Source organism: Triticum urartu, chromosome 5A, assembly GCF_056163025.1.
Source record: "Triticum urartu cultivar PI428250 chromosome 5A, HENAU_Tu73, whole genome shotgun sequence".
NCBI classification, from domain to species: domain Eukaryota; kingdom Viridiplantae; phylum Streptophyta; class Magnoliopsida; order Poales; family Poaceae; genus Triticum; species Triticum urartu.
Window position 1 is genome coordinate 648,904,735 of NC_141877.1, and position 70,943 is coordinate 648,975,677.

General features: G+C 46.2%; 4 protein-coding genes across 6 annotated transcripts; 2 read left to right on the forward strand and 2 right to left on the reverse strand.

Moving 5' to 3' along the window:
- The first annotated feature begins 2,759 nt into the window (after window positions 1-2,759).
- On the forward strand, window positions 2,760-4,030 carry LOC125532460 (uncharacterized). Its single transcript, XM_048696514.2, has one exon. The coding sequence runs from the start codon at window positions 2,760-2,762 to the stop codon at window positions 3,708-3,710; it is 951 nt and encodes a 316-aa protein (XP_048552471.2). The 3' UTR covers window positions 3,711-4,030.
- A 5,026-nt stretch (window positions 4,031-9,056) lies between these two features.
- On the forward strand, window positions 9,057-12,572 carry LOC147973762 (protein unc-13 homolog). The gene is made up of 3 exons (XM_087522232.1): window positions 9,057-9,702; window positions 9,799-11,118; window positions 11,211-12,572. Exons 1-3 carry the CDS (start codon window positions 9,130-9,132, stop codon window positions 12,408-12,410), a joined length of 3,093 nt encoding a protein of 1,030 aa, XP_087378358.1. The 5' UTR covers window positions 9,057-9,129; the 3' UTR covers window positions 12,411-12,572.
- A 1,743-nt stretch (window positions 12,573-14,315) lies between these two features.
- LOC125530778 (uncharacterized) lies at window positions 14,316-16,007 on the reverse strand. 2 transcript variants are annotated; one of them, XM_048695181.2, is made up of 3 exons: window positions 15,703-16,007; window positions 14,590-15,565; window positions 14,316-14,505 (listed from the first exon to the last, which is right to left on the reverse strand). In XM_048695181.2, the coding sequence occupies exons 1-3, from the start codon at window positions 15,852-15,854 to the stop codon at window positions 14,494-14,496; spliced, it is 1,140 nt and encodes a 379-aa protein (XP_048551138.2). In that variant the 5' UTR covers window positions 15,855-16,007; the 3' UTR covers window positions 14,316-14,493. The 2 variants fall into 2 exon arrangements, with proteins under 2 accessions (XP_048551138.2, XP_087378359.1); XM_087522233.1 differs by having other exon boundaries at window positions 14,316-15,565.
- Window positions 16,008-16,555: 548 nt separating this feature from the next.
- LOC125530779 (uncharacterized) lies at window positions 16,556-21,087 on the reverse strand. 2 transcript variants are annotated; one of them, XM_048695183.2, is made up of 4 exons: window positions 20,719-21,087; window positions 20,205-20,620; window positions 17,149-17,243; window positions 16,556-17,039 (listed from the first exon to the last, which is right to left on the reverse strand). In XM_048695183.2, the coding sequence occupies exons 2-3, from the start codon at window positions 20,471-20,473 to the stop codon at window positions 17,186-17,188; spliced, it is 327 nt and encodes a 108-aa protein (XP_048551140.1). In that variant the 5' UTR covers window positions 20,474-20,620; window positions 20,719-21,087; the 3' UTR covers window positions 16,556-17,039; window positions 17,149-17,185. The 2 variants fall into 2 exon arrangements, with proteins under 2 accessions (XP_048551140.1, XP_048551139.1); XM_048695182.2 differs by having other exon boundaries at window positions 16,556-17,243; window positions 20,719-21,085.
- Between the last annotated feature and the right edge of the window lie 49,856 nt (window positions 21,088-70,943).

Sequence of the window (70,943 nt, forward strand, 5' to 3'; positions counted from 1 at the left end):
GCATGGTGGATTTGAGTTCTTGAAGGCAGCCTCGAAGGGCTCAAGGGATACGCAGTTGGCCGAATGACCAAGAGTCGTCGCGGCAAGATCTACATCGACGATGAAGGCTGGGGCCCCGACGCCGGCTCAATTGAGTACGGGTACCGGGTCCCCTTTGGCGGAATTCACGTCTTCATCGGCCGGATTGGTGAGCCGGGCCCTGAGCCGGACAACTTCACCGACCTCGTCGAGACGGCTCAGCGTGCGAGACCCATCCAAGCTCAGCCTGTCGTGAAGCGTGCCTTCGTGGGCTGCATCCACGAAGGGGAACTTTCTGAAGGATCTGAAGGTGGTGGTGAGACGGCCGTCCTCTCCGATGGTGAATCGTCCGCCGGCTCAACAGATTCGCTGTATCAAGTTCAAGAGGGCGCACTGGGAGGCTGTTCCGATGGCAGTACTATTCCGGACCCCTCTGAGTCGCCAAACTGGGCAGGTGTCTTCATGGCTGGTACTCAACCCGGTCAAAAGTCTACGGCATCAGCAGCGATAACGTCCGGGTTAGGAGCAGCCGGGGCAGGAGGCCTTGTGCGCTCACCGGCTCAGGTGCTGATGGATCTCATGGATAAACTCACGGCCCTGTTAACCGCTACGGTCATCCCTGCGAACCAATCTGAGCATGAGGCAGAGGTGGCACAGGTTCATGAGGAGATCGCCCAGGCCAAGGAAACCTTAGCAGCTGAAGATACTAGATTGGCCACAGAGCGGGCGGCTTTGGACGCACGGGCGCAGCAACTTCAGGCAGAGGCTTTTCAGCTCACGTTGAGCCCGAACGCATCTAATGAGGTAATGAGGAGGAGGCATCAGAAAACTCAGTCCTGTTTACCTCAGATTTATGATCCTCAAAATCTCTTTGCTACACCCGGAGCCGGCCCAAGTAACCCGCCATGTGCAAATCAGCTTATGACATCCGGAGCGGGGTGCCCGGTTCAGCCTCAGGTGACAACGCCTCTTCACGGGAGTATGGCACCACCCCGTTACGTGCCAATACCACTGGGTCACTTCTCCAACCCCATGGAGAACTTAATCGCAGCATCAACGCGTTTGGCGGCTCTCCCAGTGGACGGTGATGATCCGACGGCGGTGGAGACCCGGAGGATCAGGGAACTTGTCCAAACAGCTCTGGCTCAGCAAGAGACCTATTCCTACAGCCGGGACAGGATTCACTCAACTCCTCTGCCTTGGTTAGCTCCACCTCGTCGAAACCGGAGCCCAAGTTACAGTAGACACATGGAGTCAGAGGCCTTGTCAAGTAGCGCTCAGCGCCGGAACCAGCCCGGCGGGTATAACCCGGTTCAGGATCGGATACGTCAGGAGGACGAGCGGGCGGCTCAGTTAGCGGCTCAGCTAGCAGACCAAAAGGACTTACCGGCTTATCCAACGACTTCTGTTGAGGCGGGAGTTGCTACTAGAACCGGAGGTGTTCCTTGTCTGGTACCGGCTCTACATAATGTACGTCTGCCCAAGGATTTCAAGGGGCCTCGAAAGGTGCCGAATTATACGGCCGACTTATAGCCCGGGGCGTGGATTGAAAGTTATGATATGGCCATGGAGCTGCTAGAGGTTAGTGATGCAGTGATGGCTAAATACTTCACCATGATGTTGGACGGAACGGCCCGTTCTTGGTTAAAGGGCTTACCACCAAATTCTATTAGTTCATGGGCAGATCTAAAGGCTCGTTTCATCCAGAACTTTAAGGACACTTGCAAGCAGTCTATGTCGATCGTGGACTTGACAAATTGTAAGCAGAAGGAAGGCGAATCCATGACTCATTGGGTGCGCCGGGTCAAAGAGATAATACATTCGTCTGACAAGATGGATGCCGGCTCAGCAGTTCTCATGCTGGAGAAAAATTGCCGCTTTGAACCTCTGAGACAGAAGCTGGGGCGCCTTAAGCGTGATTGCAATGATATGGGGACGCTGATGGCGGCTTTAGTCAAGTATGCCGATTCTGATAGTACCAAGGATCCCGCGTCTGATGAGGAAAAGACAGGGAAGGGAAAGAAGAACGGTAATGAAAAGGGTCAGCAGCATAACCCGGCAAATCAAGGAGGCAATAAGCGTAAGGCGGACGATAACCCGGAATTTGTGGCTAATGCACAGGGTAACAGTCAGAAGCGCAAGGGGAAACCACCCCCTCGATCCGGCGGGTCAGGTCCATCTCTTGAACAGCTACTCAATGAGCCTTGTCCGAGGCATGGCACCCGGGAACGGCCAGCGACTCATTTATGGAAGGATTGTGCAATCATGAAAGCTTTTAAGAATTCCAATATGTCTGATGGCAATCAAGGCCCAGCGGCGGCTCAGGAGGTGGCGGCTTTCATGTCCCGGGCGACGGTTCAGGGTCCGGTTTTCAGGGAAACCAGGGTGGTTATAACCAACAGCAGTCCGGTCAAGGAGGTCAGCAGCAGCAGTCGGGTTATCAGAGCCATCCAAAACAGCTGAACAGCGGGCAGTATCACGTGTTCACCACAAGTTTGTGTAAACGTGATCTAAAACTTCATAAGAGGGCGATGAACTCTGTTGAACCGGCAGTCCCTCATTACTTACGGTGGTCGGAACAGCCCATTGTCTGGAGCAGAGAGGATCACCCTCCCCGGGTTGATAATCCAGGTCAACTGGCCCTGGTAGTGGCACCGCAGGTTGGTGGTTACAAATTTACTAAGATGCTCATGGATGGGGGTAGTAGCATCAACATCCTCTATTACGAGACCTTTCGGCGCATGGGCTTAACTGACAAGAACTTAAGGACTTCCGACAAGGAGCACGTTGATTCGTCAGTGGGACTGAGGGGAGGTGTAGGGGGTTTGCCGCATGTGCCTCTGGATCAAGAAGACAACTTTCAGTTTGATTCGTCGGTGGGACTAAGGGGAGGTGTAGGGGGTTTGCCGTATGTGCCTCTGTATCAAGAAGAAGAAGAAGAAGAAGAAGAAGAAGAAGAAGAAGAAGACAACTTTCAGTTTGATTCGTTGATAGCTAGTGGCGACAAGGAAAAGGAATCTGAAGGAGAGAAAGTGGTGGTGGTGGACAAGGTCAGCTCAGACATTGTGGATCTTCGTACCAACAACTTCGTAGCAGACGGTGTTATCACCAAGTACTTGAAACATTTATCTTCTACTAAGCTCAATAATGATGATGAAGTGTATCTTGCTGATGCAACGGTGTCTTCGGCGTATGCTCAAGATGCTTCAGCCATCAATGTCGAGTTACTACGACGCAGTCGCCTTGTGCTCTTGCCGGTTAACAACAACACCAATTTTGGGCGGGCAGACATGGGCACACATTGGTCTTTATTCCTTATTGATGCCATCAACGGGCCACCACCACAGTTCTACCACATGGATTCTCTGGATGGACTAAACCGTTCTGCTGCAGATCGTCTTGCTACAGCACTCGGTGCAGTCTTCCCTGATGCACCCGGTGTTGTGCAGGTGTCCACACCAAGACAAAAAAAATCGTATGATTGTGCAATATATGTCATGGCGTTGGCAAAAAGTATCATTACATGGTGGAAAAGCAGAACCGAGTCCACAAAGCATTGGATGCAAATGATACAGACAGACGTGACCGAAGAGAATGTCCATACCTTGAGACACGACTTTGCTGATCGACTAGAGCAGGATGAAAAAAATCAAAAGGTTGAGTGCAATAAGGAGGAGAAAGCCAAGGAGTGATGCCAGCCTACTTGTGCGCTGACTTGTAGGTTAGTCTTTTCTTCTATCCTCTCCTTCAGAAGCTTAATAAGACCATCATCTGTACATATTGCATGAGTCCGCTATGTGTCAACATTTTGTTTACAGCCCTTGTTTACTAATCTATCTCCCTCCCCATATGCATCTGGATTTGAGGCACTTCTGAAGCTAAGAAGAGTGATGGTAAAGGCCCATTTAGTATGGTTGTTTAATACAGCTGTCCATGTGTTTATAAGAATAACAAATCAAATTGTGTGGAATCTCCCTTTTTTATATATTCTAAGAGCCACGACAAGATCTATGTTTCCAAATTCGTCTAACAGTTGCCGGTGCACAGTACTCATGGGAGAAATTGCACATACTATAAGGACATTGGTGCCGAGGGTGCTGTTGTTGGATGGCAATATTGAGTCTTTCTGTACCATATTTTGTACTTGTGCTACATTATCTATGTTGTGCGCCCTTGAAATTGCACGTGCAGTCAAGATTTGACCTAAAGTTTACCATTCATTTACTGGATCAGGAACTCGTTTTTTTGGTGGATTGCGGCTAGGGGAGCTTATCTGGCAGCAAGGACTGAATGAGACTGGACTGGTCGTTTGGGCCATTGCATTTTTTGGCGACAAAGTCACTCCCATCATCTTAGAAAAGGTCTAGGGCAGTGCTTGGTGTTAGCCAGTTAGTTAGATTTTGCTTTCACTTGTTTGGCCGATGCTTGAGCGGTTGAGCCAGCCTGGGAGCACTTGGCCTATTTTAGTCGTTGTTTTCCTCTCGGTGTAAGAAGATTCATTCACATGCAGGGATCTCCTGCACGGTTCCAAAAACAAATTCAGGCTAGGTAAAATCCATACTGAACTGTAGCGCTTTGTGTGTTACACTGTTTGTCAAGCACTTGATTTTGCGTCAATCAATCAATCAGGTCTTGGTGAGTAGAATCAACGAAACACCTAAGAAGTCTTAACTATTAGTGGTAGTTTGATTGAGAAGGAAAACTGCATGCCCATGAAAGTGTTATGTAATTCCTGCTTGAGCGCTTTGATGCATGGATCTTATCTTGTTTATAATATATTCCCTGGCGAATGGTTTACTATTCGGTGGCAATTACATATGCAAGATAGAACATATTTATAACTCTGTTTTGTGCTGTGGCGTTAGTATGAAATTTATCCTTGTCCCAGTTAGAATAGTTTATCTGGTCTGGTCGATCCAGATGAAGGGATCAAGTGCTTCTGCAGCCTGCTGGGAAGCCTTACTTGGTCATGACCCCTACCTACAGATTCCATCTGGCATCTTCCTCTTGTTTGCAGTGTTATCTTTGTGAGGCTCTGGAGAGGTGGAGATGCTGAATTCCAGTTTGTATCATCATCAAAAAAGGGCACAAGCAAGATATGAAGCATGGGGAAGACAGCACTGATCAAGTGTAAAACACAAGAAAATACAGCAGAGGAAAAGAATGCTTCAGATGTTTCTTTCTTTCTATCATCATCAGAATGTGTGCTGCCTGCTGCTAGCCTGGACTTGATCAATGTTCTCTTCCCCATGTTCTACCATTAAGTCGCCTTCCTGCTTGTTTTGCTTACTTGGACTGGCTCGGAACCTTGGTGGTTTTGCTCCTGTGTGCTGTGGCAGAAGCACTTATGTACAGGGGGAGAAGCTAGCTAGCTGTGGTTTCTTAGTTGGACTATGATATTTGGCACATGTGTGCCATATAACCTCTACTTCCTTCACTCTAAATAGATGCATACATTAGCTTGATTCTTTCTCCTTTCACGTGCATTTCTTCTTCTAATTAGATACATACACTAGAGGATAAAAAAGATGATGTCATTCTAGATTCTCTTTATTCAAAAATTTAAAATGTTTTGTAGCTCAAACCGTCGGTCCAGTGTAAAAATGTTTTTACATAAAAGATTCGTCGCGACGAGATCTTCGAAACTAGATCCCATGTTGACATGTTCCGATGATTTTTTTAGCCAAAATTTACCATGCCTTTTATATGCAAGTTCCGTGCTATTTTCACATAAGTTATCGGAGGCATAAAATGGTTCACCGACACTGCAGTTCATATATTACCATGATGTATTCATATAAGTTATCGTGCATGTGGTTCTTATATTACCATGTTGTTTTTAGGCCTGCGGTTCGTATATTACCATGCTCTTTGGTCAATGTTATAGCGATGCTTGTACATGAGTTATCAGCCGCGGTTTATATATTACCATGATGTTTAACGGGGGGGGGGGGGGGGGGGTGTTTTTAACATTTTTTCCCGCTTGATCAAAGTTACTGTGGTGTTTGTATGTAGGTATGTGAGGCGTATGTAACCATTCTATTTACACAAAATTTACGGGGTATGTTTTCAACAATTTCTCCACCGAGTAAAATATTACCATGGTATTTGTAGGTAAGTTATCAGGTATGCGATGGGTATATTACCATGGCTATCTTTTCAAAAAAAAATCTCCAGACCGAATTTACCACGGTGTTTGTACCTAAATTATCAAGATTGTGGTGTGTAATTTACTATGCTATTTACATACAAAATCTACCAGTGTATTTTTCGACCACTTTTTACTACTCTTCCCCAAATCAAGATTATTACCGTGATATTTACACACAAATTTCCGGGGTATATTTTCAACAACTTCATCCACCCAAATCAAACTTATCATGGTGTTTGTGAGTAACTTATCAGGTCTGCAATGCGTACATTACCATGCTATCAAACAAAATTTACCAACGATATGTTTCCAACTACTTTTTCCGTGGGTCAAAGCTAGAGTACTGTTTTTGCGTAAGTTTTTGTATCTACAGTAAATACATTACCGTGCTATTTACCTAGAAGTTATTGGGGGTAATGTTCTTCAACGAAAAAAATTCAGGGTCAACAAGTTATCATGGTGTTTGAACAAGAGTTATCAGGTCTCCGGTGGGTAAATTATCATGTTATTACACATAAGTTACCGAGGGTTTACTTTTCAATAACTTCCTCCATCCGGGTCAAAGTTATCATGGTGTTTTTGCTTAAGTTTTCAAGTTTGTGGTGCGTATGTTACCACGATGTTTACACAAAATTTACCGAGGGTACGTTTCCAACAATTTTTTCCCCTAGATCAAAATTAACGCGATGTTTTTGTGTAAGTTATCATGTCTGCAGTGTGTATACTACCATGCTATTTGCATAGAAGTTACCAGGATTTGTCTTTAATAATGTTTTTCTGGGGTCAAATTTACCATGTGGTGTTTTTACGTAAATTATCAGGTATGTCGTGCATAAATTACCATAATATTTACACAGAAGTTATAAATGATATATTCTTGTAATATTTTATTTCGGGTTAAAGTTATCATGGTGTTTTATGCGCAAGTCGGTAGGTCTTAAAATGTAGTACAAGTGATCTACTAGAAAAGCCTCTGAAATGATGTAAAAGTATAAGAACAGAGAGACATATAACCTCATTTGTACTACTGAAATGATGTAATGTCAAGCGTCTGAAATAGCATGAGTTTTCATAACTTTTACATCATTAAGGTTTAGTATAGAATATGGGGATTTTTAGTAGTAAGTGTCAAAGTCTTTAGTAGTATAAACCTCAAGTTCAAAGGCTTTTAGTACTGTTTGAGGTTCTAAAACTTGTTCTTTAGTAGTGTATGAGGTTGAGAGATTCTTTAGCGTATGAGATTCAGTAGTAAAAGTTTTCAAACCTAATTTCAACAGTACAAATGAGGTTCTTTAGTAGTATACTAGTATAGTGTATGACTTTTCAGTAATTCATTTGTATTCTACTAATTAAAAGAATATCATACGACCAAGCGTCAAGTTCAGAGGTTCTTAGTATAGCATGAGCCAAGCGTCAAGTTTCAGTTTCAGAACAACTAGTTTAGACTGGACTGTCAACTTTCAGTTTTAGAACAACAAGTTCAGACTTAAAACGTATAGGAAGAAGAAGTGCTCTCGTCAGAAACCACATAGGCAGGTGAGTCGTATGCTTGATCAACGCACTAGGAGGAGTAACGATCAAGCATTAATAAGAGGTAAAAAGGATCTCTGCTATTTGGTGATGGTTTGATGAGGATGTGGAGTGGTCATGCCAGTTTTCAGTTAAGAAAATGTTGCTTTTCTTCACAAGTTTCAGATATAAGGCCACGAGACAGATAACCTCACCACCGTCCACTGCTTTCAGTACGAAGCGTGCTGCTCGAGCCGCCTGATAATTTTGGCTCGGCTGTGTCTCTCTCTGCCTCCCGGTGGAAAGCCCGTTTCCACGACGGCATGTGCGTGCGTGCATGAACGATTTCATCAGGAAAATAAGGCCATGAACAACGACGACCTGGGACGCGCGGAAGGCGGCGTCGTGCAACTACAGCGGGCGCGCCGGCCGCGCGTGGCGGAGGTCCAGATGCTGCATTGTTTCCCACTCCATCGCGCCGCCGTGGAGCATCAATCAGGAAGGTCACGCCGGAGGATCCCGTCCCGTCGCTGGCAGGACGAAGGAGGAGCGGGGCGACGGCTGTGTTGTCTTCAGGAGGAAGGAAAAGCAAGCCGACGGGCCTACTCTTCGGGAGGAAGAGTGGATAGTGGCCTCGTTTGTGGATGGAAGGAGGCCCGGGCGTCGGGGCAGTTGGGATGCAGTCGCACGAAAGATTGTGGTGGGCGTTCTGGGCGTTCGAGCAAAAACTTGTGCGTCGCGTGATCCAAATCGAACGGCACCTGATGCTTTAGGTCGTTTTTGCAATCTGCCACACGGTTGCCACATACATATTTCGTTCTTAGTTTGATGGAAATCATTTTTCTTTCTTTTTCTGTTGCTCCTCCATCCATGCATGCGTGCTCCAGTGATAGCTTCTTTTATACCAGTATGCTCCATCCACATATATATATCTTGTAAAAGAAGATAATGCAGAAGCAGCTGGCAATTGGAACTCTGGTCAATTACTGGATATAATTTCATTCAGCGAGTGTGCACTGTGCAGTGTCTATTAAAAGAAACTAATTATATATGCTCCAACCATTGAACATAAAAAAAATGAAACCATCGAGGCATAAGATAAAAGAAAAGCCAGAAATAAATTTAAAAACTGAGCACTCCCAGTCTGATCTGATCAAGACACTCTTTTCTAGGGATCTGGGCAAGACACTTGAGCGACAATCATATATGGTTGACTCATGTCATTAGTTAGCGCCTTCCTGCCATGTTGCACTTCCTAACACTGCCTTGCTGCCATGTTGCAACGAGCCGAGGATAACGGGGCATGGAAGCGTGGAGCGGCGGTTGCGGGGGGCGCCTCCGTCCTTCCCGCGCGCGTGGCCGTGGCCGTGGCCTCTCCCTCGCCTCCACCATTTCTGGGTCGCCCCCGCCTCTCCCTCGGCCCGAGACACCACGCGCTCGGCCGGACATCCATGCCCATGGGGCCGCGCCTCCTGCAGCACTACCGCTCCCGCTCCGCCTCCTACGCGCGCTCCCCGGACGCCGACGCCCTCCACGGCAGCCCCGGCCCCGGCACCGCGGCCGCCGCCGACGCCCTCGACTGCCCCTTCGGCCACCTCCATGGCCTCTCCCGCGCCGACGTCCGCGAGGCCGCCTACGAGGTCTTCTTCATGTCCTGCCGCGCCGGCGCCGGCGGCAGCGCCAAGGGCGCCGCGTGGGACGGCGGGGAAGGCGGGGACGCCTCGCCCAGGATCGGCGCGGGGCCCAGGGGCGGCACCGGGATGAACGTCGTCAACAGCCGGGTCAAGCGCGCGCTCGGGCTCAAGGCGCGCAGGGCCACGCAGCCGTCCACCGCCCTGCGCAGCGGCAGCTTGAACGCCTCGTCCGCGCCGGGGTCCCCCGGCCGCGCCGTGCGGGCGCCGGCCGGCTCGCCCAGGGCCAGGCGGCCCATGACCTCCGCCGAGATCATGCGGCAGCAGATGCGCGTCACGGAGCACGGCGACGCGCGCCTCCGAAAGACGCTCATGCGCACCCTCGTCGGACAGGTCCGTTCATGCACCGCCATTGACGCGCCGGTTTCGTGCAATGCATGTGTTCGATACTTCGATCAGATTTCATGTACGTTCTGAATGGAAATGCAGGTGGGAAGAAGAGCGGAGACGATCATCCTGCCGCTGGAGCTGCTGCGGCAGCTCAAGCTGCCCGACTTCGCCGACGGCGCCGAGCACCACCAGTGGCAACGCCGCCAGCTCAAGCTCCTCGAGGCGGGCCTCATCCTGCACAGCTCCATCCCGCTCGACCACCGCCACAGCGCCTCCGTGCTCCGGTTCCGCGAGGTCATGGAGGCAGCCGAGGCCCGCGCCATCGACACCGGCAAGGCCTCCGACGCCATGCGCGCCCTCTGCGACGCCGTGCTCGCGCTCGCCTGGCGCTCCGCCCCCGCCGGCGAGGCCTGCCACTGGGCCGACGGGTACCCTCTCAATGTGCTCCTCTACGTCTCCCTCCTCCAGGGCATCTTCGACCTTAGGGACGAGACCGTCGTGCTCGACGAGGTGGACGAGCTCCTGGAGCTCATGAGGAGGACGTGGGCGACGCTCGGCATCAACCGGATGCTGCACAACGTGTGCTTCGCTTGGGTCCTCTTCCAGCAGTACGTGACCACCGGGCAGGTCGAGCCGGACCTCGCCGGCGCGGCGCTCGCGGTGCTCGCGGAGGTGGCCGCTGACGCCGGCGCCAGGCAGGACAACCCACGTGACCCCGTGTACGCGCGGGTCTTCTCCACCGCTCTTGGCGCGATACGTGACTGGTCCGAGAAGCGCCTGCTTGACTACCACGAATGGTACGGGAATGGCGGCACCGGCACCTGCACCGCGGCGTTGGAGTGCGCTCTGTCTTTGGCGCTCGGCGCCGGCAAGATCATCGCCGAAAGTGTGCACGCGGATCACGAATGCGGCGGCGATCGCGTCGATTACTACATCCGTTGCTCGATGAGAAGCGCCTTCACAAAGGTCCTCGAGAGCGGGCTCGGGCAGGAGAACGTCATGGTCTCCGGCCACCAGCGCGACGTCGACGACACCAGCGGGATCCTGACGCAGCTCGCCAGGGACACGGAGGAGCTGGCGCAGTGGGAGCGCGAGTGCTTCAGCCGGGAGCTTAGGCGGTGGCACCCGTTCCCGGCGGCGGTGGCCGCGGCGACCCTGCACGGCTGCTACGGCGTGGTGCTGAAGCAGTACCTGGGCAAGGCCGTCTGCCTGACCGACGAGCTGGTGCGCGTGCTGCACGCGGCGGGCAGGCTCGAGAAGGCCCTAGTGCAGATGGTGGTGGACGACGACGGCGAGCCGGTGGTGCGGGAGGTGGTGCCCTACGACGTCGAGTCCGTCGTGGTCGGCTTCCTCCGGACGTGGGTCGAGGAGCGGCTCAGGGTCGCCAGGGAGTGCCTCCTCCGAGCCAAAGACACCGAGGTGAGCTTGCCTCCATTGATCACGCATGTTCATGCTCCATTCCTGCAAAGTGTCTCAAACTAACTCTGTCGTGGCATGGCATGGTCACGTAGAGCTGGACCGCGAGGTCCAAGAATGAGCCGTACGCGCAGTCGGCGGTGGACCTGATGAAGCTGGCCAAGGCCACCCTGGACGAGTTCTTTGCGATCCCGGTGAGCGCGAGGGACGGCATGCTGCAGGACCTCGCCGACGGCCTCGGCGCCGTCTTCCAGGACTACGTCTCCTTCCTCGCCTCCTGCGGCAACAAGCAGAGCTACCTCCCGCCGCTGCCGGCGCTGACGAGGTGCAACCAGGACTCGACGATCAAGCGGCTGTGGAAGAGGGCGGCGGTGGCGCCGTGCCGGGCGCCCCTGACGAGCGGGCGCGGCAACGCGTCGTACCACGGCGGAGGCCAGAGCGTGAGCGCGGCCGGCGGGCACAACCCACGGCCGTCCACCAGCCGCGGCACGCAGCGCCTCTACGTCCGGCTCAACACGATCCACTACATCCTCAGCCACATCCAGGCGCTGGACAAGTCGCTCTCCTTCTTCTCCGCGGGCGGGGGAGCATGCACCTCGCCGTCCACCACGAGCCGGCTCCTCGCCGCGCCGTGCTGCCACTTCGACCACGCGCGTACCGCGGCCCAGACGGCGATCGCCCACGTGGCCGAGGTGGCCGCGTACCGGCTCATCTTCTTCGACTCGCACCACTCGTTCTACGACGGCCTCTACGCGGGCGGCGTGGCCGACGCTCGCATCCGGCCGGCGCTCCGCACGCTGAAGCAGAACCTGTCGCTGCTCGTCTCCCTCCTCGTGGACCGCGCGCAGCCGGTGGCGGTGCGGGAGGTGATGAAGGCCTCGTTCCAGGCGTTCCTGATGGTGCTGCTGGCCGGCGGCAACCACCGGAGCTTCACGAGGGAGGACCACGGGATGGTGGAGGAGGACCTGCGGAGCCTGAAGCGGGCCTTCTGCACGCGCGGGGAGGGCCTGGTGGCGGAGGACGTGGTGGAGAGCGAGGCGGAGGTGGCCGAGGGCGTGGTCGCGCTCATGGGGCAGACGGCGGAGCGGATCGTGGAGGAGCTGAGCATCGCCACGACGACGACGACGGCGGCGGCGTGCGGCGGGTCGCCCCGGGCCGCTCTGCCGGTGCCGCTGACGACGAGGCGGTGGTGCCGGACGGACCCGGACACGATCCTCCGCGTGCTCTGCCACCGCGACGACGAGGCCGCCAGCCAGTTCCTGAAGCGCGCGTTCCAGCTCCCAAAGAGGAGGTGACAATAGGCTTTGCATGCACCACTATTTGCAGCCAGGTGCAGACTCTAATTTGTGTGGACAAGTGGATTATGTGTGTGTTGGAAGCAAATAATTGATCGCTTGAAGCGTTTGCAAATATAGTTCCCATTTTTCACTGCAGGGGAAGAGAAGTTTGCCTGATACTATCTGAAATTTTCTGCTCTTTCCTCTTGTATTGCAGATGCTAATGCATCATCTCAGATGTTAATAGGAATCCTAGGTCCATATTCATGTGAGCTACAGAGTTATATGCTTGCATGTATGCACTAGTGATGCTAATATTAAGCCTCCAATACAGACAGTGTTGTGAGGTTCCGCAGATAACTGAAGTTCAGAACATGAAAAGTAGGCAGGTACAGTTCAGAAAGGTGAAAACGAACTCAAATGCAGCAGTACATTCTACCTCTATTATTGACAGAAGGGTGACATAATACGTAGAACATCATATCGACAATGCCACAGAAAAAGAATACCATGCTATATAGAATGCTGAGATGTTTACAAACACATAAAAGAATAGAAAGCTCTCTCTCCCATGGAGCAATCTCTCACTCACTCACTCACACTGTATCTTCTTAATTCACAGCTCTTACTTTCTATCCCTCTGCACAGAAAAGCAACCATCCACCATTGTCACCCACTGTCGACGAAATACCGCCGGAGTGGAAGGAGGTGAAGATCCATCACAACCAAATCCAAAGGAGCACCATCGCAACCAGAGTCGCTTGTCGGTCGAAGAACACGTCCACCGCGAATGTGAAAAGACTAGCCTCGCTGATCCGACTAACCAGAGAGGAACATGAGCCATCGACCTTCCGGCGCTTCCCAGGAGAGCACCACTGAGATGGTGGGAGTCGAGGCAAATTTATTCGACGGAGTGACGCTGTCGCCGTCATCGAAGCCGTGAAAACTATTCTTATGTTTTTGTCCCTCAAGTTCCTCAAAAAAATAGACTTGTTTTTCAAGATTTTTTGGGTATATATTTTGTCCTTCAAGTCTCAAAACCGGATAAGTATGGTCCAAAACCTGATTTTTTAGCACATTGACTGGGGGTTGACTAGGTTTGACCAAGTTCGGCCGGGCTTGACCACGTTTGACCGATGAACAGTAAATTCCAAAAAATCTAAAATTTTGTGACAACCAACATGCTTGGGTGCGATTGGTGCATGTAAATGTTTGTGGTCAAATAACATCCGAGGAGCTCTAAAAAAACAAATTTTGGCTTTTTTAGCCAAAATTAGTTGTTGTTTTTGCCACGAGATCTTTGGATGTTTTTTCTTTTTTTTTTGCGAGGAGATCTTCGGATGTTGAAACACCACACAAATTTCCATGCACCCAAGCATCTTGGTTGCCACAAAATTTCAGAGTTTTTTTATATTTATTGCTATTTTTTTGAATTTACTGTTCGTTCATCAAACCTGGTCAAACCCGGTCAAATCTGGTTAAAATCTGATTTTGGACCAAACTTATTCGGTTTTGAGACTTGAAGGACCAAATTATACCAAAAAACTTGATAAATCAAGTCTATACTTTTGGGGAATTTGAGTGACAAAAACATACTTATTCCTAAACTATCTACAGGCCGAAGTAGAAGCTCCCACGGGCTGCCGGAGCAGCAGATGGAAGCAGGAAGATCCCACGGGCTCGCCGCCGGCGGTTGAAGATGGGAAGTGGATCCTCGCGCTGTTCGTCGCTCACCAAAGAGAAAACTGGATCGTGGGGAAAACTGGACAGTTTGTTCAGGTGAAGGGAATCCGTTTGCAGATAACTGAATGAAAAGCAGGCAGGTACAGTTCAGAAAGGTCAAAACGAACTCAAATGTACATCACATACTGATTATTGACAGAAGGGTGAAACAATAATACATCATATTGACAATGCCACACAAAAAGAATACCATGCTATATAGAATGCTGACATGACATGTTTACAAACACATAAAAGAATCTCTCACTCATGGAACAATCTCTCACTCACTCACTCACACTGTATCTTCTCTCTTAATTCACAGCTCTTCTTTCTAGCCTATTTCATCATAATTCAGGAGGGCAGTTCACCATTTTCATCATGCCAAGTTCTGCAACGGGTAAAAACATCGTGAGCACCACACATTTGGAGCCCGCAAATGCATCAACCAAAGCTCAATTCGCTAAGAGCTCACCTGCCCAAATCTGCTCCTGGTCTTCATGAACCCGCCTCTCGTCACCGAATCGTCAGGGCCGCCCTTGGCGCCGCTGCAGTTCCAGTAGGCCCCCACGGTGCCCAGGATGGGCATGTCGTCGGGGCTCGGGCTCGGGGACCGCGACCGCCTCGGCGACGAGTTGGCCGACGAGATCTTGATGTCCTCCACGGTGAGGGCGCCGAGGATGGGCCGGTCCTCCCGGCTGATCGGCGAGTAGGACCGCACCGAGTAGTTGCTCTCCGGCGTGCCCGAGGAGCCCAGCCACGTCGAGAGGCTCGCGTCCACCGACGCCTCCTGCTTGCTCGGCGTCCTCGGGGTGTAGTCCCAGCTCCCCGCCGGCTTCTCTTGCTTCATGGCCGGGACGGTCGCCGGGTCGTCGGAGAGCGTGACCAAGTTCTCCTTCTCCGAATCCTTGGGCGCGGCGGTGTGAGGCTTGGTGGCGTCCTTCCACTGGCTGAAGCTCTCCACCGAGTTGAACACCTCGGCTGCGGCTCCAGTCTGGCCGGCGCTGTCCTTGGTGGTCTTGGGCGCCGGGAGCAGGAAGAGCGACTCGCACGCCTCCTCCTCGCCGCGCGCGATGCCCAGCAGCCCGCCGTGCTCCTCGTCGTCGTCCACCGCGCACTCGTCGATCCCATCCAAGCCGTCCTCCTCCTCGTCGTCGTCGTCATCGTACTCATCGTCGTCGTCGTCGTAGCAGTCCTCGTAGTCGCTGTCGTCGTCGGCGCCGGCGCAGTTGCCGTACCTGTGGTTGAGCGGGAACGCCTCGGATTTCGCGCACTGGGGCCCCAGCAGCGTCCACGCCTCCTCGCCGCCCGCCGCGGCGCGGCCCTCCTCCTCCTCTGTCGCGGCCTCCTCGCCCTCGGGGATCGGCGGCGCGTCGTAGGCCGTCACGTTGGGGTCGAACGTCACCTTCTTCTTGGCGACGACGGCCAGGCACAGATCATCGGCGGAATCCCTAATCAACCAGAAAAAAACAAACAGAGATCAAATCCCTAATTTATAACCAGAAAAATGAAACCGAAATCGATCGGCCAACAGCAGCCGGTCAGTGAGTGAGACCAGCTGTAACACCGGATGGGACAAGGATCGAACCTGAGCTCGAGGAGGGTGGCGAGGAGCGGGGCGGCGTCGGCGTCGCGGTGGGCCTTGGAGGGGGAGCGGGAGGGGGAGCGCTGCTTGCGGCGGCGGTGGCGGCGCTCCTTCTTGGACTTGTCGCCCCCGAAGCAGCCGAGGAAGCAGCCCATGGCCGGCCGGGGGGCGCGTCGGTGGCTCGTCGGCGCAGGCGAGCGGGAAGCGGCGGCGGCGAGGTGGATGTTTGGGGTGGGGGAGACGGAAGAGAATGTGGGCTAGGAGTAGTAGTGAAGGGGGCGCGGCATTTGGGGGGGAGGGGAGAAGCTGCCGTTGGGGGAAAAGGGCAAAGCCCGAGTGGTAACGGTCGTGTTGACCCAGCTGGCATGTGACCGTTGGATGCGCGGACGGAACGGATGGGATCCCATGACGGAGCAAGGAATCCGAGGCCGCCACAATGGGCCGGGCCGGGCCGTCGGAATCCTATGTGCGTTTGTGTGGCGGGAATTGCGTCGCACTGCATGCAGGCCTGTGGCATACATTTACCCTTTTTTTTCTCTTAAATTTGTTTTACTCCCCTAAAAAAAACTTAATTTTGTTTTACCCTTTTTAGCCTAATAAAATAAACCTTTTTGTGTGCGTAGCATTTAGCTTTCTTGTACTAGTTACACATGTCAGGATACTGATTTACACAATATCAGCACACAGACAGAGTGCTAAAAAAGGTGTCAAAAATGTATGATAAGAAAGCTAAATGTAAGACATTTTGAGACTTGTAAATAACGTATTATATTTACAAGTCTAAAACATCTTATATTTATGAGCAGAGGAAGTGGTAAATTACTGAGCTCTGAGCAAGCTTATATTCTGCCGGAGAAGAAAAAAAAAGAGGTCCCTTTTGATAAGAGTGAACTGCCTGATAGGGCACATGAATGTGACAAACCTTGCACTTTGCAATTACAGCATCCATTGATGGCATCAATCAATTCATGCAACAATAATGTTAACCGTGTCATGACAGCAACAGACACACACACACAGGAACATCAGCTAGTTAGTTAACATGCCAAGAGGCAGATACTATTGACAAAAATCGGTCGCAATTCCAGCCCCGCAAAAATGCCCGTGTCTGATTTCTAAGAGCATTTTGCTTATCACACATAACGTTACTCGTCAGGAAGAGAGCAAGGCTGCTGCTGCTGCTGCTGCTGCTGCCAACGCTGCGGGTCCCTTTTTACCCTTTCTATCTGCTGTGTGGCGATATCTCAAAATTCTGACGCAACTTCCTGCTGCTTGCGCATTCAACAGATTATATGGGCTCGTCGTCGCCAGTCCTTGCTAGGTCACAGCCCTGACTTGCACTACATGAGATAGTTTGAGCCTGTTGGAGTGAACCTTTTTCTATACAAGACTGTTAGGCCAATGCATAACATTAAGATACAGCTCTTGCTAAACACTCATACTCTCCACCTGCGCAAGATGCACCGGAGATTCAGCACTGCAATATTTACATGACTGAGCATATGCAAGTATCCAAATAATCATCATCCGAGTCACTTGAATCACTGCAAATTGTCAAAAAAAAAAACAGATGGCAGAGCAATTAGAGGAAGAAAATCAAGACAAGCAAATGTCAGCATGGACTCTTTTTTTCTTGTGATGGGTACATGGACTTTCTTGAACAACCAACATAATGACAGTCCAATGAGACCTTTTTAGATACCACCTCTTTAGATGCATGGGGTTATTAACGTATTGTATCTCGGCCAAGATACTACGATTCCAAATGAGATCATTTTCTATTAGCACATACATCGTACCCAATGTGGATTCTACTGTCAGTTGATGCCAGCAGAAAGAAAGACTGATGAAACAAATTATTTATTACGCGCCTGCAACTTCTAAAGCCTATAAAGGTACTGGTCATTTAAAAAAAGCAAAATGTGGAACTGTAAACTGATCTCCGAGGACTAAAGGGTGCAATAAATATGCAACGGCAGTCAGGTGAAGTAAATATACTGAGAGAGGGAGAGGGAGAGAGAATCATATGCCAACAAGTTTCACTGGGATAATTAATGTGTAATATACTAATACTGCTGTGATTATACTGGTCTATTTCAAAATCTTTTAATACCATCTAGCATCCCAAAAGAGAACAACATTTTCAATTAACACATATCATCGCACCTTATGTCGGTTCTATTATAAAGCTGGTGCCAGTACAAAGAAAGACAACTTGAGGTAATTAAAGTTCTTACAGAAGTATACTTCAGCGGTAAAGATTAAGGTCCACTGTAACTTACAGACTGATAAAACAAAGTATTCATTATGCCTCTGCAACTCCAAAGACTATAAAAGGTACTGCTCGTGTAAAAATAAGCAATTTGGAACTGTAAGCAATTACTACACAGTGCGACAAATGAGAACCCTGTCCCTTGTTGGGGGTCGTATGGAAAAAAAGGTGAAGCAAATATCTTGAGAACAAAAGAAGTCATGTGCCAACAAGTTTCACTTGGTTAAACTGAACTCACACCGAACAAAGATGTAGGGTAGGGTACCATCACGGACTAATCAAACTGTAACTGTGAAGAACATAAACAAGGGTTTCCTAATATCAATATCAAAGTAACAGAGCTTACCTAAGCTTGTTCAACTAAGATCAGATTACAGTTGTGTAATTTCATGGTTGTTAAAATAAATGAATGTTCCGATGCAGATTAATTTGGACTAATGGAATGGTGTTGTGTAGGCGGAAACAGGGCATTTTCATGTGAACTGTCCTCAATTCATAGGGTGGTCCAAGTCCTCAGTCCTGAACCGCCAGATATCACATATTACCTCAATCCAACAATTAGACTGCTATATTACTAAACTTGCTTGCAGCGTAACCGAATTTTGCATCCAGAAATGGTACGGATAAGTTAAACATTTCCTGTTCCAATGCAGGAGGCCTTAGAACAAGTTACATAACTACAGCTGTTATGAAAGGAAATAAATAAACCATACTGTATTGCCACTTTAATTACTGTTTCCTTGTTAGGTATATGTGTCATCAATCCTAGGTTTTTAACGAAGTCTACGTGATGGGTAGGGTAAAGGTCCGAAGAGCAAGGATAGGGCACTAGAAAACAGTGACAGGGATAATCCCTGGCGTGGAAGAGAGGCTTCTGAATGGGATAGGTTTCCACTTTAGCTCCTAACAGTATAATGTATAATTGCCCAATTTACTGAAGATAAATCATAATAATCAACATTAATAATTACATTTGGATCTAAATTTATTAGTTGAACATTTGAGGAATCAGATGTTCGATAATCTACTGCTAATTAGCATTAATATGTGCAGACCCACCCCAACATGCATAATTAATAAATACATTTTGATAAACGACGAGGTTCAACTCGTCTAAATTTTCAATAAAATTGCCAAAAGTCTACTGATACTGATCAAAATTTCAACAATTTGTTTAATCAAATCGCCAAAGTCTACTCTCAGAAAATAAAATCGCCAAAAGTCTACTGATCATGGCTTGACTAGAAATCAGAAACTAAAGTTCAAAAAATAAGGAACTAGCATACAGATTGAATTATATTGCCAAAAGTTACAGTAACAACTGAGAAACATATACAGACCACCTTCACATATGACAGCACATATCATTTGTATGCCTGTAAGAAGAGCGTGCCAAAAGTAATACTAGACCAATACACAGTTTTTCTTATAGGCTAATGGAGACATAATACTGCCACTGAGGCCAAGAAATGCAGCAGCCTCATCATAAATTCTCATCTTTTTCCACTTTGAAGGGCTGTATCATTTCCAGTCCTTGATACATCAATAATGACCAATCTCTACTCCAACAAATGGTTCATAATTGCGCACCAGCACGATTATGGATTAGTTGCCTAAGACTTTGTGCGATCATTTTGCAACACCAGTTCGTACTTAACTTTTACGGCACCACAAGTAGAATATGTTTCTGTCTAATCAGTTCACGGCGGACTCGGGGTGAATTTATAGGTCAGGTAAACGACAAACTAAAACTGAAATTATAGCCACATGTTACTTCAGAAGAGTTCAAGGGAAGCATAGACCCCAGTTACTTGAATTGGATGTTGAAAAGCCCCCAGGCACAATAATTCAGTTCACCTAGCAAGCTGAAATTGGCAGATTGTGACACCCCAAATGGATCACATGATCACATGTTCTAAAGTGGTATCCTGGCAGGATACATATCATTTGATCACCGAACCTCGTGACTACAGCAATCATTTCCCCCTTTCCTGCTTGACAAGAAACGCCCACCTAAGAGTTCCAACTATCCAAGCAACCCCTATGCAGCTAATTTGGGTAGCCAAACAAGGAAACATTGCACGGAACTCATCGGCATCGGCATCGGCATCATGTAGTGCAGGATCAAAAGAAGCATGTTGCATCTATGTAACACATTTACGGCAGCACAAAAAATAATATTGAAAGGATGCACGGAGGTTGTTAACAAGAGGAGGTTGCTTGGTTTGCTCACCTAGGCTGGAATTCCAAGACCTCGGCGAGCTTCTTGCCGTGGGTGTCCTTCCACTGCACCCGCCGCTTGGGGCCCTTGTAGGCCTTGCGGGCCGTGCCGCCCTCGGGGCGCCGGGGCAGCAGCGCCTTGCGCTCGCCGACGTTGTCCTTGGAGCCCCCCACCGGCGCCGAGGACGTCCGGTACACCGCCGCCTGCGCCGCCGCGGACGAGGGGGGAGGCGCCGGGTTCTTGCCGTTGCACGAGTTACTCCTGAAGGCTCGGCGATCCATCGCCGGGTGGCATCAACTCCCTCCGCGGCGCTCTCAGGTCGGGCACCTCCGGCCGGGCTCCGGCTCGGGGGCAGGAATCCAACCGAATTGGATCTTTCGGGCCGAGGCAGACGCCTGGAGGGAGGACGATTCCAAAATGCCCCCAAGCTGATAAACAAAGACGGGAGGAACGGGAATCGGTGAATCTCGGGGGCGGAAAGGACCAGAGGAACCGAATCTACGGACGGCGAGAAGAGCGAACGGACCTGGGGAGTTGGGCGCGGAATCGGAGGGAGGCCGGCCGGGGAGATTCCTTCCGGATCGAGACGAGGCCGCGCGAGGGGGACGAGGAGGAGAGGATTCGGGGGGGTTGGATTGGAGGGGCCGGAGAGGAGGAATGGTGAGGTGGGGGGAGGATTGGAATCCGGCGAGCGAGCGAGCGAGCGTGCGTGCGTGCGGTGTAGGGGCGGCACGGGGCCGGAGAGCGACGCGGGCGGAGCCGATGGTGGTGACGGCAGACCCGATCCCGCGCGTCTAACCTTTGCCCCGTCCTTGGCTCTCCTTGGCTGGCAGGCTCCCCTCCCCTCCCCAGCCAAATAACCACCGGACCCGACCGGACCTCCCTCCCTCCCTCCCTCCCCTGTCTCTTGCGCCCTTTGTTACGATCTCGTTTGGTTCCTGTTTATAATTTATTATTACTGATGATGGGGATATCCTTGTACGCGTACCCAACTTTATCTGTAAAAGATTGCTCCCACGAGGGAGCAACATGTATGAATCAAGACCACCAGAGTGGCAATCATATGTTCTCATTGTCAACTTAGTCCTAGTTTGGCAACACCGTTTTTTCAAAACCATAGTATTCTAAACCTCAGTATTTCAATAGATGGGCAACAAATACTTCAGTTTCTGAAAAACATAGATTTTTCTCAGTTTCGATAATACCGCCGAGGTGTTTGTCAAGTGGTAGTTTTTCTCAGTTTTTTTTTTTGGTTTACACAGATTGTTACGTTGTTGCATGTATACATAGTTACACTCATGGATCAGCTTATGCTAGTCGCCACCGTATGCATGCAGCTTTGCACAGGCATGTTCTCTCCTAATAGATGCTAGGAAGGATCTGTATAGAGTTATCTCTTGTAATCAATCAAAGACAGAGCTAGTTACGACATGCACTGCAAGTCGACATGTGTTTCCAGCCGGCACTAAGTCATAATTTGTACGTGTATGTGCGCCGCTTTAGCCGGATAGATCGATCGGCTAGCTATCGATTTTATGTGTCACATGCGTCGATGGCCAGAAGATGGACAGAGAGACAACTCAGCCAACATTTCTCAGTTTTTGAAAAAGAGGTCCGGACCTCTTTTTTATATACTACAAAAATACCACAGTTTTAGAGATATCACAGTTTGTTAAACTGTAGTATTTTCTTTATTCAAACGACTCAAAGTATTGAATACCAAGGTTTTTTTTCAGAAATCACAGTATTCCTTAAAAACTACAAAAATACTTTGGCTCCCAAACGCACCCTTAATGTTTTGTTATAAAAAAGATATTGATTTTTTAAGAACGGTATAAACGCAATGCTCGCATGAAAAAAGTACTAGATGGAAACACACGAATGCAGACTAACGAAGATCCGATCCAAGATGCCAATCGAATCCCGTGAGATCCACCGAAGACAACCTCCACATGTCGTCCAATGACGAAAGATGCACCGTCGAAACGGATGCTAGGCAGGGAGTCTTCTAGGACACAAATCCTAAACAAACACAAAACCTAAAAAGGAGCGGGAGCGCCCTTCTGCCGACCAGGGTCGGCGCCCAATGCACCTCGGGAGACCAGGCAGGCCAGAGGCAGCGCTGTCGGGAGACAAGGAACCCTAATTGCCTGAGTCACAAGTGGCACGGGTACAAAAGGGTATGATAGGGGTGTTTAGAGGCACAGGAGTATTAAAAATATACTTGTAACCTTTTGTAAGAACATGGACGCGTTACCTCTGACTTGCTCGCCTCTTTTTTTCAACTCTATCAAGATTTTTATTATTTTTTTATAATATGTTTGATACGCAATCTAGTGTTTTTAGTGGATATTAAGAACTAGCAACATGCTAGATCAAGCTCGCGACAGCCATGTAATGGTTGCCAATGATAGATGAAAATCGGATGGACCTATGCTATGTCGGATGGAAATCGGACGTCGTCCGCTTTATCGTAGCTCCACCCTATTGCAATAAACACTATTGATTTTGTCATACGAACTAGCAATCGCTTTTGTTTTCTCAAATAAATGATGCTATCATGTTTGGAAGACCTTTTTTGTGTGGATGTTTTTTTTCTATTTTTCGGGGCTATGGGTGCAGAGCCATGTTCTCGCGTGCAAGCAAGTCTGCCCACCTATACGGCAATTCCTATTTGCCTCTTACTCGTATTCATTAATGCAGTCTTCTCTCCACCTTCGTGTAATTATCCATCACTTACTGAATCTTACTATGCATAGTGTGTAACCTTCTTTAATTATGAATCAAGCTGTTATTGTGCACCACCAATTAGCCCACATGTGATAGCATATCCCTTTCTTCCTTTAGCGGGACTCATTCTCTTCTTCTCACGCCATCATCCTCATCCTCCACTTATTGGTTCTCAAGCAGACTTGATGGGTAAATCGATAATAGGTAAATCAAAGATGTATATAAATTGATGGTTTTGGTACTAAGGGTTGAGGTGGTACTATTTAATGATAACAGAAAGACCCGACGTGTCTTTTTGTCAGGCCCAGCAGAGACCCAATGCCACATGAGTTATGTACTTATAATCGACTTGCCTAGAGTGTAGCAGGCCCCTTGGCCCACATAGGGGACTGACTCCCTGCAGCCCAACCAAAGAAAAAATACGAAGCAGACCCCTTGATTGCACGGTTTGGAGGCCGAACCCAAAAAAAATTATGCGCGGGCGGATAAAAATTCAATACTACCTCAAATAGGTATGAGAGAAAATAATTCTATACGGTAAACGAACCAAAATTCAGAGAAACACACCTTCCTTTATTAATAGGTGTAGATATAAATTGCAAGCGTAGCAGGCCATGGTGGGATGAATCGGTCCAATTAGCTACAACAGAGTTGTCGTTTTGGGAAGGTTTCGGGTCTGGATTTTTTTGCAGGGAAAACTTCCGATCTTTTTATCATCTGTCAAGGCAGTACAAAGAACATTAGAAGTAAAAAAATTGCATCCAGGTCTATAGACCCCCTAGCGACGACTACAAGCACTGAAGCAAGCCAAAAGCGTGCCGCCGTCATTGCCCCTCCCTCACTGGAGCCGGAAAAACCTTATTGTAGTACATAGTCGGGAAGTCATCGTGCTACGACCATAAGACCAGTAGACCAGAACAGCAACCACCGCTGATGAAGAGAAGCATAGATCAGAAGGATCCAACCTGAAGATCCACAAACATAGACGAACGATGACCGGATCCAAGTGGATCAATCGAAAACGAATGCTGGCCGAATCCCGGGAGATCCATGGGAGACAAACCTCCACACGTCCTCCAATTGTACTAGATGCACTATTAGAATGGGGGCTAGACGGGGAAAACCTTATTCTAACATTAAAGAGTCGCCGACATCTCATCTTTCTGAGCAGGACTCAAACTCTAAACTGGCTCAAAAGAACACCTAAAAGTAAAGCAGGAGCCCTCTCACCGGCATGGCCCGGGATCCACCGCACCTCCATGGCCTCAAGGCGGGAGGCGGGGACGGCGGCGGGAGGCGGGGACACCCTAGATGAATCGCTCAAATGGCCATAAGGCAATTTCTTTGTGGCTTCCGTGGGCAGTTTCAGCTAGATTGTTCCTTGGGTCCATTTTTTTGTTTTAGGAATGTTTCTTTTCTGTTTTATTAGGATGGTTTCGGTTCTGTTTTTTAGGATGGTTTCAATATGTTTTTTCTCTGCATTTTTAGTTCTTTTTCATTAAAAAAGTTTCAAAGTTTTAAAAATGTTTAAGTTCTTCAAAACATTCACAAATTTTAGAAGATGTTCCCATTTTTTAAAAATGATCAATAATTGATGTTCAACTTTCTTGAAAAATGTTCACACACTATTTAAAATATTCATGTTTTCCCCACAAATTTCAAACAATGTTCAGAACTATAAAAAATCAACTTTTATTTTTCTTTAAATAAAAATGTTTGGAATTTTAGAAAATATCATGTGTTTTTCTAAACTATTTTCAAATTGTTAAAATATGCTAATTTTTAATTAATTAATTTAATGTTCTTGGTAAACCCATAAACTAAACCGACTAAAAACTAATAAAATAGAAAAACCTAGAGGAATGCTTGCTATAGAAGCTAAGCTCTGTCGGGTCACTGATACGTCCATTTTACATCATGCTTTTATATCGATATTTATTGCATTACGTGCTGTTATTACACATTATGTCACAATACTTATACCTATTCTCTCTTATTTTATAAGGTTTACATAGGGCCAGGTCTTTTCAGCGATTCTCTCAGAATCGCCCCCCTCCCCAGCTTCTCCCAAAATCGCCACTCTATATTTTTTTACAATCCTATCTAGTTAAGGTCTAATTAGTTAGGATTGCAAAAAACATATGGGGTGGTGATTCTGGGAGAAGCTGGGGAGGGGGCGATTCTGGTAGAATCGCCCAAAAGAACTGGCCCATAAAGAGGGAGAATGCCGGCAGCTGGGATTCTGGGCTGGAAAAGGAGCAAATATTAGAGACGTATTCTGCACAGCTCCAAAAGTCATGAAACTTCACGGAAGCTATTTTCAGAATATATAAAAATATTGAGCGCAAGAAATTTCAGAGGGGGCCCACACCCTGGCCACGAGGGTGGGGCGCGCCCTACTCCCCTGGGCGCGCCCCCTGCCTCCTGGGCCCCCTGGTGGCCCTCCGATGCCCATCTTCTGCTATATGGAGTCTTTCATTGAGAAAAAATCATAAGCAAACTTTCGGGACGAGACTCCGCCGCCACAAGGCGGAACCTTGGCGAAACCAATCTAGGGCTCTGACGGAGCTATTCTGCCGGGAAAACTTCCCTCCGGGAGGGGGAAATCATCACCAACGCTCCTCTCATCGGGAGGGGCCCAATCTCCATCAACATCTTCACCAGCATCATCTCCTCCCAAACCCTAGTTCATCTCTTGTATCCAATTCTTGTCTCTAAGTCTGGGATTGGTACCTGTAGGTTGCTAGTAGTGTTGATTACTCCTTGTAGTTGATGCTAGCCGGTTTATTTGGTAGAAGATCATATGTTCAGATCCTATATGCATATTAATACCCCTCTGATTATGAACATGAATATGCTTTGTGAGTAGTTACGTTTGTTCCTGAGGACATGGGAGAAGTCTTGCTATTAGTAGTCATGTGAATTTGGTATTCGTTCAATATTTTCATGAGATGTATGTTGTCTCTCCTCTAGTGGTGTTATGTGAACGTCGACCTCATGAAACTTCACCATTATTTGGGCCTAGAGGAAGGCAGTGGGGAGTAATAAGTAGATGATGGGTTGCTAGAGTGACAGAAGCTTAAACCCTAGTTTATGCGTTGCTTCGTAAGGTGCTGATTTGGATCCATATGTTTCATGCTATGGTTGGGTTTACCTTAATGCTTTTGTTGTAGTTGTGGATGCTTGCAATAGAGGTTAATCATAGGTGGGATGCTTGTCCAAGTAAGGGCAGTACCCAAGCACCGGTCCACCCACATACTAAATTATCAAAGTACCGAACGCGAATCATATGAACGTGATGAAAACTAGCTTGACGATAATTCTCATGTGTCCTCGAGAGCGCTTTTCTCTATATAAGAATTTTTCCAGGCTTGTCCTTTGCTACAAAAAGGATTGGGCCACCTTGCTGCACTTTATTTACTTTTGTTACTTGTTGATCGTTACAAATTATCTTATCACAAAACTATCTGTCACCTATAATTTCAGTGCTTGCAGAGAATACCTTGCTGAAAACCGCTTATCATTTCCTTCTGCTCTTCGTTGGGTTCGACACTCTTACTTATCGAAAGGACTACGATAGATCCCCTATACTTGTGGGTCATCAAGACTCTTTTCTGGCGCCGTTGCCGGGGAGTGAAGCGCCTTTGGTAGGTGGAATTTGGTAAGGAAAAATTTATAGTGTGCTGAAATTTACTGTCACTTGTTACTATGGAAAGTAATCCTCTAAGGGCTTGTTCGGGGTATCTTCACCCCGACCAATAGAGCAAAGAGTTGCTCCTCAACCTATTGAACCTACTGAAAATGAAAATGTCTACTTTGAGATTCCTTCGGGTATGATAGAAAAACTGCTAGCTAATCCTTTTGCAGGAGATGGAACAATGTGCTACCTCTTGAGCACTGCCTTGGTTTTCCCGAAGAGGAAGGGATGATGCAGCAAAGTAGCGTAAGTATTTCCCTCAGTTTTTGAGAACCAAGGTATCAATCCAGTAGGAGGCTACGCGCGAGTCCCTCGTACCTGCACAAAGCAAATAACTCCTCGCAACCAACGCGATAAGGGGTTGTCAATCCCTTCACGGTCACTTACGAGAGTGAGATTTGATAGATATGATAAGATAATATTTTTGGTATTTTTATGATAAAGATGCAAAGTAAAATAAAAGCAAAGTAAAAGCAAAGGAAATAACTAAGTATTGGAAGATTAATATGATGAAGATAGACCCGGGGGCCATAGGTTTCACTAGTGGCTTCTCTCAAGAGCATAGGTATTCTACGGTGGGTGAACGAATTACTGTTGAGCAATTGACAGAATTGAGCATAGTTATGAGAATATCTAGGTATGATCATTTATATAGGCATCACGTCCGAGACAAGTAGACCGACTCCTGCCTACATCTACTACTATTACTCCACTCATCGCCCGCTATCCAGCATGCATCTAGAGTATTAAGTTCATGAAAACAGAGTAACACCTTAAGCAAGATGACATGATGTAGAGGGATAAACTCATGCAATATGATGAAAACCCCATCTTTTTATCCTCGATGGCAACAATACAATACGTGCCTTGCTACCCCTACTGTCACTGGGAAAGGACACCGCAAGATTGAACCCAAAGCTAAGCACTTATCCCATTGCAAGAAAGATCAATCTAGTAGGCCAAACCAAACTGATAATTCTAAGAGACTTGCAAAGATAACCAATCATACATAAAGAATTCAAAGAAGATTCAAATATTGTTCATAGATAGACTTGATCATAAACCCACAATTCATCGGTCTCAACAAACACACTGCAAAAAGAAAATTACATCGAATAGATCTCCACAAGAGAGGGGGAGAACATTGTATTGAGATCCAAATAGAGAGAAGAAGCCATCTAGCTAATAACTATGGACCCGTAGGTCTGAGGTAAACTACTCACACTTCATCGAAGGGGCTATGGTGATGATGTAGAAGCCCTCCGTGATGGATACCCCCTCCGGTGGAGCTCCGGAACAGGCCCCAAGATGGGATCTCGTGGATACAGAAAGTTACGGCAGTGGAATTAGGGTTTTGGCTCCGTATCTGATCGTTTGGGGGGTACGTAGGTATATATAGGAGGAAGGAGTACGTCGGTGGAGCAACAGGGGGCCCGCGAGGGTGGAGGGCGCGCCTGGGGGGGGTAGGCGCGCCCCCCTACCTCGTGGCCTCCTCCTTTGTTTCTTGACGTAGGGTCCAAGTCTCCTGGATCATGTTCGGTGAGAAAATCACGTTCCCGAAGGTTTCATTCCGTTTGGACTCCGTTTGATATTCCTTTTCTTCAAAACCATAAAATAGGCAAAAAAAACAGCAATTCTGGGTTGGGCCTCCGGTTAATAGGTTAGTCCCAAAAATAATATAAAAGTGGATAATAAAGCCCAATAATGTCCAAAACAGTAGATAATATAGCATGGAGCAATCAAAAATTATAGATACGTTGGAGACGTATCAAGCATCCCCAAGCTTAATTCCTGCTCATCCTCGAGTAGGTAAATGATAAAAACAGAATTTTTGATGCGGAGTGCTACTTGGCATAACTTTAATGTAATTCTTCTTAATTGTGGTATGAATATTCAGATCCGAAAGATTCAAGATAAAAGTTCATATTGACATAAAAATAATAATACTTCAAGCATACTAACTAAGCAATTATGTCCTCTCAAAATAACATGGCCAAAGAAAGTTCATCCCTACAAAATCATATAGTTTAGTCATGCTCCATTTTCGTCACACAAGAATGCTCTCATCATGCACAACCCCGATGAAAAGCCAAGCAATTTTTTCATACTTTAGTAATCTCAAACCTATAAACTTTCACGCAATATATGAGCGCGAGCCATGGATATAGCACTATGGGTGGAATAGAATATGATGATGGGGGTTATGTGGAGAAGACAAAAAAGGAGAAAGTCTCACATCAACGAGGCTAATCAATGGGCTATGGAGATGCCCATCGATTGATGTTAATGCAAGGAGTAGGGATTGCCATTCAACGGATGCACTAGAGCTATAAATGTATGAAAGCTCAACAAAAGAAACTAAGTGGGTGTGCATCCAACTTGCTTGCTCACGAAGACCTAGGGCACTTGAGGAGGCCCATTGTTGGAATATACAAGCCAAGTTCTATAATGAAAAATTCCCACTAGTATATGAAAGTGACAAAACAAAAGACTCTCTATCATGAAGATTATGGTGCTACTTTGAAGCACAAGTGTGGCAAAGGATAGTAACATTGTCCCTTCTCTCTTTTTCTCTCATTTTTTTATTTGGGCCTTTCTCTTTTTTTATGGCCTTTCTTTTTTTTCTCATTTGGGACAATGCTCTAGAAAATGATGATCATCACACTTCTATTTATTTACAACTCAATGATTACTACTAGATGCTAGAACAAAAGATGACTCTATATGAATGCCTCCGGCGGTGTACCGGGATATGCAATAAACCAAGAGTGACATGTATGAAAGAATTATGAACGGTGGCTTTGCCACAAATACTATGTCAACTACATGATCATGCTAAGCAATATGACAATGATGAATGTGTCATGATAAACGGAATGGTGGAAAGTTGCATGGCAATATATTTCGGAATGGATATGGAAATGCCATAATAGGTAGGTATGGTGGATGTTTTGAGGAAGATATAAGGAGGTTTATGTGTGAAAGAGCGTATCATATCACGGGGTTTGGATGCACCGGTGAAGTTTGCACCAACTCTCAATGTGAGAAAGGGCAATGCACTATACCGAAGAGGCTAGCAATGATGGAAGGGTGAGAGTGCGTATAATCCATGGACTCAACATTAGTCATAAAGAACTCACATACTTATTGAAAAAATCTACAATTCATCAAAAACCAAGCACTATGCGCATGCTCCTAGGGGGATAGATTGGTATGAAAAGACCATCACTCATCCCCGACCGCCACTCATAAGGAAGACAATCAAATAACACCTCATGTTTCAAATTTGTTACATAATGTTTACCATACGTGCATGCTACGGGACTTGCAAACTTCAACACAAGCATTTCTCAAATTCACAACTACTCAACTAGCACGACTTTGATATTATTACCTCCATATCTCAAAACAATCATCAAGCATCAAATTTCTCTTAGTATTCAAAACACTCATAAGAATTTTTTTACTAATCTTGAACACCTAGCATATTAGGATTATTTAAGCAAATTACCATGCTAGTTAAGACTATCAAAATAATCTAATTGAAGCATGAGTGATCAATAGTTTCTATAAAACAATTCCACCACCGTGCTCTAAAAGATATAAGTGAAGTACTAGAGCAAAACTATATAACTCAAAAGATATAAGTGAAGCATATAGAGTATTCTAACAAATTCCAAATCATGTATGGCTCTCTCAGATGGTGTGTACGGCAATGATGATTGTGGTAAACTAAAAAAACAAAGACTCAAATCATACAAGACGCTCCAAGCAAAACACATATCATGTGGTGAATAAAAATATAGCTCCAAGTAAAGTTACCGATAGAAGTAGACGAAAAGAGGGGATGCCTTCCGGGGCATCCCCAAGCTTTGGCTTTTAGGTGTCCTTAGATTATCTTGGGGGTGCCATGGGCATCCCCAAGCTTAGGCTCTTGCCACTCCTTGTTCCATAATCCATCAAATCTTTACCCAAAACTTGAAAATTTCACAACACAAAACTTAAAGTAGAAAATCTCGTGAGCTCCGCTAGCGAAAGAAAACAAAAGACCACTTCAAGGTACTGTAATGAACTCATTATTTTATTTATATTGGTGTTAAACTACTGTATTCCAACTTCTCTATGGTTTATAAACTATTTTACTAGCCATAGATTCATCAAAATAAGCAAACAACACACGAAAAACAGTCTGTAGTAATCTGTAGCTAGCGCAAGATCTGGAACCCCAAAAATTCTAAAATAAATTGCTGGACGTGATGAATTTGTCTATTAATCATCTGCAAAAAGAATTAACTAAATAGCACTTTCCAAATAAAAATGGCAGCAGTTCTCGTGAGCGCTAAAGTTTCTGTTTTTTACAGCAAGATATCAAGACTTTCCCCAAGTCTTCCCAACGATTCTAGTTGGCACAAACACTAATTAAACACAAAAACACAACCTAAACAGAGGCTAGATAAATTATTTATTACTAAACAGGAGAAAAAAAGCAAGTAATAAAAATATAATTGGGTTGCCTCCTGAAAGAACATGCGGTGCCCCCATGTTTGGTTTTGGCAATTGATGACAATCTCTATATGGACTAATGGTTGCCTTGAGTTATATTTAAAGATTTTGTCCATAGGCTTTTCTTGGAGTACATGTGTTGGTTTCAAGGAGAGTTTGTGTCGACCAAGGTGCCATTCAAGGAATTATCCAAAGATTGGTCATGTGAGTGTCGAGCTTATTGCAAGCATGTCTTGAAGAAGAAGAAGATTGTGTGATCATTCATGTCTACCTTCGAGACATCATCCAAATGAAGAGAATTGGAAAGATTCAAGGTTGATCAAGATTAAGTCAAGAATGAATCAAGTTGATCGACTCACAAAGCGCAGAAGATGTACCGAGAGGGATCAAGTGATCCCATGGTATGGTAAGCATTGTCAATTTCGCTTTGTGTACTAACACATGATCTTCGTGAGAGTTCTTTGTGAGGTTAGGTTGCGGTGTGCAAGTTCAAGTGGAGCATCATGAAGAGATCAAATTCTTGAAGCTTGCCGTCCATTGTGGTGACAATGGACATGTGAAGATGTGCAGAAGAGTGGCTCACCCATAGTGGAGTATGGGGGAGCAATCAAATAGTCTTCATCGAGACAACACAATCAAGAAAGGTGGTCCAACTTGAGGAAGTCAAGATCGTCATCATCTAGATCAAGTGGACCATGTGCAAGGCAAAGGTTTGCCCTTGATAGGTTTTATATTTTACCGGTCTCATGATGGTAGTTGGGAGACCGGGTTATAGGATCGATTGTCGTACTATCAAGGGGGGCTCTCGATGAGTAGCTTGATCATATCGTTCGTTGAGAGCTCAAACCATTGCATCCTTGCATAATCTTTCTTGATTCTTGTTTGGTTCTCTTTGTGAGTCTTAGAGCTTATGGTCATCTTGATGACAAGATCGAGTTCATCGAAAACAGAGTTCACATGCATCTTCTATGATGTTTTCGATGTTGGAGGTCTTGCCGGTTCTTCTCGGTTGGAGGTTTCACTCCTCTTTTTCTTAGGCATACCTCCCCTGCCTCTTCTTACTATAACTAGTCGTTGTTTTGATGCTACTCGTCGTCTTGTATCCAACAAGCTTGAGTTTGGTCAATTCGGAGCTCGTATGAAGAAGTTATGGCAGTTCTTGTTTCTTGAGAGTGGCTTTTGTCTGGTCCCAGCGGTAGTACCGCGAGCCCAAGCGGTAGTACCGCTTGGAGCTCTCAGCCGTAGTACCGCTGCAGTGCTGCTCTTCTACCACCTCGATTTTGGGTCCTGCTCTTCTCGTGTCGGGTTCAGCGGCAGTAGGAGCGGTAGTACCGCTCTTGTGCGGTAGTACCGCTGGGCAAGCGGCAGTACCGCTGCAGCCAACGGTAGTACCGCTGGCTACAGTGGTAGTGACGCTCATACTGCTCTACCTCTCTGGCAGTTTTTCAGCTCGTGTTTTTCTCTCTCATTGGGGTGTTTTGACCATGCTAAGCGGTAGTACCGCTCCTCCAGCGGTAGTACCGCTCGTGGAGCGGTAGTACCGCTCGTGTGCGGGCTGAGCACATAACGGTTGGATTTTGCCCCTCCTATAAAAGGGGGTCTTCTTCCCCAATGAACCTTATCCTTTGAGATCGTGTTCTTCCCCCATTGTTGACCTTCTTCGAGCTTGCTAACTCTCAATCCCTCCATGGATTATTGCTAGTTTTTGAGGGAAAAGAGAGAGGAGATCTAGATCCACATTTCCACCAATCACTTTCTCCTCTATGTGAGGGGAACCCCTTGGATCTAGATCTTGGAGTTCTTGGTGTTCTCCTTCTTGTTCTTCCTCTCATTTTTCTCCCTAGCATTAGTTGCTTCAGTGGGATTTGAGAGAGAAGGACTTGGGCACTCCGTGTGCCCTTGCCATTGCATTTGGTGCATCGGTTTGAGTTCTCCATGGTGATACGTGGAAGTTACAAGTTGAGAAGCTTATTACTCTTGGGTGCTTGGTACCCTTGACCTTGTTCCTCTTGGGCGCTTGGGCACCCTAGACGGTTGGTGATGTTAGGAGATCAATCATTGTGGTGTAAAGCTCCGAGCAAGCATCGGGGTCTCCAATTGGGTTGTGGAGATCGCCCCGAGCAATTTGTCGGGTACCGGTGACTGCCCCCAAGGGTTGCCAAAGTGTACGGGTTCGGTGACCGCCCCAAGGGTTGCCATTTGTATGGGTTCGGTGACCGCCCTCAAGGGTCCCTTAGTGGAATCACGGCATCTTGCATTGTGCGAGGGCATGAGGAGATTACGGTGGCCCTAGTGGCTTCTTGGGGAGCATTGTGCCTCCACACCGCTCCAAACGGAGATTAGCATCCGCAAGGGTGTGAACTTCGGGATACATCGTCGTCTCCGCGTGCCTCGGTTATCTCTTACCCGAGCCCTTTACTTATGCACTTTACTTTGTGATAGCCATATTGTTTCTTGTCATATATCTTGCTATCACATAGTTGTTTATCTTGCTTAGTATAAGTTGTTGGTGCACATAGGTGAGCCTAGTTGTCGTAGGTTTTGTGTTTGACAAATTAACCGCTAGGTTTATTCTGCATTTGTTCAAGCCTAAACCGTAATTATTTTAAAGCGCCTATTCACCCCCCCTCTAGGCGACATCCACGATCTTTCACCTCCCAACAAGCGCTATCGTTTAACGCCCCTAGCTAGGCAATAAGATTTCAACGATGCTCACATGAAAGACAAGAATTGAAGCACAAAGAGAGAATCATAAGACATGTGACAAACACATCTAAGTCTAACATACTTCCTATGCATAGGCATCTTATAGGCAAACAAATTATCAAGGCAAGCAAACACTAGCATATGCAAGGAAGCGGAAAGAAACAATAGCAATTTCAACATAACGAGAGGTAATTTAGTAACATGAAAATTTATACCACCATATTTTCCTCTCTCATAATAATTACATGTAGGATCATAATCAAATTCAACAATATAGCTATCACATAAAATATTTTCAACACGATCCACATGCATGCAAAGTTGACACTCTTCCAAAATAGTGGGATTAACATTATCTAAAGTCATGACCTCTTCAAACCCACTTTTATCAAAAACTTCATAAAATTGAACATTATCCAAATATGTGGGATCTAAAGTTGACACTCTTCCAAACCTTCTTTCAGTATTATTGCAAACACTATTATCGATCTCATAGTCATCATGGGGAGTAAATAAATTTTCAAGATCAAAAGAAGAATCATCCCAATCATGATCATTGCAACAAGTAGTAGACATAGCAAAACTAGCATCCCCAAGCACTACAAAAAAAGACACATCTGTGACATTTTGGGTCGAACGAAATTTTTTTCTGTCATACATATGACACTTCTATGACGATAATTGTGACAAAACCCGGTATCATCATAGATGTGGTGGGCTCCTACTTCTATGACAAAAATCATGACAGAAAATGGGCTTTTCGTCCTGGGCGGGCCAGAAATGCAGCTGCATGACATTCTTTGGGCCGTCCATGACGAAAAAAACTGTGGTAGAAGCGAGGGGGAGGAAAATTTCGGGGAGTTCCCGGTTACGGTGGGAGGTCGGGGGCTGAGCGATGCGCGTTTCTCTCGTACATGTACGCGCGTGTGTGCGAGGCGTTGGCTTTAACTGAACCCGAGCGAGGCGTTGGGCTCTAACTGAACCCGAGCGATTGCACTGCAGGCTACGCATTACTGAACCCGAGCGATCGATCGATGGCTGTTAACTGAACCCGATCGAGCGATTCCTTCGCTACTGCTGCTAACTGAAGTCGATCGATGGGATGAACAGTGAGCGTTGCGGGGGTTTTGGATGAACAGTGAGCGGTGGCGTTGCCTCTGGATGAACAGGACCCTGTGGTGTGGTGGAGGGCTGGATGAACAGTAGACGGTGGAGGGGTGCCCGTGGAGGGGTGGATGAACAGGACCCCGTGGTGTGGAGGGCTGGATGAACAGTAGACGGTGGAGGGGTGGTTTAACAGGACCCCGTGGTGTGGAGGGCTGGATGAACAGTAGACGGTGGAGGGGTGCCCGTGGAGGGGTGGTTGAACAGGACCCCATGGTGTGGAGGGCTGGATGAAGAGTAGACGATGGAGGGGTGGTTGAACAGTAGCCGGTGGAGTAGCGCGCGGTGGAGGCTGGATGAACAGGAGCCCGTGGATGAACAGTCGCAGGTGGAGGCTGGAGGAGGTCGACGGTGGATGAACAGTAGCTCGTGGAGGCTGGAGGGGGTCGACGGTGGATATGAACAGTATCCCGTGGAGTCCTGTTTTCTGGTACGCCACACCCCTCCCGATGAATAGGACCCCCGTTTCGACCATAGTGCTCCAACACAAGTCCGTTTCGTCCGTTTTGCGGTACGCCACACCCCTCCCGATCAACAGGACCCCCGTTTCGACTGTAGGAGGTCCGTTTTCTCTGTTTTGCGGTACGCCAGAACCCTCCAGATGAACAGGATCCCGTTTCGAACGTGGCCGATCGAACACAAGGCCGTTTTCTCCGTTCTGCGGTACGCCAGGCCTCGTTTCCATCGCCTGTTCCATCCAAGCCCTCCCGATGAACACGACGCATTCCGTTGCCTCCCCATGAATCCGGCGCATTTCGTTGCCTCCCTATGAACACGACGATGACGCTGTTTCTCCGTTCCGACTCAGCCATGTACACGAGCCGTCGCCGTACGTATGTGCGAGTAGGCGTTCGAGACCCCGCCCGTATGTACACATACGTGGACGTATTTTCTTTCTTGCACCCTGGCCGCTGTACGTACGTGTAAATGCTACGTGCATGCCTCTACTACGACACGTGCGCGCCTCTACATCGACCAGTATGTACGTACACGTTCGCGATCAGAATGACAACGCTACGTACGCTTCGACCAGGTGGGTCCCGCCTGTCAGCCACTTCCTTGCCTGCGAAGATGTAGCTGGTCGGTCCCAGCAGTCAGGGGGCGAATCGTTTTGTTTTTTTTGCCTGGACGCACTTACTTGCATGCGAAGATGTAGCTGGTGGGTCCCAGCAGTCAGGGGGGAATCGTTTTTTTCGCAAAATATGGTAGCCCGTCCGGTGGGTCCTGCTGTCAGGTGGAGGAATAATTATTTTGCACGTAATAAGGAGGCACTTCCTTGCTGCGGCCATGGACCCAGCTGTCAGCCTCTCCACGTACAGTCCATGTCCGATGGAAGTCGTTCCTTAACCACGTTGACCACGCCGCGCCGAGAGCACTAGGGCGGTGGACGACGGTGAGGCCTAGGAAGGGGACGACGCAGAGCCGGGGAAGACGCTGCAGTGGATGCCCACGCGTAGAGGAGTACGAGGGTTCACCGGTTCGCTGCGATGTGAGGCTGCCGTCGTCGCAGAATAACAGGGGGTGTGGGTGAGTAGAGGGATGACCTGGCCAGCGGTGGGAGTAGTAGGGGGCAGTGAGGCCTCCGCCACATCACAGCCGGCCACGGGAGGCAGGAGCACGAGGCACGACCAGCGCTGGTTTGGGCGGCTGGAGCAAGGAGACCAGAGGTTGAAGAAGCACTACGGCCGTTGGATGGACATCATACGGTCACTGGAGCTAGAATCGTGCATATTGACTAAGTTGACAAAGCCCTCCGTCCCTGACAACTTAGTAGGCCCACAAGTCAGCCTCCCACCAAGGTGGGTCCCAGCTAGCAGGGAGGTATTCTTTTTTTGAGCGTAATAAGGAGGCACTTCCTTGCGTGCGAAGATATAGCTGGTGGGTCCGAGCTGTCAGCGGCGGTAACGTTTTTCGCGAAATACAGAGGCCCTTTCGGTGGGTCCCTGATGTCAGGTGGAGGAATCATTATTTTGTGCGTAATAAGGAGGCATTTCCTTGCGTGCGGCCGTGGACCCAGCTGTCGGCCTCTCCACGTACAGTCCACTTCAGATGCATGTCGGTCGTTGACCACGTTGACCAGGCCGCGCCGAGAGCACCAGGGCGGTGGACGACGGCGAGGCCTAGGAAGAGAACGCCACGGAGGCACGGAAGACTCGGCAGTTATTTCCCACGTGGAGGGGAGTACGACTGTACGAGGGTTTAGTGGTTCGTCTGCCGTCGCCGAAGAATAACAACAGGTATGGGTGAGTAGAGGGATGGCTAGGCCAGCGATGGGAGTACGGTGGGGCGGTGAGGCCTGCGCGGCAGCAGAGCCGGCCGCGGGGAGGAGGGAGCAGGCAGTCCCGCCGGCGCATGTTTGAGCGGCTGAAGCAGGAAGAGCAGAGATTGAAGAAGCACGACGGCCGTTGGATGGCCATCCAACAGTCACTGCTTGTGCGTCAACCTTTTTTTAGGAAAGCCTCAAATCTGTGGAAAACAGCATACAACCCATTTGCTAATTCTTAAGTTTTTTTTGGAGCCCATATTCTTTTTGTTAGCATTACAGCCCATATTGTGGCCATGGTTAAAAAATTATACGAAATTTTGCATATTTCGGTGCGGTCCGAACTGTTTTTAATCCCGAAATTTCGACTCACATTCAAACTGATTTTAAAAATAAATGTATATCAATATAAAATCCAACAAATTCTCCATGCATAAAAATTAATGTAATTTAAAATCTCAAAATGAAAAAAAGATATTTGAAACTAATTGCCGGTTTGATGTTTTTTAAAAATGTACAACCCATTTCTCCTTACTGATGGGTCATTTTCTCGGCCAGCCGAATGAAAGCTCTCCTCGTCTTGAAAGATTTGCAGCCCAATAGGCCTGACAAAGCGACTTACTTGGCAAATCACAAAAAAACTGGGCTGTGGCCGTGGACCCAGCTGTCAGTCCATTTGTTTTTTTAGTCCATTTGGTGGGCTGGGTGAAACAATGATGTAGCATCTATGCAGCCCATTTAAATCTCATTTGCATTTTTGTCGAAAGCCGTGGACTTGCTGGGTTAGGTGAAAATATCATGTTGGGTTAGACAGAGAAATGTTATAAAAACATAAACACATGATTGCACGTTAGTAAAATCTTTGCAAGCTTATGTACGCAATCATTAGGAGTTAACTTGTCAAGTTATATATAAACAATTATTATTATTATTTTGTAAGAACTTTCAACTTACGAAATAAAATATCATTTTAATTTGATAAGTTAATAGTACGTGGGGTATTATTATTTTTTAGGCTATACGTGGGACAGTTGAGTTGGTTCTAGGGGAAAGTACTGGAAGAAAACTCAGTTTACATCGAAAAAGAAAGTGCGAGAAAATTCAGAGACCTGCTGGGTCCACCTAAGGAGGGGAATATGTTGGGAGGAAGGAGATTCAAAGCACGGCAGCTGAGTGAACTAGTTTTTTTAACGGACAAGTGAACTAATTTACATACATAAGCAAATTGCCACTAAAAAAAGCAATCAGGTTAATGGGTTCTTAAAAGAAATATTTCGGACAAAACAGATAATTACGACACATAGGCTAATGCATGAAACACTCACATGATAAAGGTGCTTATAAAAAGATAAAGTACAACATCTAGACCTTCCTGGCACGCTTGATCATGACGCTGCGGCTGTCCGTGTACTCGTCGGTTACGGGAAGCAGACACGCCCTCATGTCCAAGATCTACATGTACATGTCGTAGCATGCGTATGCGCCCTTGGCCGCATAGGTTATGTAGGCTAGATTCAGAGGTACCTCCCACGTGTTCAGGTCGTCTTCTTTCATGTTGGCGTATCAGGGGTCGATGATGGTCTCAGTGAGGTCAACCACGGAGTCCTTCTCCTGCCCGTTGATGATGATCTTTGTATTGCTTCTGGATATCGACAAGCTTGTTGCACCAGATGGCCGAATCGTCGCGTTCTTCCTTCTCTCCACCGTACCGAAGGTGCAGTCGGCGCTGCCGATGAAACGGGCGAATGCTCCAGAACCTGGTGCAGCCATAGGACTGAGGCGAGACAGAGCTTCACCGAGTCCGTATCGTTGGTGTACATCACATTCAACTTGGTGCAGCCATAGGACTGAACAGCGAACTCAAAGGGGAACTCCTTGCTAAAGTCCATATCCAGCAGGCTCACCCCTCGGATCGCCATTGGAGTCTCTTCGAGTGAACGAGTGTGTAGGCGGCGGCGGCAGTTTGTTTTTCAGCTCTTGGGGAACTGGATTCAGCAGTAAGCTGAGTGTGTACATGCGACAACAGTTACTACCCCTCCCTCGTCCGCTGCACGCCCGGCAGAAGATGCACCGTCGGCCACACGTCGGTTAACGAGCGGGTCAGTATTGGTACTGTAATAACTGGAGTTAGTGGTCACTTTACTTAAATTTAATTAGCTTTAATAGAAATTTGTACTTAAAACAAGCAATGCATTCACTCGTTCTATCAGTGCCACATGATCAACATGCACAACAATTAGAATTATTATTCTCAGGACGCACACGATCATCACATTTATTGCACTTTCACAAAAGATAATACTACCGAGTTTGACTGTTTGTTATGGTTGTTGTCCTCTGCATCATCATGCCGTGTTTCCCAGCTTGCAAGATTCAGAACCAACAAATAAGATCCAAATAATAAGTACAACAAAGATGCCTACACATCTCATTGATTCCCAGCTTGCAAGATTCAGAACCAACAAATAAGATCCAAATAATAAGTACAACAAAGATGCCTACACATCTCACTGATTCCCAACTTGCAAGATTCAGAACCAACCCATTAGAGCCTTTTGATAAAGTGAATATCAGGATTAAATTCATCTTGGCTAGCCATGTCATACAATCGAAGAACTTGGTGAATGCTCTTGACCGTCACAACATTTGTAGTTGAGTATTCCTGTTTACACAGCATGTTTGCACAACACAAACAAGGAGACAGGAGAGCATGATTTCGCTTTAATAGTGGCCTCCTTGAACTCAACCTCCAGCTCTACTTGGATGAGGTCTGCCTGGAGTTCCATGATTCAATTCATGCGCCTTTTTCTGCAGTTCACCTGAAATGAAGCAAAGATTGCACCATTCAGCTAGCAAGAAGTACTTGCTCTTGTGAGCTGGCAGGTTCTTCTTTAGTAGTTGCACTAAAATTGAGGAACATTAAGGTTGGCTATCCGGCTCATGTAAGGTGCAACTATAATTTTCTTATCCTTTTGTGCAGTTCCACTAAAATAAAGTGCTATTGTGGTGACAGTGACGGCTCCATCTTGCAAAGGCTAATAAAATGTTGCACGAGATTACCAGCAGAACTTGACGGAGATTTTGGAAACTCCAATCACCATTTTGTGCAGTTCCACCAAAATTAAGAGATGTTGCCCACGTGACATTTTAGTTGAACTGCACAAGACACTCATTCCAAAAAAGTGTTTTCTGCAGTTCACCAAAAGGTCACAATAGCAACAAGGTGAAATGGATATCCCTATCTGCACAAAAAGATAGAAAGTAAACAGTTGTTGGTCAATAAGAATATACGAAACATATACAAAATGAAAAGAAGCATCTTAATTATGTTCATGGCAATCATGCAAGGACAATAGAAATTTTAAAACATCAGCGATGCTTCATGTTACCAGAAGCATTACGATCAACAATGAGATTCCTCGAATATGGGATTACTTTAATGGTGGCATTGCTTGTTTACTAGACACAGTAAATCAACAGCAGCTAAAGAGTTGGTTTAAGGGCATGGGACCGTGGTGACAGGAAACCAGGACACTCAGCAGCGTAAAGGAGCAACTTACTTATCATATTGGGGAAAACAGCAGGAGTGCCATTGTACTATGTGAGGGTAGCAAATCTAATCCTGGAGACCTTTTACTATGTGAGGGCAGCAAATCTAATCCTGGAGACCTTTTACTATGTGAGGGCAACAAATCTAATCCTGAGACCTTTTACTATGTGAGGGCAGCAAATCTAATCCTGGAGACCTTTTACTATGTGATGGCAGCAAATCTAATCCTGGACATACTCTGTTGACTTGTCCACCAGCCGCCACTTTCTATCCTTTTTTCAACCAATAATAGATTTGTTCCTTATCCAGTTTGTACTGTGTTTTCTCATTATTTCCTTTTCAACCAAGAGACCGATTGGGTATCCGGTCTCTACTACTTTCACCATATTATTTCCTCTTTGAATCAAGTCCTAGATTCATGCTACAACTTTCCCCCTTTCTTCGTTGTTTGAACAAAGCCCTAGATTCGAATGCATGAAGTAGCTTTACCTCTAATAATACTAAAAATTTAGGTGGCTTTGGAAGAGCTGATGGGAGTAGAAAAATATGCACATGCAGACACGTGGGGAGCTGGGGCAGTAGAGCAAGCCCGCTTTCGAAGAACTTATACCCGAGGGTCGCCGGGATGTCGGCGGCGGCAGGTCGAATCTGCGGACAATACGGCAGGGAGGAAGAAGGGTCGGAGGACCTCCCGAGCCGGCCATGTGTCGGAGAGAATGGCACGGGCAGAGGATCGGGGCCCTCCGACAGCTGTGGGTTTCCTCCCTCGGTGGCGATGACCGCGTGAAGATGCACCTTTTAGTCCTCTACACACACACACCGACCGAAGGGATCCGACCGGATCTGTGACCAGCGGTGAGCAGAGAGAAAATGTCGCTACCGCTGTCTTGTTTATATCTGGAGAGGATGAGAGAATGAAGAGAGCAACCCTAGTAAAGCAAGCGCTCAGGCCCCTGCGTCCATATATAGTGGAGTGATTATCTTTTTTCTCTCCACAACAAGCGTTTCAATTTGTGTACGTGGCATTAAAGAAAAGAAACTCTCTATTTAAGGTGACTACTGTACGGCTCCTACTTACTACTAGTCGTACTACAGTATTGTTCACTTGTGCTCCTCGCCCCTCCATTAATTGAACAACCCCACGGGTGAATAAACATACAGTAAGTACTATATTTATATAGAACGAACAAGCTCGAACTGTTTTCGCGTAGTTAAAAGTTGAGGGCGGGGCTTTTCCCGGGCAGTACGCGCGGCAGTTTTCGGGTAGGGCCAGAAGACTATTTAAAAAAAATAAAACTTCGAGACGGCCACATAGCATGGAGTCAACCCCAACGATTTTAAGCTTACAGGCACGGTACACGCTATCCTAGACTACTATACACATGAAACTGCCACACGAGCGTCCGAGCTGCGCTTGGCTCTTCGCCTCTTCGGGAAGTTGAGGAGTACTATAGTACGCTTCTGGCCATCTGACACTGATTGAACTGCACTGGAGGAGTACTACAGTATGCTTCTGGCCATCTGACACCGATTAAACTGCTGCATGTCCACCGCGTGTGGGAGGGAGAGCATGTAGCGAAAGCTTCTCCTAGTCTTGCCAGCCACCACGCTCATGGGCGAGGGAGGGACGCTCTTGCATTTGCGTGTATGACAGGTGGGCCCTACAAGTGTGTGGCCAACTTGTCATATAGCCAAAGGCATGTGCAGTTAAGTCTGCGAGGGAGAGGATAATCAAACTTCTGTTGATGTATGAGTTGACACGACACATCAAAGCACTGCACTCGATATATTTCAATAATTTGCGTGTGTGACTCCCAGATGCAGAGGCCGGGGGTCATCATCCTCCTTTTAGAGAAAAAATAGACGCGTGTGTGAGAGGACGAGTGCGTGCGTGCACCTCTTCTCTTCCTGTATAACGTACTACTAAACTCAGAGTACAAGTTTTTGTGGGTGGCACGATGGTGCGTGCGAGAAGTCCCGAGAGATAGGTTTAATGCATTAATTGCAATGCATGCATGCATAAAGTACATGCATTGGTCAATTTTCTCTTAATACTTGCATGCAATGATTTAATGCACCTTGGAATCTGAACATGTATTGGGGACAACCAATTGAGCCTTATAAAATGGAAAAACCAAAATTTTGAGATAAGCCCTATAAAATCGGAAAGGAGGGAGTAGAAAAAGAAGTACTCCATCCGGGAATAGTGCCGCACTTCGAAACTAGAACCGTCAATAAATTTTGAGCTTGCGTCTCGTCACATGCCAAATTACTCCACGCTATATTGAATTGCAAACCTGTTCACACCGATCACAACCTAAACGGTTTCCCACTTAGGAGCGTATTAGTACTTGGTTATAAATACTAATATGCCAAGATGACTGCACATTCCTCCTCAACTCCTCATCCACAAAAACAAACAAGTCATTCAGCATCCTTCCCTTGCGCCTGCCATGGCCAGCGTGAGTTCTGGGTCGAGAGATTGCCACCAGGGAGAGGCGAGCATGGAAGCGGAAGCACGAGAGATGTCCCGCCTCGCTGCGAGAGCAGCCGACATGTCCCGTCGCGCGGAAGTGGGAGCACAGAGGTCCTGCCATGCCACTGAAGCAGCACGGAGGTCCCGCCGCGCCGTCGATGCAGCAGACTGGTCCGGCCGCGCCGCGGAAGCAGCAAAGATGTCCCGTCGCGCCGCGGTGGCCTGGGAAAATTTCTTGCGGGCACGCGACGACTGTTACAGGCGCATGCATGCGATCGTCCATAGCCAAACGGATGAGATCTCCCGCTCGGCGAGGTTGTAGGACGACATGGTAGCCTCATTTGAACACGCTACCGGCGTCATCCGGCAACTAAGGGAGGGCAATGAGAGGCTCCGCGCGGAGCGCGATCTGCTGAGGGAGAAGATCGTCCGAAGTGCAGACCTGCAGGAGGAGACTAGTGCCTTGTTGAAGAAACTTATGGATGAGAATGACATGCTCCGCAACAAGCGCCAAAGGCTGGTGGAGGAATCCGTGGATGTTCTCAAGCAGCGTCTTGAGGATACGAAAGAGCTCAGTGCCGCTCGCCGTGGAGACTAGTTTCCTGGTTTCTTTTGATGTAATAATCGGTTTAGGATGTGGATTGTGTCGTCGGTTGTGAAATGTTGGGTTCTAGCGCAGATGTTTGGCCTTTGTTGGCCTCTTGGGATGTTGTGATTTCAATCTGGTAGCTTTTAGTCCTTCGTGTTAGGCTGGAGTTATGCTGAACTTCTTGTGAATTGTGGTGGTTTTTAGTAATGAAAATCGGAAGGGGCAAGCCCTTCTTTGATCAAAAAAAATTTAATCGTCCTTATATATTCATCAGTCTTGCTATAAGTCGCAGTAGATGCTATATAGGTCCGTCGGATCTTACATCAAGATCCGTGCTTTCAGATTTTCCTTTTTCTCTCTTAAATCTCAATCGAGTGAGACATAGCCACGCCATTAAACAGAGGCTCGAGCGCCATTAATGGAGACCTTGGGAGAGAGGTGGACGGCAGATGGAGGTCAAAGGGCTCTCCTCCCGATAAGCACGCGCAGGGGTCTGATCGCACGCCTCTCGTACTCAAATAGCTACCATGCACGTCGCCTCCTAGCTAATAAAAAAGGGGACGCGTGGCGGCACATAAATGGTACTAGTAAGTAGAACGCCCACGGTTTCAATAATACTTGTGTTTCCGATTGTAACGTGACATCACTTCTTCCAAAATGACTTTGTTGATTGTTAATGTGTGCGCCTTCGCAAATCGGACTGCAAATTTACCACAGCATGTTGGTGCCATGTCATGGCACCAAGCCAAGTTTCATTATTTTCATGTGTGTTTTGGATTTACAGGAATTAAAAAACTAAGTTTCTCAATGTTTCCAACCCAGCCACGATGCCCAGATTTTGAATTTCATTCCCATTTCTTGCATGGAACCTAGAAATTTACCCGAGGACACACATGTGATTTTTCAACCAACTTTGGTGCACTGGAACATGTGCTTGTATTTCAAATTTGAATTATGCACACAAAGGTGACACGTTCCCTCCCAGAACCACGAGCCTTCTTGAGAGAAGCTCCGATTTGCAAGAAGCTTATACCAAAATTTGTTCCTATTCGGCCAATTTTTTTACCACGGCATGGTACTACCATGACATGACACCATGCCAAGTTTCATGATTTTAAAACCAAGTTTTTCAATGTTATCGACCGAGCCACGATGCCCAGATGTTTGAATTTTATTCTCATTTTTTGCATGGGACCTACTCCCTCCTTCCATCTATATAGGGCCTAATGTGTTTTCAAGACAGCCTTTGACTATTGACAAGATTAATAGCACATGAGATGATACTATGCAAATTATATTATTGGAAGCTCCTTTGACATACAAAATTGAAGGTATGCTTTGTGTAAGTTGCATGTCATATATTATTGCTCTAACGTTTCGTCAAAGTTAGCCTCGAAAAATGCATTAGGACCTATATGCATGAGAGGAGTCGACTTCGAGAGAACGTGTTTGTTCGAGAGACACCGAGGAAGACTACTATATATCGATGGTGCATGTAGGCGGGAATTAAACTAAGGGATGGTCTTATTGGTTTCGGGGATATAGGGGAAGAGTGAGAGGCGCGCGGGGGGGGGGGTAGCTAGAAGGAGATTGGTAAGTGTGAGTGTGTGTTTTACCCATCTAGGCGGAAGTTATGTGCACAAAAGAGGAGAACAATTCGATGTGGCGTTAGGATTGAGGGTAATTAACTACGTATGCATGGAGACATAGAGACCTTGAACGTGCATGTGTGAGAGGTATACATGTATACGTGGGATGTGTGTGTGCGCACGCGCATGATCGAGATAAAAGAAAGAAGACATAAGTCATAAGATCAACACATGGGAGAGACGGGTCGGTATGACAATATGCATGCATGTGAGAATGCATGGAAGAAGTCCCGACAATTGAGCATGTGTTTTTGTCTTTAAGAGATAGTGGCGTGGGCTGGAGCATGCATCTATGGCGAGCAGAGGGAGTGAGGCGCAACGATTGTGCAAAAGAGACCAACCTATAAATGCATCTGTATGGAGAGACATATATAGTGTGGGTGATAGGAAGCAAGACTACGTGCAAGAAAGAAATGTTGACGGAGAAACTACAGATAGATACATAGATGGAGATGCTAGCTAGAGGGACATCCGCTAGTTTGGGTGTTGGAGATGACCGTCGAGTGGTTCAAAGGGTGAAGTTATATATGTGTGTGAGAGGGCACTTGACTGCATGTAGAGAGAAACATATGTAGTGTGTGTAATAGGAATCAAGAGTGAGGGAGAGAAAGAAGGTTGATGGAGAAACATATAAATAGAAAGATAAAGATGCTAGCTAGTGTGGCGTTAGAGATAGGAGTCGAGTGGATCAGAAGGCTGGGTTATGTGTGTGGGTGTGAGAGAGATAGAGAGAGGGTGCGTGTGAGTCACATACAAACAGATATTAGAGAGAAATGAGATCCAGAGAGACGGAGTTTTGTGTCTGCGAGAGAGAAAGATATTTCACAACGAGAGTGATAGCTAGAGAGACATACGAGGGAACGCAAGATATCTCTAGGGAGAGAGGGTGTGTGTGAGCGACATACAAGAGAACAATGGAGAAATATGAGACCCTGGGAGACAGAGTTTGTGTTTGTGTGTGAGAAAGAGATATTGATGAGGAAGAGTCGTAGGTTCTCATATCTAAGGAGCGAAAGACATCTCTGTATGAGGGGTGTGCGAGTGGCACACATGGGAATAATAGAGAGAAATGAGACCCCGGGAGACAAAGTTTTGTGTTTGTGTGAGAGAAAGAGATTCCACATGGAGAACCATAGTTAGAGACACATAGCAGGGAGCGAGATATGCTTAGAGAGAGATAGAGTGATGAAGGTCGAGGGAGAGAGTACCGTCAGTGTGTTACGAAGATAAAAGATCATTGTCGACATACAGGTAGCACGAGAGATACCTGAGAGACGATGAACGCGTATAGGTCTAGAGAGATAGTCCTATATAAGAATGAGTGATAGCTATATGAGACGAATATTTGGATTAAAGGGGATTCAAATATTTAAACTGGAGATCACGACATCGATAATATCATAACGCAAATTGGTGTATTAAACATGCATATTCATTTGAATTTGGGCACACGTGTAATGTTATATAGTTTATCAATATTGGTGATCCATAGATTCTTCAATTACAAACAATGCATGATTTATATGCAATTAATGTCTAAACGGGATTACACTATATGTTGCGTGTGTGAAACACATTATACATGTTTGAGAAGTAAAAAAAAACCCGCATGAAACACACATTAATTGGAGACGGTTAGCGAGGAATGCATACATTGGATTTCAGCATAAAGTGGTTTCAAATATTTGAAAATCCAAATTGATGGATACAACCTTATGAATCTGAGATCATGCCATTTGTAAAACATATTTATGTATAAATGGTGTTGTGCTTTTGAAAGTATATATATATATAAAATGATGTATATAGAATGTAATTCCAATTGAAAATGGATCCCGCCCGAAAAAAAAGTAGAATACAAACGGGATTCGAATTGAGTTGGCACGGTAAACGTGCACTCTGCAAAATTTGAACGAAGCGGGGAAAGTCGCAGTAACCACCCGGAACCAAAATCTGCGAGATGGAAATCACTACTGCCTATCCCTGCCACGCAAAGCCTATATGCTGAATTTCTATAGGTTTCGATAGGGGTAGGTTTGTAATTTCACCCAAACGTGACGTAACCACCTCTCACCCGGATTCATACACGATGGGCGCCAAAACACAGTGTGTCCTCGGCCGAAATCGACTCCCTCCCCGATTCATATTCATACACGGTGGGCGCCAAAAACAAACTCTCGTCGGGAAATATTCGGTGTATGCGAGATTACCGTCCTATCCCCGACCGACTAGTGTTGCTGTGATGTAGTAGAAATTTGAAACGGGGGCTAAGTTTGTAAATTTCCTCGCATTTGAGACAAGCGCGCCCTGAATACATGGTTCCCCCTTCCTCTCTACCTCCCTTCTCCCCATTCGTACTTCGTGGGCGCCAAAACACCCTCTCCACCCCACCCTCCTCCGTCCGCCGCCGTCCGCCACCCCATCCATCGCCGTCCTCCTCCACCATGCCGGAGCTGATACCCCGACGCCGCCATCCATTACAAGAGATCGACCTCTCTCATCCACGGCTTCGGACCGAGATCCTTGCATCCCGTCCTCTCACTTCATCCCCGCCGTCATCCACCTTGTCGGCGCCGCTCCTACGACCGTCTCGTCCACCGTGCCCCGCCGCCACCGTCTACCCTCCTAGATCTACTTCCACGCCGCCGACAGCCATCGCTACCGCAGCACCGTCAAATTCTCAGCAGATGCCTACACGACGCCGCACCAGAGGCGGTACTCTTTCGTATCTGCTCAACTTATTTATTGCAGCAAGAAAATAGATCGCAACTGCTTTACTCTGATTTCTTGTCTTGGTTGCGAAGTTGCCTTTGTCCGGTTTGCACCTTCAGATCCGCCATGGCATGCTCAACACCATACTCGCAAATGCTTATGGTTTTCCCCTTTTATATTCCACACTAGTTAAATCACAGTAGACTAAATTTCAAAATTGGGTCAGTCGATTTTTCAGAGCTCGCCGGAGTTCGCCGGTGCGATCGAAGGGGCTCGGGTGGTTGTGGGGCCTCGCCGAACGAAGAAAACTCGACACGGGTGGGGGTTGGGGTGGGGGTGGGGGTGGCGAAGGAACACAGGCGGTGGGGGCCGGTGGTTCGGCCGGTGGCCCGTGCGGTGTTCTGTATGGGAAGAATCAGAGACGAGGAAGAAGAAGGGTTAGGAGACGTAGGATCTTCATCCAACCTCCTGAAATGGTCGAGAGACAGCTAGGAGTTGCATCTTAATGCGCTCTGGTTCATCATGTGTGGGCACTGCGCAACCAACATTTTATTATCCAAAATCTGCTTGCTCTTCTTTACCATGTTCCTCTTCCGTTCTTCTTTAATATGTACTCTCTCCGTTCCTAAATACAAGTCTTTGTATAGATTCCACCATGGACTACATATGGAGCAAAATGAGTGAATCTACACTCTAAAATGTACCTGGATACATCTGTATGTGATCCATAGTGGAAATCTCTACCAAGACTTATATTTTGGAACGGAGGAAGTATGATAGTAGTACAGTATGTTCCTTGTACTGAAGATGAGCAGGGACATTTGCAGTGTAGAGGTCTATACGGTCGGTTGTGATGGACACTTTGAGCCTCTTTGATTCGTAGGATCTTGTAAACATAGGAATAGGATTTGTAGTGGTCTGCCCACTTGAATCCTATAAGAATAGCAAGGAAATGCGGGGAGCTGTGTCGCCTTTGAGAGTTACATTGATATTAACAGTACCGCACCTTCACTTGAAGAGAGCTGGTATCCGAAGCCTTTCTAGCCGTACCGGCAATACTAGCACATATATTCCAGCAAGTTCCACTTTGCTGATTTTACTCTGATGCTTAAGGTTTTCCCGTTATATCTACACTATGATCTGTGTAGCTGCTTTGTGTCGCACTAGGAGCAGTCCACTCTTGAAGCTAAACACTGCAATGACTTACAAAATTGGCACCAAGGCATTGAGTGCCATTCTGGATGCAATGAAACTCATACGCTCCCCACCTGTTTATTCTTGTTCAGAATATCATCCTAATGACCATTCTAACCTCGAGGAGTCAAAGGCAAATGGCCTGTCTTGTTCACCCATCAAGGTGCCTGTTCTAATTTGGCAATGTTTTATTGATTGCGGGTATCTTGCATATGTTGTCTTGCATTTCTTTTACTTTGTTGCACCGCCATCTGCTTAGTTTACTCATCATATATGTCGAGATGCCATGCCCATCCATTATCAATACATATTCCATCTGTCATCATATCATGTTTTTCCACTCAAATGTTGTTCTTGTGCATCAGACATCAAAAAGGAAGAGGGTGATTGCCGAACCTGAAGGAGCACCAGCAAAGTCCTTGAAAAACGTGGTGGTGCCGGAGAAATCAGACAGCACCCCACTTATATTGGTTGTACAACGAGTGACACAAAACGTAGGACCGACTCCAGCAGACTGTACCCATACTTCACTGGCCACACCACTAGCCCCACCACACAGGACCTGCACTCCAGCAAAAGGTATACCGATTTCATTTGCCATAGCACCAGCTGTACCACAGAAAAATCCCACTCCAGCAAAAAGTACAGTAAGTCCACCGGCCGAAGACCTATCCCAACTGCAGAGACGGCCGATTCCTGCAGATTGGAACCTCATTCCATTTATTCCCAGTTTAAAAGACAATGCTTTCAATGTTGTTAGGGACTACGTGCATATATTCCCATCATGGGAAGATTATTGTGAAGACAAACATCATTTTCACATCTTCCTGTCCAACTTACGTGTAAGTGCTATTATTCATGGCTATTATTTTCCTGTTTTCTGCTGATTGAACACATTAATGATTTACATTACATTGTTGTAACTAGGCGAGGGTCAATCTGGATAGTCATGACGAGCAAAGCTTGCTTGTGCTTTTCAAGGAAGCATTGCAGCAGTATCGGTGTTACCTGAGGAAATCACACTTTGATGGCAAGTCTATAAACGAATTCCTGGTGAGGTCTCATGTGCTAAATTTAGAAGACATTGAATGGAAAAACATTGTTATGCACTGGTCTCGTTCCCAGGATGAGGTACTGTCTATGAAATCACATGACAATTTGAACTTCTACTTTTCCGCATGTGCCTTACGGATCTTTTTTGCAGGAAATCTGCTTGAAGAAGAATTCCGGTTTGACAAGAACGACATGATATCTCAAATATGCTTCCCGCTGCTTTGCTCTTGTTAGTACCTGTTGTCCTGTATCACTGTACTTGCATACATACCTGGTTCATTATGTGACAGCAGTATGCATGATAGCTTGCTTATCAATTGTTCGCTCCAAATTATCTGATCTGTATGAATGGTTACATTAGTGTAGAATATATCCAATGCCAATGTTTTTTTAGCTCTGCATTGTTCTTTATCAGTGTACTTATAATGACAGGTAGTTGTTCATGTACCATCACTCTGCAGCTTATTTTTCTTTGCCCTCCATTTTCTACACATCAGATCTATATTTACTCTTACCATAAGGTTGGTACTGAAGAAGTTTAGCTGTGCATTGCTCTTGCCTGTACCTTTTGCCTGTATCGCTGCACTTACATTTATAGATACTTGGTTATGTAGCATCACTCTTCATCTTATCTTAAATATTCTCCATTTTTTCGTATATTATCACATCTATATTTACTCCCTCCATTTTTATTTACTCCGCATATTAGAGTTGACTGAAGTCAAACTTCGTAAAGTTTGACCAAGTTTATAGAAAATAATATAAACATTTACCATAACAAATTTATACTATGTGAAAGTACATTCAATAATAAATCTAATGATGTTGATTTTTTATCATATATGTTAATATTTTTGTTTATAAAATTGGTCAAAGTTTACAAAGCTTGACTTTGACCAAAGCTAATACGCGAACTAAATAAAAACGGAGGGAGTACTCTTAACAAAATGTAGAATAAAGGCAATGCTTTTCAAGAAGATTATGTGGTAAACTTCTTGAATTGCCCCCCCCCCCATCAGCATGGACAAGGCCTTTATAGAGCCTGTCTTCACCAATAATGTAAGTTTGTCCATCTCAAGCCTTCAAACTTTGTTGTATATATTTGGTTAGGCATGACTGCAACAGCTGTTTATTTTTGGTGTTTGCATCAAATTGCTTGTTTAAAGTTTATTATATGTAGTTCATAAACAAAAGTTCGTCATTTCTCAATTTAAGTTTTCAGTTGTACAACCAAGTTCCTTCTTCATACCATGTAAATTAAACTATACAGAGCAAGTGATCTTCTTTTGTACTGCATGTAGGCTTCTGTTCTTCATCTGTAATCCAGTGGTGTGGTGAACCTACCCACTACAGCACAATGTCATATTCTGCAATGTCTTAACTATGAAAAATGTCATATCATTCTACTATTATTTAAACCGTCTCTTTATTTGCCAATCTGAAATGGTATAAATTGACAACACACTAACCATTGATACTTATGAGTTCTTGATCTGTAATCCAGTGGTGTCGTGAAGCTGCCAACTCCTTCACAATGTCATTTCCTGCCATGTCTTGACCTGAACAATACCATATTGTGTTAATGCAAATTTAAACTGTGTCACTTTATTCGTCAGTAAGAAATGTGATGAATTGTCAGCACTGATACTTTTATGTGCAAAACCTGTCATCTGTCTACTTGTTTATCTTTCAGAGTGAGGAAGATATAAGTGTTAAACAAGCGCAGTCTCATCATCTTGCTCAGCTGCTTGCACTTCAGCTCCACAACAGAGCTAACCTTTCTTGAACTCTATTGAAGTGCTGTCGGTTTTGTATATTATTTTGTCGGCATGTTTATTTGCACTGGTGGCGATCTTTGATGCCCAGTGTATGTAATCTGCTGTCTGCTTGTGCTTTATTATCATAGTGACGAACTTTGATGCCCAGTGGATGTAATATGCCGTAATTTCTTTATTGTACAGTATAGGTTTTTTCTTATTCATGATGCTGCAGTTATTTTACTGTATATATATCCTGTCTTCGCAGTAAACCGGCCAAACCGTAAAATTACGGTACATAATCGGGCCATCATGCAATCACGATGTATGTTGGGCCTGAAACGTGTCGATCAGCTCACGGGCCGGCAGCAGCCCGAAATGAACCCCGGCCCATGATTGTGCGAATCAAATCACGGGCTTTTAACAGGCCAAAATTGTCTGGGTCCTTGTTTGGCCCAATCAGATATCGGCTGCGAGCAGGCCGGATGCAAACCGGGCCGTAGTTAGGCCCAACTATATGACGGGCTTTTAACAGGCTAAAATTAATATAGGGTCGAAATGTTAAACGGGCCCTTAACAGGCCAAAACTAATATCAGGCCGAATTACTAAGTGGGCCTTTAGCAAGTGGGCCCAAAAGCATAGTGTCCAGTTGATGGGTCGAATCTGATATGGGCCATAATTGAGACCAAAGCCTCTTAAAGGGCCGGACCTGATCTGGGCCGTAATTTGGCCCAGAACATGGTAGGCTTTTAACGGACCGGATCTCATATGGGCCACTATTAGGCCCGGAGCGTGGCAGGCCATTAATGGACCGGATCAAATATGGGCCGGCATTTGGCCCAAAACATGGCAGCCAGTTAATGGGCCGGCCTACTAGGGTCCTCAAAATCTTGTGGGCCTACAGCTGGGCCGGCCCATTAATGTCGGCGAAATCTCGTGGACCTTTAGCTGGGCCGGCCCATTATGACCCGCAAGAATCTTGTGGGCCTTTACCTGGGCTGGCCCATTATGGCACAAAAAAATCTTGTGGGCCTTTACCTGGGCTGGCCCATTATGGCCCGCAAAATCTTGGGGGCCTTTAGCTGGGCCAGCCCATTATGGTCCGCAAAATTTCGTGGGCCTTTAGCTGGGCCGGCCCATTATGGTCCGCAAAATCTTGTGGGCCTCTAGTTGGGCCGGCCCATTTAAACTTGTTGGGCCGTGCCACGTGTCGATGTATCATAGGCGCCTTCTGTCCAGTGAGTGGATGACATCTGTCCCGACAATGAGCCGACACGTGTTTCCTCTAGCCAATGATGATTTTACACATGGAAAATCCCCATTGGTCGGGGCTGTTAATGGGTTATCGGATCCAAAACCTGACCCGATAGCTTAACGACGTTCCATTACGGTGGATGCCACGTGTCGGTCACCCTTGACGAAAGCACTTCTGTGACGTGCGATTTATCGTCATGGAAGTGGACACTTCCGTGATGATAATTTTGGTAATGTCATGGAACACTTCTACGACAGCACAGGTATGACTACCTTGATTCTGTCATAAATTTGTTATGGATGTACATGCATGACAAAAAAGCGACCTACTGTGACAAACACGTATCATCACCGAAGTGTATTTTTTTTGTAGTGAAGCTTAGGGTTTTGCATATTATTAGCACAATTGACATCAAGAGAATTTATAGTAAACTCATTGCAATCATGCTTTTCATTCAAGGAGCTATCGTGAATCACTTCATAAACTAATTCATCACACTTTTCAGATTCACGAATTTCAAGCAAAACCTCATAAAGATAATCGAGTGCACAAAACTTACTAGCAATTGGTTCATCATAATTGGATCTCTTAAAAATATTAGCAAGCGGATGAGGATCCATAGATCTTAGGTTCTCTATTTAGTAATAAATAAACAACTATTCCAACCAAACGGGCAAACGAGCCAAGTAAGACATTAAAGCAAACAGAAAAAGGGAGCGAATAAAACAGCAAGGGTGAAGTGGGGGAGAGGAAAACAAGAGGCAAATGGCAAATAATGTAATGCAGGAGATAAGGGTTTGTGATGGGTACTTGGTATGTTGACTTTTGCGTAGACCTCCCCGGCAACGGCGCCAAAAATCCTTCTTGCTACCTCTTGAGCACTGCGTTGGTTTTCCCTGAAGAGGAAGGGATGATGCAGCAAAGTAGTGTAAGTATTTCCCTCAGTTTTTGAGAACCAAGGTATCAATCTAGTAGGAGGCTACGCGCGAGTCCCTCGTACCTGCACAAAGCAAATAACTCCTCGCAACCAACGTGATAAGGGGTTGTCAATCCCTTCACGGTCACTTACGAGAGTGAGATCTGATAGATATGATAAGATACTATTTTTGGTATTTTTATGATAAAGATGCAAAGTAAAATAAAAGCAAAGTAAAAAAGCAAAGGAAATAACTAAGTATTGGAAGATTAATATCATGAAGATAGACCCGGGGGCCATAGCTTTCACTAGTGGCTTCTCTCAAGAGCATAGGTATTCTACGGTGGGTGAACGAATTATTGTTGAGCAATTGACAGAATTGAGCATAGTTATGAGAATATCTAGGTATGATCATGTATATAGGCATCACGTCCGAGACAAGTAGACCGACTCCTGCCTGCATCTACTACTATTACTCCACTCATCGACCGCTATCCAGCATGCATCTAGAGTATTAAGTTCATGAAAACAGAGTAACGCCTTAAGCAAGATGACATGATGTAGAGGGATAAACTCATGCAATATGATGAAAACCCCATCTTGTTATCCTCGATGGCAACAATACAATACGTGCCTTGCTGCCCCTACTGTCACTGGGAAAGGACACCGCAAGATTGAACCCAAAGCTAAGCACTTCTCCCATTGCAAGAAAGATCAATCTAGTAGGCCAAACCAAACTGATAATTCGAAGAGACTTGCAAAGATAACCAATCATACATAAAAGAATTCAGAGAAGATTCAAATATTGTTCATAGATAGACTTGATCATAAACCCACAATTCATCGGTCTCAACAAACACATCGTAAAAAGAAGATTACATCAAATAGATCTCCACAAGAGAGGGGGAGAACATTGTATTGAGATCCAAAAAGAGAGAAGAAGCCATCAAGCTAATAACTATGGACCCGTATGTCTGAGGTAAACTACTCACACTTCATCGGAGGGGCTATGGTGATGATGTAGAAGCCCTCCGTGATGGATAACCCCTCCGGTGGAGCTCCGGAACAGGCCCCAAGATGGGATCTCATGGATACAGAAAGTTACAGCTGTGGAATTAGGGTTTTGGCTCCGTATCTAATCGTTTGGGGGTACGTAGGTATATATAGGAGGAAGGAGTACGTCGGTGGAGCAACAGGGGGCACACGAGGGTGGAGGGTGCGCCTGGGGGGGGGGGGGTAGGCGCGCCCCCTACCTCGTGGCCTCCTCCTTTGTTTCTTGACGTAGGGTCCAAGTCTCCTGGATCATGTTCGGTGCGAAAATCATGTTCCCGAAGGTTTCATTCCGTTTGGACTACGTTTGATATTCCTTTTCTTCGAAACCCTAAAATAGGAAAAAAACACAACAATTCTGGGCTGGGCCTCTAGTTAATAGGTTAGTCCCAAAAATAATATAAAAGTGGATAATAAAGCCCAATAATGTCCAAAACAGTAGATAATATAGCATGGAGCAATCAAAAATTATAGATACGTTGGAGACGTATCACAATGCATCCTGATGAGCACCTAATATATGTGGATGAAGTTTGTGGATTATTTAAGCTTGCAGGTGTGCCCGATGATGTTATTAAGAAGAAGGTCTTCCCTTTATCTTTGAAGGGAGATGCATTGACATGGTATAGGCTATCTGATGATATGGGATCATGAAACTACAAACGATTGAGATTGGAATTTCATCAAAAGTTTTATCCTATGCATCTTGTTCATCGTGATCGCAATTATATATATAATTTTTGGCCTCGCGAAGGAGAAAGCATCGCTCAAGCTTGGGGGAGGCTTAAATCAATGTTATATTCATGCCCCAATCATGAGCTTCCAAGAGAATAATTATTCAAAATTTATATGCTCGGTGTCGGTGTCAAAACCGGCGGATCTCGGGTAGGGGCTCCCGAACTGTGCGTCTAGGCCGGATGGTAACAGGAGGCAAGGGACACGAAGTTTTACCCAGGTTGGCCCTCTTGATGGAGGTAAAACCCTACGTCCTGCTTGATTAATATTGATGATATGGGTAGTACAAGAGTAGATCTACCACAAGATCGGAGAGGCTAAACCCTAGAAGCTAGCCTATGGTATGATTGTTGTTCTGTATGTTGTCCTATGGACTAGAACCCTCCGGTTTATATAGACACCGGAGAGGGTTAGGGTTACACAAAGTCGGTTACAATGGTAGGAGATCTACATATCCGTATCGCCAAGCTTGCCTTCCACGCCAAGAAAAGTCCCTTCCGGACACGGGACGAAGTCTTCAATCTTGTATCTTCATAGTCCAGGAGTCCGGCTGAAGGTATAGTCCGGCCATCCGGACACCCCCTAATCCAGGACTCCCTCAGTAGCCCCTGAACCAGGCTTCAATGATGACGAGTCCGGCGCGCAGATTGTCTTCGGCATTGCAAGGCGGGTTCCTCCTCCAAGTACTTCATAGAAGATTTTGAACACAAAGAATAGTGTCCGGCTCTACAAAATAAGTTTCCAATATTGCCATAGAGAGAATAATATTTACACAAATCCAATCTGCTGACGTATTCCGTAGTGTGACATCGCACCACGGCCAAGCCTTTATTCGAATCGTTTTATTGTCCCACCTCAGCGTGTCATGCGAGGCGGTTTCCTTGGCACGTCTTGTTAAAGCAGAGATCATGTCCCCTTATTCCGGGATTCTCATCAATACGGGCGTGGGTAACCCAACCGCTTCTAGGACTCCTAGATTATAGGCAAGCCCAAACGGCCACGGAGAGGACGCTTGATATTCACCCTTTTTATAAAGGGACAAGGCTTTTACTTTTTCCCTCCCGTGCTCAATCGAATCCTTCCCCCACCTCAAGCTCAAACACCCAAGGTTCAGGTCAGGTGCTCCGAACCTTCAATCATGTCTGGATCTAGCCTTCAAGGCCGATGGATGCCTTCATCCGTCACGGAAGAAGACATCAAAAAGTTGAGGGAGGCCAGATATCTGACCGCCGAGGTTTTGCATCGGCTGCCTGCCCGAGGGCAGGCCGTCCCCTTCCCCGAACCCAACGAGAACGTCGTGTTCGTCTCCCACTTCCTCTGGGGTCTAGGCCTTGCTCTGGATCCTTTCGTCAGGGGTTTGATGTTTTATTACGGGCTAGATTTCCATGATCTAGCTCCGGACTCCTTTCCTCATATCACGACATTTATTGTCGTGTGTGAGGCCTTCCTCTAGGTTACCCCTCACTTTGGCCTGTGGCTCAAGACCTTTGAAGTAAAGCCGAAGATGATCGAGGGGCAACATGCGGCGTGCGGAGGTGCCTCAATATGCAAGATGACAGGAGTTCCATGGCCCAAAGGTTCCATTCCGAAGGTGTCTGAATTGTGGCAAAAGGAGTGGTTCTACATCACGGCTCCTAGAAGTGCCAAGTGGGCGGTTGCCCCTGTTTTTCGCTCAGGCCCTCCACCACAGCTGATGTCATGGATCAGCAGAGGCCTGAGCTGGGGTCCAGCCAAGGACGTGCCTATACTGCAAAGCCGCATTCGAGATCTCTTCAACGGAGATTTTAGTTTGGTTGCGGTAATACAAGTTATGCTGGTTCGTCAAGTCCAGCCTTGCAAACGTTGGCCCCTTCGCTTGTGGGAGTTCAATCCCGAGGGACCGCGTGTCATTCAAAATTTCCTCGGCCTGACGCATGAGGAAATGTACAAGTCATTCTTCGGACCTCAGGTAGAGTGTCCGGAAACCACCGAGGACGTGGGCCTGAGCAGTAACCGCGCCACCGAACAGGTAAGGAATCTTCCGGCCGAACATACTATCTCTCATTTGTCACGAAGTTATTTCTGAGAGTTTGCTTTTTGACCAGGACTGGCTAACAAAGGCGAAGTTGATTCAGTGTTCGGCCCCCCTCCCTGAGGGTTTGGACAATCCGGTATTGGAAAAGATGCTCCAGGTCGCACCTTGTTCGGAGCCCTTGAAGGAAGATACTGGGAAGGATAATACGGGCGGACGCGGGCCCCCAATGCTTCCCATTCTAACCGAGGGAGCGAGCGTCTCCATGAAGGAAGACGACTGGAGGAGGAAAAGGACTGCGCCCGGGGATTCGGAAGCCGAAGCTTCCAAACGGGAGAAGAAGTCTCCCACAGAGGGTCCTACCTTGGGGGTGCTTTTGCCGCACAAAGTCTGCGGGGGGATCAATCCTCCAGCGAGTCGTAAGTGAGCCGGAATACTTTAATAGTACAGGTATGCCATCTTTTTCTTCTGAGAAAATAACCACCGCATATATCTTTGCAGTTCGGGCCTTAGCCCCTCTCAAATGAGTTCGTCTTCGGGGGATCTTCTTCCAGAGATGATGGAGAGCGAAATGCCTCCTCCGGACTCCTCCGCTCCGGAAACGGGAGACCCCGAAGTGTCATCGCGGAGGGCCTCTCCGAATCCGGTGAGGCCAGAAGATAATCCCATTGACCCCCGAAGCTCCCAGTGTCCGGCTCCCGAAGAGAGCAGACAAAAGAGTCCGGCACCATCTGGTGTGCGATCGGATGTTCTGAGGGAATTGGTGGGGCGAGCGGCCATCTCAGATGAACATCGTATGCTGATGAATATGGTGATGGAGAGAATCTTGTCCGCCGAAAGCGGATTGCATGAAGCTTTTATGAGTCTACTGACAGGCTTTGAGGTACGTAAAATAATGTATGATAGTCCTGCACATGCTAGGTGTGCCCTGTGTAGATAGTAGCCCCTGAGACTCTGGTTGTCGTCGGAAACGACGACGAACAGAGGATCATATTCCCAGGTAATAACCATGCTGCCTCTATGTGCAGGTGATGGAAGCTACGGTGGCTAGCCGGACTAGCGAGTTTGCCCATTTAAAACGGCAGTTGGATGCGGCAGACGCCGACATCGAGCTTGTTAACAAAAGGCTTGACGAGGCACAGGGTAAGTGTCATTATCTGGTAAACGCCACATAGTAAGAGCGGCATGATGCCAGTATCTTTAATATGTTGTGACTGCAGATGGAGCTGCCACTGTTGAAGCCTTGCGGGCAGAACTTGCTCGAGCCAAGGAACAAGCGAGGTTTGGTAATGCGGCTGCTATGAAGGCGGCCGAAGAGTTAAAAGCCGAGAAGGCCGCGCATGGCGAGAGCCGAGATAAGATGGCCAAGATGGCCATAGAATTAAAATCCGCCGCCGACCGTTGCCGGGTTCTTGAAAAGGAAAACCTAGCGAAGGAATCGGACCTTGAGAAGGCCGCTGTGACGAAAAAGGACATCCGCTCTGCTATGAGGGCAAAGAAGGAGGAGCTGCGGGAAGCCGGGGATATTGTAGCTGGGAAATCCTTTATGTTGCAGAGGAAGTTCGGAGATCCACGGTATGCCCCTCTGGATCGGCTGTGGAGTTCGGAGGATGTGTATATGGATTTGGCGGCGAGCGCTGCCGATGCGGCCAAGTACTTCTAGGGTCAGACGGGCCGTGAAGTGGACCAACTGTTTTGGACACAATTCCATTATCCCGAGCGTCCGCTTTTATTGACTGACCAATTAGCCAAATGGGACGAACTGAATAAGTTATCCGGACTCGCCATGAGGTCTGTTGTGGATCAGCTATGGCCGGAAAGGCCAAAACCGAACAGCTATTTCAGCTTGGTGCATCAGTTCCTTGACGTGGTGCCGCACATTAATGCGATGAAGAGGTCGGCGTGCATAGAGGGCTCACGGATGGCCTTTGCCCGTGTTAAAGCATACTGGGCGGAGATGGATGCTACCACTGTTGCAGCTCAGGATTCGGCCATAGGCCGAATGGCTGTTGAGCACTACTTTGAAGAAGTTCTTGAGGGTGCTCGTTTGATAGAGACCCAGTGCTCAAAAAATATTATGTTTGAGTGATATGTAATCTCATTGTAAGCGAAATGCTTTTATAAATTTTTATAAGGCTATTTTCATACTTTTGCCTGAAAGTAATATGATGCCTCCTGGGCAGCCGTTTATGTATACATATGTATAACCTGAAAGATTGCAGCCGTCGGCTTCAACCCCCACGCATATAATGCGGAGGTGCTCGCAAAAAACACGCGTTCACACTTAACCCAACGTCTTGGTCCTATTAAGGAGGTGATAGCGGAGCGAGCGAGGCAACCGGACTATAATGCTTTAGCACTTTCACTTAGCCATAGGAGTTTGACAGTGGGGCTACTAGATAGCCCCTGGTGGCTCCGCACTCTCCTGATCCCGGGGTGCGTACATGCCTGGCCAGAAAACGGCCCTTCGTTAAGGCGGAGGAATTCTAACATTCCAACAGGTCATCGAGTGGTTGACCAGTCTCACGCTATATCATGACAGTCAGTTTTCGGCTTTCTCTACTAAGGTGCTTGTCCGGATGAACCAGGGCACAATCGCAGTAGTTCTCCTGGTGCTACCTTAGCCGGTAAAGCGGAACGTAAGGCACCAAAACACAGGAGCCGGGCAAACCCAACATTTGACCAAAGACAATGATTCGGAGCTGATGCATATAGGGCCAAACTCGCGACGCCGAACACTCCCTAAGGTATTCGGTCTTTGTGGTATAAACCGGGCCTAAATAATGGCCTTTATAAGAAGCCCCTTGTGTCCAGGTACGTGCATTGTTCTGGCGTGGCCACATGCCAAGACGTCAGCATCCTTCTCAATGGTGGATATGTATCAACAAGAGACAGTAAAAAAGGTTTACGCAGGGTCTTAATCTAAAAAGAATCCTTGGAGCGGGTCCCTGCTGCACGTCTGCGCCTATGTCTCCGTTGTGCCGTATCCTGGACGGGTGTAGCATGATGATCGTCTGTAAAAGAGAGGAATTTAGGTGAAAAAGTTGTGCAAAAAGATAGTTTTTAAAGAAACCATGTATAATTCAAGATGAGAAGAAATTGCCACTTGTCTGCGCGCGTTGAGCCCCTTGTATTGACAAATAGGGGTATGACCATTTATTCGGTATAAGTAGCGGCGCCGGACTTGATTAGTTGTGTCTGAGGTCTTGACGACCTATTGGATGCTTTTGCTGGTCCGGGCGCCTTTAGTGTGCGGCTGCCAAGGCAGCCGCACTCTCTTCGGCGCGCAGAGATCTCTTGATATTTCCGTTCACTGAAATGATGCCACGTGGACCGGGCATCTTGAGTGTGAGGGAGGCGTAGTGTGGTATTGCATTAAAGCGAGCGAAAGCTTCGCGTCCGAGCAGTGCTTGATAGCCACTTTGGAACGGAGCGATGTGGAAGGTTAAATGCTCGCGACGGAAGTTATCGAGGGAGCCGAATATAACTTGTAGTAGGAGGGAGCCCGTGCAACGAGCCCCTGGGCCTGGCATTACTCCTTTAAAGGTAGTATTGCTATGGCGAATTTTTGTTGGGTCTAACCCCATTCCGCGGATTGTATCCCGATATATTAGGTTTAGATTGCTGCCACCGTCCATCAAGACTCGTGTGAAGTGATATCCGCCAATTATTGGGTCTAATACCAGGGCAGCCCATCCTGCGCGTCGGATACTTGCTGAGTAATCGGGATGGTCGAAAGTGATCGGTTGAGACGACCAGTGGCAGGACTTCGGGGTGACAGGCACTTGGGTATATTTTCCTGGGAGTGCCGCGTTGTTTTTTCCCTTGATCACGTATAACACGTTTACTGTTTCAACTTCTGATGGAAATTTCTTTTGTTCCCCAGTGTCTTGCTTGGGAGGCTCGTCCTCGTCTTCACTTGGTGTATCCTCCCCCTTGTGTACGGCGTTGAGCTTGCCGGACTGCTTGAAGACCCAACATTCTCTATGGGTATGATTAGCAGGTTTACCAGGGGTACTATGGATCTGACATACTTGGTCCAGAATTTTGTTGAGGCTGGACAGTTCATCCCTGGTGCCTTTAGAGGGCGGCTTTTGCTGACCTGGCCGAGAGCTTTTGAATCCGGCATTTACTACCGTGCCCTTCGTGTTGTCTTCTTTATTCCGGCGTTTGTTATTGCTGTTGCACCGTGATTTCCCGTTTCCATCTCTAACTTCAGATGTACTGGGGTCGCTGGTGCTGCATCTGGCTAGCCAGCTGTCCTCACCCGCGCAAAAGCGGGTGATGAGGTTTGTTAATGCGGCCATCGTTCTCGGCTTATTTTGGCCGAGGTGTCTGGCGAGCCATTCGTCATGGACGCTATGCTTAAAAGCTGCCAAGGCTTCGGCGTCCGGACAGTCGACAATCTGGTTCTTTTTAGTAAGAAACCTGTTCCAAAGCTTTCTGGCTGACTCTCCGGGCTGTTGAGTTATATGACTCAAATTGTCCGCATCCGGAGGTCGGACGTAAGTCCCTTGAAAATTTGCCCGAAAGGCGTCTTCGAGCTCTTCCCAACTTCCAATGGAGCTTTCGGGGAGGCTTTTAAGCCAGTGACGAGCTGGCCCTTTGAGCTTGAGGGGTAAGTACTTGATGGCGTGGAGATCATCTCCTCGAGCCATATGGATATGAAGGATGTAGTCCTCAATCCAGACCCCAGGGTCTGTTGTTCCGTCGTATGCCTCTATGTTTATGGGTTTGAATCCCTCTGGGAATTCATGGTCCAGCACCTCATCGGTGAAACATAGGGGGTGTGCGGCACCCCTGTAGCTGGGTGTACCGCGTTGTTCAGATGTTTGTTGTGTTGCATTGTATGCTGGGGCGCGCTTGCGTGGTCCATAGATGGATCTTGTTGCGCCGTCCTTTGGGTGCGAGCCCTCGCATGGGTCGCGTGTTGTATTGTGAGTGGCGTTGTATGCCGCTCTATGTTGGTAGAGGGGTCGTCTATCCGGCCAGGTGGCTGCTTTGATATTTGGTTGTGGGGGGTCTGAGGCCTCCTCATCGAATTCAGGTAGCAGCTTCCGCTTTGGGTAGCTCTTGGAGGGGTGATTGTCGCCGTACCTCGCTGCTGTGTTGAGTATTTTACTCCATCTGAATTGGAGTGTGTCTTGCGCAGCCTTGAGCCTTTGCTTCTGCTTTTTAAGACTCCTCGCGGTGGCAACAAGCCTTTTACGGGCATTCTGCTGCTCTGGGTGCCTGTCCGACGTTATGTCGTCCGGACCATTATCCTTGATAGAATTTGTTTGTTCGGTTTGATTATCCGGATTGCCGTTGTCCGGCAGCGGTTCGCCCTGCTCCAGCGCTGGGTCTGTGTGATCGTTATTTCTGTCGAGGCGGGATTTGGGGCGGCGCTTGCGTCGCCGCCTTGACTGCTTCTCGAGGGAACAAGCCTTTGGTGTGTCCTTCCGCTCCTCGTCGTCATCTTTTGGTGTGTCCACCATGTATACGTCATATGATGAGGTGGGCGGTGGTTCTTCTTCGCCTCCCGCATCATCGTCCATACCGTCGATGTTTTCAGAGGCGAAGTCGAGCATGTCGGTTAAATCGTCGACAGTGGCTACAAAGTGGGTGGTGGGTGGGTTTTTAATTTCTTCATCGTCCGTATCCCAACCTTGCTGACCGTAGTCCGGCCAGGGCTCTCCTGATAAAGAGAGAGACTTTAGTGTCTTCAGAATATCGCCGAAAGGCGAGTGCTGAAAGATGTCCACGGCAGTAAACTCCATGATCGGCGCCCAATCGGATTCGATCGGCAGGGGCGCGGAGGGTTCGGAGTCCGGAGAGGAGTCCGGCTCCTTGGGGTCATGAGTCTCGCGGAGTGCGGGGCTGGTGTTCGGCTGGATCGCCATTGGGATCGCAGCCCCTGAGGCGGCGTCCAACCACCCATCCTCGATCTGCGCAGTTGGCTCCGAATTAAGGGTCGAAGCCGATGCGGGTGCGGCCTCCAGGGCACTGTTCGGCGGCAGACCTAGATCATGCTCGTCGTGACAGTGCGGCATGCTTGGCACTGGCTCGAATCCCTCGAAGATCAAGTCCCCGCGGATGTCAGCCGTGTAGTTTAAACTTCCAAATCTGACCTGACGGCCAGGGGCATAGCTTTTGATCTGCTCCAGATGGCCAAGTGAATTGGCCCGTAGTGCGAAGCCGCCGAAGATGAAGATCTGTCCGGGGAGGAAGGTCTCACCCTGGACTGCATCGCTATTGATGATCGTAGGAGCCATCAAGCCTGACAGCGATGACACAGAGGAACTCTCAATGAAAGCACCAATGTCGGTGTCAAAACCGGCGGATCTTGGGTAGGGGGTCCCGAACTGTGCGTCTAGGCCGGATGGTAACAGGAGGCAAGGGACACGAAGTTTTACCCAGGTTCGGGCCCTCTTGATGGAGGTAAAACCCTACGTCCTGCTTGATTAATATTGATGATATGGGTAGTACAAGAGTAGATCTACCACGAGATCGGAGAGGCTAAACCCTAGAAGCTAGCCTATGGTATGATTGTTGTTCTGTATGTTGTCCTACGGACTAGAACCTTCTGGTTTATATAGACACCGGAGAGGGTGAGGGTTACACAAAGTCGGTTACAGTGGTAGGAGATCTACATATCCGTATCGCCAAGCTTGCCTTCCACGCCAAGAAAAGTCCCTTCCGGACACGGGACGAAGTCTTCAATCTTGTATCTTCATAGTCCAGGAGTCCGGCTGAAGGTATAGTCCGGCCATCTGGACACCCCCTAATCCAGGACTCCCTCACTCGGCTTTCTGATAACAATCGCACCATGCTCGATACTTCTTGTGCTGGCTCTTTTATGATGAAGACTATTGAATTCAAATGGGATTTATTGGAAATAATTAAACGCAACTCTAAAGATTGGGACCTCGACGAAGGTAAGAAGTCAGGTATGACACCTAAGTTTGATTGTGTTAAATCTTTTATGGATACTAGTGTTTTCCATAAATTTAGCACTAAATATGGACTTGACTCTGAAATAGTAGCTTCTTTATGTGAATCTTTTGCTACTCATGTTGATCTCCCTAGGGAGAAGTGGTTTAAATATCATCCTCCCATAGAAGTAAAAGTAGTTGTATCTATTAAAGTTGAAGAAAAGACTGTCACTTATAATGATCCTATATATTGTTCCTACTGCTTATGTTCAGAAACCACCTTTTCCTGTTAGGATAAAAGATCATGCTAAAGCTTCAATTGTGGTTCGTAAAAGCAATATTAGAACCTATACACCTCCTGAGCAAATTAAAGTTGAACCTAATATTGCTATTGTTAAAGATCTCTTGTCTGATAATATTGATGGGCATGTTATTCATTTCTGTGATGAGACTGCTAGAATTGCTAAACCTTGTGCTAAAGATAAACATAGACCCGTGGTAGGCATGCCTGTTATTTCTGTTAAAATAGGAGATCATTGTTATCATGGCTTGTGTGATATGGGTGCCAGTGCTAGTGCAATACCTATTGACTTATACAAAGAAATTATGCATGATATTGCACCTGCCGAGTTAGAAGATATTGATGTCACAATTAAACTTGCCAATAGGGATACTATTTCACCAATTGGGATTGTTAGATATGTTGAAGTCTTGTGTGGGAAAACTAAATATCCTGCTGATTTTCTTGTTCTTGGTTCCCCACAAGATAGCTTTTGTCCCATTATATTTGGTAGACCCTTCTTAAACACTTTAATGCTAGGATAGACTGCGAAAAGAATGTCGTTACTATTGGTTTAGGTGATATGTCTCATGAGTTCAACTTTTCTAAATTTCGTAGACAACACCGTGAAGAGGAATTGCCTAGTAAAGATGAAATTATTGGTCTTGCTTCTATTGTCGTACCTCCTAGTGATCCTTTAGAACAATATTTGCTAGACCATGAAAATGATATGTTTATGAATGAAAGAAGGGAAATAGATGAGGTATTCTTTAAACAGGGACCTATTCTGAAACACAACTTGCCTGTTGAAATCTTAGGGGATCCTCCTCCACCCAAGGGTGATCCCGTGTTTGAGCTTAAACCATTGCCTGATACTCTTAAATATGCTTATCTTGATGAAAAGAAGATATACCCTGTTATTATTACTGCTAGCCTTTCAGAGAAGGAGGAAGAAAAATTATTGAAAACTCTGAAGAAGCACCGTGCTGCTATTGGATATACTCTTGATGATCTTAAGGGCATTAGTCCCACTCTATGTCAACACAAAATAAATTTGGAGAAAGATGCTAAACCGGTTATTGATCACCAACGATGGCTGAATCCTAAGATGAAAGAAGTGGTAAGAAAAGAAATACTAAAGCTCCTTGAGGCAGGTATAATTTATCCCGTTGCTGATAGTCAATGGGTAAGTCCTGTCCATTGTGTTCCTAAGAAGGGAGGTATTATTGTCGTTCCTAATGATAAATATGAATTGATTCCGCAAAGAATTATTACAGGTTATAGGATAGTAATTGATTTCCGCAAATTAAATAAGGCTACTAAAAAAGATCATTACCCCTTACCTTTCATTGATCAAATGCTAGAAAGATTATTCAAACATACACATTTTTGCTTTCTAGATGGTTATTCTGGTTTCTCTCAAATACCCGTGTCAGCTGATGATCAATCAAAGACCACTTTTACTTGCCCGTTCGGTACTTTTGCTTATAGACGTATGCCTTTTGGTTTATGTAATGCACCTGCTACCTTCCAAATATGCATGATGGCTATATTCTCTGACTTTTTTGAAAAGATTTGTGAGGTTTTCATGGACGATTTCTCCGTCTATGGATCCTCTTTTGATGATTGCTTAAGCAACCTTGATCGAGTTTTGCAGAGATGTGAAGAAACTAACCTTGTCTTGAATTGGGAGAAGTGCCACTTTATGGTTAATGAAGGTATTGTCTTGGGGCATAAAGTTTCTGAAAGAGGTATTGAAGTTGATAAAGCTAAGGTTGATGCTATTGAAAAGATGCCATGTCCCAAGGACATCAAAGCTATAAGAAGTTTCCTTGGTCACACCGGTTTTTATAGGAGGTTCATTAAGGACTTCTCAAAAATTTCTCGGCCTCTGACTAATTTATTACAAAAAGATATACCATTTGTTTTTGATGATGATTTTGTAGAAGCCTTTGAAATACTCAAGAAAGCATTAATCTCTGCACCTACTGTTCAGCCACCTGATTGGAATTTACCTTTTGAAATTATGTGTGATGCTAGTGATTATGATGTAGGTGATGTTCTAGGGCGAAGAGTTGATAAGAAATTAAATGTTATTCAATATGCTAGTAAAACTCTAGACAATGCACAGAGAAATTATGCTACAACTGAAAAAGAATTCTTAGCAGTTGTATTTGCTTGTGATAAGTTCAGACCTTATATTGTTGATTCTAAAGTAACTATTCACACTGATCATGCTGCTATTAAATATCTTATGGAAAAGAAAGATGCTAAACCTAGACTTATTAGATGGGTTCTTTTGCTACAAGAATTTGATTTGCATATTATTGATAGAAAGGGAGCTGAGGACACCGTTGAAGATAACTTGTCTAGGTTAGAAAATGTTCTAGATGACCCACTATCTATTGATGATAGCTTTCCTGATGAACAATTAAATGTCATAAACGCTTCTCATACTGCTCCATGGCATGCTGATTATGCTAATTATATTGTTGCTTAATTTATACCACCTAGTTTCACATACCAGCAAAAGAAAAAGTTTTTCTATGATTTAAGACATTACTTTTGGGATGACCCACATCTCTATAAAGAAGGAGTAGATGGTGTTATTAGGTGTTGTGTACCTGAGCATGAACAGGAACAAATCCTACGCAAGTGTCACTCCGAAGCTTATGGAGGACACCACGCTGGAGATAGAACTGCACATAAGGTATTGCAATCCGGTTTTTATTGGCCTACTCTCTTCAAGGATGCCCGTAAGTTTGTTGTATCTTGTGATGAATGTCAAAGAATTGGTAATATTAGTAGACGTCAAGAAATGCCTATGAACTATTCACTTGTTATTGAACCATTTGATGTTTGGGGCTTTGATTATATGGGACCTTTTCCTGCCTCCAATGGATACACACATATTTTAGTTGCTGTTGATTACGTTACTAAGTGGGGAGAAGCTATTCCAACTAATAGTGCTGATCATAACACCTCTATTAAGATGCTTAAAGAAGTTATTTTTCGAGGTTTGGGGTCCCTAGATATTTAATGACTAATGGTGGTTCACATTTTATTCATGGTGCTTTCCGTAAAATGCTTGCTAAGTATGATGTTAATCATAGAATTGCATCTCCTTATCACCCACAGTCTAGTGGTCAAGTAGAATTGAGTAATAGAGAACTCAAATTAATTTTGCAAAAGACTGTTAATAGATCTAGAAAGAATTGGTCCAAGAAACTTGATGATGCATTATGGGCCTATAGAACTGCATATAAAAACCCTATGGGTATGTCTCCGTATAAAATAGTTTATGGAAAAACGTGTCACTTACCTCTCGAACTAGAACATAAGGCATATTGGGCTATTAAAGAGCTCAATTATGATTTCAAACTTGCCGGTGAGAAGAGGTTATTTGACATTAGCTCACTTGATGAATGGAGAACCCAAGCCTATGAGAATGCCAAATTGTTTAAAGAAAAAGTTAAAAGATGGCATGACAAAAGGATACAAAAGCGTGAGTTTAATGTAGGTGATTATGTATTGCTATACAACTCTTGTTTAAGATTTTTTTGCAGGAAACCTTATCTCTAAATGGGAAGGTCCTTACGTTATCGAGGAGGTCTATCGTTCCGGTGCCATAAAAATCAACAACTTCGAAAGGCACAAATCCAAAGGTGGTGAACGGTCAAAGAATCAAACATTATATCTCAGGTAATCCTATAAATGTTGAAACCAATGTTATTGAAACCGTAACCCTGAAGGAATACATAAGGGACACTTTTCGAAACGTTTCAGACTCCAAAAAGGAATAGGTATGTGGTACGGTAAGTAAACCAACTCCAAAACAGTTTTAATGGCAATTTTTTTCATTTTGGAATATTTAGAATAATAAAAAAATAAGAAGCAGTCCGGAAAGGACACGAGGGCTCCATGAGGGTGGAGGGCACGCCTTATAGCAGGTAAGTATAATAGTTGCATATAAATATGTACTTTTTTTTGATACGTGGTCTACCTCACTCTCACAACATATCTAGGGGCGCGTGTTGCAGCCGGCTGATAATCAGGAGCCCGCTTCCCTTCTCTTTCCTCCTCTTTCTCCTCCAACTCATTCAAAATATAATATTTAAAGGCTTACAACCCGCCTACGTCATCCTAGGACACCTGGGGGCATGGGGTAGCCGACAGCAACTTCACCGCGTCATAGAGCTGAACAAACTGAACCGCTCGCCCAAGCTCGACGCATTGCACTGTTCTTTTCGGTTGCTCAGTAAAAAAAGAGAGGTCTTGGGTTCGTTTTTTCATGCAGAGAAAAAACAACAATTTGGCCAATATCGTAGTATTAAAACTATAGTTTTTAGGGGCAATCAAACAACTCATTGTAAAAAAACCCATAGTAATCTAAAAAACTGTAGTATTCACAAAAAACTTAGAAAATACTTTGCTATCAAACAGGGATAGTGTGCACTAGTAAATGTGTCTGTGTACGTGCAATAATATTAGATAGTACATTAAATTGCACGCAGATATTAAATAATATATTATTTGTATATTAATTGTGTGAATAACGCTTTATTTGGTATGGAATTAATTTCACGCTAAGCATGTTGAGTTTTCACCATTGTAGCAGCATATATCGTTGGATTGACCTTGTTTGACAGCCGGGGTTAGTTTTATATTGATTTTCTTTTGGGGATGAAGTTTTATATTAATATGTAGATGCTTTTGTGTTCTTTTTTTTACAAGGGATGGATTTTTTGCCTTTTTGTGTTGCTTGTGTTCATAGGAACTATTATCTAATTTGGCTCTGGAGAGCATTTGCTCCTTCACGTCCAAAATGTTTTTGTAAATGTTAAAAAATATATAATACTTTTGATACATGAATGTTTATGTACACATGTTTTCCGTAAATGTTTATGGGAAAAGTCGAAGCATAACAATTTGTGCAAAGAAAAGCAAGTTGAACGCTAAATTAACCACCGAACACTACTGTTCCATTTCAAATGAAAGATGCCGGTGCCGAGTTGGACATCCACAATTTTTGGTACAATCGCAGTATCGCTGTAGTGCCCATGACTTTTGTTACTTAGAACTTGACACATAGTACATTTTTTCGTCATTGCTTTTTTTTGGAGGCATCAGTAAGTCCTATTCCATGCGAAGTCCCGGAGTGCGTGCAATTGTGATAATGCACTTTGGTGGCCGGGCTCCATGGAGTGTGCCTTTTTCTTTCTTTTGAAAAGATATTTTTTGTACCAAAAAAAAAACTCATTTTTTGTACATGTATATACGTATGTGTGCGGATTTTCACAAGAATATGTATCTATAAGCGACATATACAAATAAAACAAATACATGAACCAAAATGTGCATGTATTTTGTTGTTTTTGGGTCGTTTTTTGTCCTTTTTGTAGCCTACAATTTACTTTCTTATTTTATATGAAACTTTATGCATACCTAGAGAACATGCATATATTTTTGCACCTTTTTTGAATCTTTTAAATGACAGTTTCAATTTTTGCAACACACCGGGCTCCATGGAGACCGGGACATGAAAT

What these genes read in the sequence shown, in the direction of transcription:
- LOC125532460 (XM_048696514.2), top strand. Translation starts at nt 2,760, where the DNA reads ATGGGCTTAACTGACAAGAACTTAAGGACTTCCGACAAGGAGCACGTT.
- LOC125530779 (XM_048695183.2), bottom strand. Translation starts at nt 20,473, where the DNA reads ATGGATCGCCGAGCCTTCAGGAGTAACTCGTGCAACGGCAAGAACCCG. An exon ending in GTCTTGGAATTCCAGCCTAG is followed by an intron (nt 17,244 to 20,204) that starts GTGAGCAAACCA and finishes GACAATTTGCAG; the next exon opens with TGATTCAAGTGACTCGGATG.
- LOC125530778 (XM_048695181.2), bottom strand. Translation starts at nt 15,854, where the DNA reads ATGGGCTGCTTCCTCGGCTGCTTCGGGGGCGACAAGTCCAAGAAGGAG. An exon ending in GCCACCCTCCTCGAGCTCAG is followed by an intron (nt 15,566 to 15,702) that starts GTTCGATCCTTG and finishes CTGGTTGATTAG; the next exon opens with GGATTCCGCCGATGATCTGT.
- LOC147973762 (XM_087522232.1), top strand. Translation starts at nt 9,130, where the DNA reads ATGCCCATGGGGCCGCGCCTCCTGCAGCACTACCGCTCCCGCTCCGCC. An exon ending in TGCGCACCCTCGTCGGACAG is followed by an intron (nt 9,703 to 9,798) that starts GTCCGTTCATGC and finishes ATGGAAATGCAG; the next exon opens with GTGGGAAGAAGAGCGGAGAC. An exon ending in TCCGAGCCAAAGACACCGAG is followed by an intron (nt 11,119 to 11,210) that starts GTGAGCTTGCCT and finishes ATGGTCACGTAG; the next exon opens with AGCTGGACCGCGAGGTCCAA.